Raw genomic sequence first — 72,089 nt, 5'->3', positions numbered from 1 at the left:
AATGTCCAGTTGCCTTTTCTACAGACAGAGTGTTTCAAAACTGCTCAATCAAAAGTATGGTTTAATTCTGTTAGCTGAATGCTCAGATCAGAAAGAAGTTTCAAAGAATGCTTCTGTGTAGTTTATATTTGAATATATTCCTTTTTCCACTACTACGCTCTTAGCGCTCCAAATGTCCAGTTGCATTTTCTACAGAAAGAGTGTTGAGATCTGCTCAATCAAAAGTATGGTTTAACTCTGTTAGCTGAATGCACAGATCAGAAGGAAGTTTCACCGAATGATTCTGTGTAGTTTATATTTGAAGACATTCCTTTTTCCACTATTACCCTCTTAGCGCTCCGAATCTCCACTTGCATTTTCTACAAAAAGAGTGTTTCATAACTGCTCAATCAAAAATATGTTTTATCTCTGTTAACTGAATTTACAGATCAGAAATAAGTTTCACAGAATGCATCTGTGTAGTTTTTATTTGAAGATATTCTTTTTCCCAATGTAGGCCTCTTAGCGCTTAGCATGTCGAATTGCAGTTTCTACAGAAAGAGTGTTTCAGAACGGCTCAATCAAAAGTAAGGTTCAACTCTGTTAGTTGAATGCACAGAACAGAAAGAATTTTCACAGAATGCTACTGTGTAGTTTATATTTGAATATATTCCTTTTTCCACTATTAACCTCTTAGCGCTGCGAATGTCCACTTGCATTTTCTACAGAAAGAGTGTTCAGAACTGCGCAATCAAAAGTATGGTTTAACTCTGTTAGCTTAATGAACATATCAGAAATAAGTTTCACACAATGCTTCTGTGTAGTTTTTATTTGAAGATATTATTTTTCCCAATATAGGCCTCTTAGCGCTCAGAATGTCCAATTGCAGTTTCTACAGAAAGAGTGTTTCAGAAAGGCTCAATCAAAAGTAAGGTTCAACTGTGTTAGTTGAATGCACAGAACAAAAGAAATTTCATACAATGCTTCTGTGTAGTTTATATTTGAATATATTCTTTTTTCCACTATTACCCACTTGGCGCTACGAATGTCCGGTTGCATTTTCTACAGACAGAGTGTTTCAAAACTGCTCAATCAAAAGTATGGTTTAACTCTGTTAGCTGAATGCTCAGATCAGAAAGAAGTTTCACAGAATGCTTCTGTGTAGTTTATATTTGAATATATTCCTTTTTCCACTACTAATCTCTTAGCGCTCCAAATGTCCAGTTGCATTTTCTACAGAAAGAGTGTTCAGATCTGCTCAATCAAAAGTATGGTTTAACTCTATTAGCTGAATGCACAGATCAGAAAGAATTTTCACAGAATTATTCTGTGTAGTTTATATTTGGAGACATTCCTTTTTCCACTATTACCCTCTTAGCGCTCCGAATCTCCACTTGCATTTTCTACAGAAAGAGTGTTTCAGAACGGCTCAATCAAAACTAAGGTTCAACGCTTTTAGTTGAACAAACAGAACAGAAAGAAGTTTCACACAATTCTTCTGTGTAGTTTTTATTTGTAGACATTATTTTCCCAATATAGGCCTCTTAGCGCTCAGAATGTCCAATTGCAGTTTCTACAGAAAGAGTGTTTCAGAACGGCTCAATCAAATGTAAGGTTCAACTCTGTTAGTTGAATGCACAGAACAGAAAGAAGTTTCATACAATGCTTCTGTGTAGTTTATATTTGAACATATTCTTTTTTCCACTATTACCCACTTAGCGCTACGAATGTCCAGTTGCATTTTCTACAGACAGAGTGTTTCCAAACTGCTCAATCAAAAGTATGGTTTAACTCTGTTAGCTGAATGCTCAGATCAGAAAGAAGTTTCACAGAATGCTTCTGTGTAGTTTATATTTGAATATATTCCTTTTTCCACTACTACGCTCTTAGCGCTCCAAATGTCCAGTTGCATTTTCTACAGAAAGAGTGTTGAGATCTGCTCAATCAAAAGTATGGTTTAACTCTGTTAGCTGAATTCACAGATCAGAAGGAAGTTTCACCGAATGATTCTGTGTAGTTTATATTTGAAGACATTCCTTTTTCCACTATTACCCTCTTAGCGCTCCGAATCTCCACTTGCATTTTCTACAAAAAGAGTGTTTCATAACTGCTCAATCAAAAATATGTTTTATCTCTGTTAACTGAATTTACAGATCAGAAATAAGTTTCACAGAATGCATCTGTGTAGTTTTTATTTGAAGATATTCTTTTTCCCAATGTAGGCCTCTTAGCGCTTAGCATGTCGAATTGCAGTTTCTACAGAAAGAGTGTTTCAGAACGGCTCAATCAAAAGTAAGGTTCAACTCTGTTAGTTGAATGCACAGAACAGAAAGAAATTTCATACAATGCTTCTGTGTAGTTTATATTTGAAGATATTCTTTTTTCCACTATTACCCACTTGGCGCTACGAATGTCCAGTTGCATTTTCTACAGACAGAATGTTTCAAAACTGCTCAATCAAAAGTATGGTTTAACTCTGTTAGCTGAATGCTCAGATCAGAAAGAAGTTTCACAGAATGCTTCTGTGTAGTTTATATTTGAATATATTCCTTTTTCCACTACTACTCTCTTAGCACTCCAAATGTCCAGTTGCATTTTCTACAGAAAGAGTGTTCAGATCTGCTCAATCAAAAGTATGGTTTAACTCTGTTAGCTGAATGCACAGATCAGAAAGAAGTTTCACAGAATGATTCTCTGTAGTTTATATTTGGAGACATTCCTTTTTCCACTATTAACCTCTTAGCGCTTCGAATCTCCACTTGCATTTTCTACAGAAAGAGTGTTTCAGAACGGCTCAATCAAAACTAAGGTTCAACTCTTTTAGTTGAACAAACAGAACAGAAAGAAGTTTCACACAATTCTTCTGTGTAGTTTTTCTTTGTAGACATTCTTTTTCCCAATATAGGCCTCTTAGCGCTCAGAATGTCCAATTGCAGTTTCTACAGAAAGAGTGTTTCAGAACGGCTCAATCAAAAGTAAGGTTCAACTCTGTTAGTTGAATGCACAGAACAGAAAGAAGTTTCATACAATGCTTCTGTGTAGTTTATATTTGAACATATTCTTTTTTCCACTATTACCCACTTAGCGCTACGAATGTCCAGTTGCATTTTCTACAGACAGAGTGTTTCAAAACTGCTCAATCAAAAGTATGGTTTAATTCTGTTAGCTGAATGCTCAGATCAGAAAGAAGTTTCAAAGAATGCTTCTGTGTAGTTTATATTTGAATATATTCCTTTTTCCACTACTACGCTCTTAGCGCTCCAAATGTCCAGTTGCATTTTCTACAGAAAGAGTGTTGAGATCTGCTCAATCAAAAGTATGGTTTAACTCTGTTAGCTGAATGCACAGATCAGAAGGAAGTTTCACCGAATGATTCTGTGTAGTTTATATTTGAAGACATTCCTTTTTCCACTATTACCCTCTTAGCGCTCCGAATCTCCACTTGCATTTTCTACAAAAAGAGTGTTTCATAACTGCTCAATCAAAAATATGTTTTATCTCTGTTAACTGAATTTACAGATCAGAAATAAGTTTCACAGAATGCATCTGTGTAGTTTTTATTTGAAGATATTCTTTTTCCCAATGTAGGCCTCTTAGCGCTTAGCATGTCGAATTGCAGTTTCTACAGAAAGAGTGTTTCAGAACGGCTCAATCAAAAGTAAGGTTCAACTCTGTTAGTTGAATGCACAGAACAGAAAGAATTTTCACAGAATGCTACTGTGTAGTTTATATTTGAATATATTCCTTTCTCCACTATTACGCTCTTAGCGCTCCGAATGTCCACTTGCATTTTCTACAGAAAGAGTGTTCAGAACTGCGCCATCAAAAGTATGGTTTAACTCTGTTAGCTTAATGAACATATCAGAAATAACTTTCACACAATGCTTCTGTGTAGTTTTAATTTGAAGATATTATTTTTCCCAATAGAGGCCTCTTAGCGCTCAGAATGTCCAATTGCAGTTTCTACAGAAAGAGTGTTTCAGAAAGGCTCAATCAAAAGTAAGGTTCAACTCTGTTAGTTGAATGCACAGAACAGAAAGAAATTTCATACAATGCTTCTGTGTAGTTTATATTTGAAGATATTCTTTTTTCCACTATTACCCACTTGGCGCTACGAATGTCCAGTTGCATTTTCTACAGACAGAATGTTTCAAAACTGCTCAATCAAAAGTATGGTTTAACTCTGTTAGCTGAATGCTCAGATCAGAAAGAAGTTTCACAGAATGCTTCTGTGTAGTTTATATTTGAATATATTCCTTTTTCCACTACTACTCTCTTAGCACTCCAAATGTCCAGTTGCATTTTGTACAGAAAGAGTGTTCAGATCTGCTCAATCAAAAGTATGGTTTAACTCTGTTAGCTGAATGCACAGATCAGAAAGAAGTTTCACAGTATGATTCTCTGTAGTTTATATTTGGAGACATTCCTTTTTCCACTATTAACCTCTTAGCGCTTCGAATCTCCACTTGCATTTTCTACAGAAAGAGTGTTTCAGAACGGCTCAATCAAAACTAAGGTTCAACTCTTTTAGTTGAACAAACAGAACAGAAAGAAGTTTCACACAATTCTTCTGTGTAGTTTTTCTTTGTAGACATTCTTTTTCCCAATATAGGCCTCTTAGCGCTCAGAATGTCCAATTGCAGTTTCTACAGAAAGAGTGTTTCAGAACGGCTCAATCAAAAGTAAGGTTCAACTCTGTTAGTTGAATGCACAGAACAGAAAGAAGTTTCATACAATGCTTCTGTGTAGTTTATATTTGAACATATTCTTTTTTCCACTATTACCCAATTAGCGCTACGAATGTCCAGTTGCATTTTCTACAGACAGAGTGTTTCAAAACTGCTCAATCAAAAGTATGGTTTAACTCTGTTAGCTGAATGCTCAGATCAGAAAGAAGTTTCACAGAATGCTTCTGTGTAGTTTATATTTGAATATATTCCTTTTTCCACTACTACTCTCTTAGCGCTCCAAATGTCCAGATGCATTTTCTACAGAAAGAGTGTTCAGATCTGCTCAATCAAAAGTATGGTTTAACTCTGTTAGCTGAATGCAGAGATCAGAAAGAAGTTTCACAGAATGATTCTGTGTAGTTTATATTTGGAGACATTCCTTTTTCCACTATTACCCTCTTAGCGCTCCGAATATCCACTTGCATTTTCTACAGAAAGAGTGTTTCAGAACGGCTCAATCAAAAGTAAGGTTCAACTCTGTTAGTTGAATGCACAGAACAGAAAGAAGTTTCATACAATGCTTCTGTGTAGTTTATATTTGAACATATTCTTTTTTCCACTATTACCCACTTAGCGCTACGAATGTCCAGTTGCATTTTCTACAGACAGAGTGTTTCAAAACTGCTCAATCAAAAGTATGGTTTAACTCTGTTAGCTGAATGCTCAGATCAGAAAGAAGTTTCACAGAATGCTTCTGTGTAGTTTATATTTGAATATATTCCTTTTTCCACTACTACGCTCTTAGCGCTCCAAATGTCCAGTTGCATTTTCTACAGAAAGAGTGTTCAGATCTGCTCAATCAAAAGTATGGTTTAACTCTGTTAGCTGAATGCACAGATCAGAAAGAAGTTTCACCGAATGATTCTGTGTAGTTTATATTTGAAGACATTCCTTTTTCCACTATTACCCTCTTAGCGCTCTGAATCTCCACTTGCATTTTCTACAAAAAGAGTGTTTCATAACTGCTCAATCAAAAATATGTTTTATCTCTGTTAACTGAATTTACAGATCAGAAATAAGTTTCACAGAATGCATCTGTGTAGTTTTTATTTGAAGATATTCTTTTTCCCAATGTAGGCCTCTTAGCGCTTAGCATGTCCAATTGCAGTTTCTACAGAAAGAGTGTTTCAGAACGGCTCAATCAAAAGTAAGGTTCAACTCTGTTAGTTGAATGCACAGAACAGAAAGAATTTTCACAGAATGCTACTGTGTAGTTTATATTTGAATATATTCCTTTTTCCACTATTAACCTCTTAGCGCTGCGAATGTCCACTTGCATTTTCTACAGAAAGAGTGTTCAGAACTGCGCAATCAAAAGTATGGTTTAACTCTGTTAGCTTAATGAACATATCAGAAATAAGTTTCACACAATGCTTCTGTGTAGTTTTTATTTGAAGATATTATTTTTCCCAATATAGGCCTCTTAGCGCTCAGAATGTCCAATTGCAGTTTCTACAGAAAGAGTGTTTCAGAAAGGCTCAATCAAAAGTAAGGTTCAACTCTGTTAGTTGAATGCACAGAACAAAAGAAATTTCATACAATGCTTCTGTGTAGTTTATATTTGAATATATTCTTTTTTCCACTATTACCCACTTGGCGCTACGAATGTCCGGTTGCATTTTCTACAGACAGAGTGTTTCAAAACTGCTCAATCAAAAGTATGGTTTAACTCTGTTAGCTGAATGCTCAGATCAGAAATAAGTTTCACAGAATGCTTCTGTGTAGTTTATATTTGAATATATTCCTTTTTCCACTATTAATCTCTTAGCGCTCCAAATGTCCAGTTGCATTTTCTACAGAAAGAGTGTTCAGATCTGCTCAATCAAAAGTATGGTTTAACTCTATTAGCTGAATGCACAGATCAGAAAGAATTTTCACGGAATTATTCTGTGTAGTTTATATTTGGAGACATTCCTTTTTCCACTATTACCCTCTTAGCGCTCCGAATCTCCACTTGCATTTTCTACAGAAAGAGTGTTTCAGAACGGCTCAATCAAAACTAAGGTTCAACGCTTTTAGTTGAACAAACAGAACAGAAAGAAGTTTCACACAATTCTTCTGTGTAGTTTTTATTTGTAGACATTCTTTTCCCAATATAGGCCTCTTAGCGCTCAGAATGTCCAATTGCAGTTTCTACAGAAAGAGTGTTTCAGAACGGCTCAATCAAATGTAAGGTTCAACTCTGTTAGTTGAATGCACAGAACAGAAAGAAGTTTCATACAATGCTTCTGTGTAGTTTATATTTGAACATATTCTTTTTTCCACTATTACCCACTTAGCGCTACGAATGTCCAGTTGCATTTTCTACAGACAGAGTGTTTCAAAACTGCTCAATCAAAAGTATGGTTTAATTCTGTTAGCTGAATGCTCAGATCAGAAAGAAGTTTCAAAGAATGCTTCTGTGTAGTTTATATTTGAATATATTTCTTTTTCCACTACTACGCTCTTAGCGCTCCAAATGTCCAGTTGCATTTTCTACAGAAAGAGTGTTGAGATCTGCTCAATCAAAAGTATGGTTTAACTCTGTTAGCTGAATGCACAGATCAGAAGGAAGTTTCACCGAATGATTCTGTGTAGTTTATATTTGAAGACATTCCTTTTTCCACTATTACCCTCTTAGCGCTCCGAATCTCCACTTGCATTTTCTACAAAAAGAGTGTTTCATAACTGCTCAATCAAAAATATGTTTTATCTCTGTTAACTGAATTTACAGATCAGAAATAAGTTTCACAGAATGCATCTGTGTAGTTTTTATTTGAAGATATTCTTTTTCCCAATGTAGGCCTCTTAGCGCTTAGCATGTCGAATTGCAGTTTCTACAGAAAGAGTGTTTCAGAACGGCTCAATCAAAAGTAAGGTTCAACTCTGTTAGTTGAATGCACAGAACAGAAAGAATTTTCACAGAATGCTACTGTGTAGTTTATATTTGAATATATTCCTTTCTCCACTATTACGCTCTTAGCGCTCCGAATGTCCACTTGCATTTTCTACAGAAAGAGTGTTCAGAACTGCGCCATCAAAAGTATGGTTTAACTCTGTTAGCTTAATGAACATATCAGAAATAACTTTCACACAATGCTTCTGTGTAGTTTTAATTTGAAGATATTATTTTTCCCAATAGAGGCCTCTTAGCGCTCAGAATGTCCAATTGCAGTTTCTACAGAAAGAGTGTTTCAGAAAGGCTCAATCAAAAGTAAGGTTCAACTCTGTTAGTTGAATGCACAGAACAGAAAGAAATTTCATACAATGCTTCTGTGTAGTTTATATTTGAAGATATTCTTTTTTCCACTATTACCCACCCTGCGCTACGAATGTCCAGTTGCATTTTCTACAGACAGAATGTTTCAAAACTGCTCAATCAAAAGTATGGTTTAACTCTGTTAGCTGAATGCTCAGATCAGAAAGAAGTTTCACAGAATGCTTCTGTGTAGTTTATATTTGAATATATTCCTTTTTCCACTACTACTCTCTTAGCACTCCAAATGTCCAGTTGCATTTTCTACAGAAAGAGTGTTCAGATCTGCTCAATCAAAAGTATGGTTTAACTCTGTTAGCTGAATGCACAGATCAGAAAGAAGTTTCACAGAATGATTCTCTGTAGTTTATATTTGGAGACATTCCTTTTTCCACTATTAACCTCTTAGCGCTTCGAATCTCCACTTGCATTTTCTACAGAAAGAGTGTTTCAGAACGGCTCAATCAAAACTAAGGTTCAACTCTTTTAGTTGAACAAACAGAACAGAAAGAAGTTTCACACAATTCTTCTGTGTAGTTTTTCTTTGTAGACATTCTTTTTCCCAATATAGGCCTCTTAGCGCTCAGAATGTCCAATTGCAGTTTCTACAGAAAGAGTGTTTCAGAACGGCTCAATCAAAAGTAAGGTTCAACTCTGTTAGTTGAATGCACAGAACAGAAAGAAGTTTCATACAATGCTTCTGTGTAGTTTATATTTGAACATATTCTTTTTTCCACTATTACCCACTTAGCGCTACGAATGTCCAGTTGCCTTTTCTACAGACAGAGTGTTTCAAAACTGCTCAATCAAAAGTATGGTTTAATTCTGTTAGCTGAATGCTCAGATCAGAAAGAAGTTTCAAAGAATGCTTCTGTGTAGTTTATATTTGAATATATTCCTTTTTCCACTACTACGCTCTTAGCGTTCCAAATGTCCAGTTGCATTTTCTACAGAAAGAGTGTTGAGATCTGCTCAATCAAAAGTATGGTTTAACTCTGTTAGCTGAATGCACAGATCAGAAGGAAGTTTCACCGAATGATTCTGTGTAGTTTATATTTGAAGACATTCCTTTTTCCACTATTACCCTCTTAGCGCTCCGAATCTCCACTTGCATTTTCTACAAAAAGAGTGTTTCATAACTGCTCAATCAAAAATATGTTTTATCTCTGTTAACTGAATTTACAGATCAGAAATAAGTTTCACAGAATGCATCTGTGTAGTTTTTATTTGAAGATATTCTTTTTCCCAATGTAGGCCTCTTAGCGCTTAGCATGTCCAATTGAAGTTTCTACAGAAAGAGTGTTTCAGAACGGCTCAATCAAAAGTAAGGTTCAACTCTGTTAGTTGAATGCACAGAACAGAAAGAATTTTCACAGAATGCTACTGTGTAGTTTATATTTGAATATATTCCTTTTTCCACTATTAACCTCTTAGCGCTGCGAATGTCCACTTGCATTTTCTACAGAAAGAGTGTTCAGAACTGCGCAATCAAAAGTATGGTTTAACTCTGTTAGCTTAATGAACATATCAGAAATAAGTTTCACACAATGCTTCTGTGTAGTTTTTATTTGAAGATATTATTTTTCCCAATATAGGCCTCTTAGCGCTCAGAATGTCCAATTGCAGTTTCTACAGAAAGAGTGTTTCAGAAAGGCTCAATCAAAAGTAAGGTTCAACTGTGTTAGTTGAATGCACAGAACAAAAGAAATTTCATACAATGCTTCTGTGTAGTTTATATTTGAATATATTCTTTTTTCCACTATTACCCACTTGGCTCTACGAATGTCCGGTTGCATTTTCTACAGACAGAGTGTTTCAAAACTGCTCAATCAAAAGTATGGTTTAACTCTGTTAGCTGAATGCTCAGATCAGAAAGAAGTTTCACAGAATGCTTCTGTGTAGTTTATATTTGAATATATTCCTTTTTCCACTACTAATCTCTTAGCGCTCCAAATGTCCAGTTGCATTTTCTACAGAAAGAGTGTTCAGATCTGCTCAATCAAAAGTATGGTTTAACTCTATTAGCTGAATGCACAGATCAGAAAGAATTTTCACAGAATTATTCTGTGTAGTTTATATTTGGAGACATTCCTTTTTCCACTATTACCCTCTTAGCGCTCCGAATCTCCACTTGCATTTTCTACAGAAAGAGTGTTTCAGAACGGCTCAATCAAAACTAAGGTTCAACGCTTTTAGTTGAACAAACAGAACAGAAAGAAGTTTCACACAATTCTTCTGTGTAGTTTTTATTTGTAGACATTATTTTCCCAATATAGGCCTCTTAGCGCTCAGAATGTCCAATTGCAGTTTCTACAGAAAGAGTGTTTCAGAACGGCTCAATCAAATGTAAGGTTCAACTCTGTTAGTTGAATGCACAGAACAGAAAGAAGTTTCATACAATGCTTCTGTGTAGTTTATATTTGAACATATTCTTTTTTCCACTATTACCCACTTAGCGCTACGAATGTCCAGTTGCATTTTCTACAGACAGAGTGTTTCCAAACTGCTCAATCAAAAGTATGGTTTAACTCTGTTAGCTGAATGCTCAGATCAGAAAGAAGTTTCACAGAATGCTTCTGTGTAGTTTATATTTGAATATATTCCTTTTTCCACTACTACGCTCTTAGCGCTCCAAATGTCCAGTTGCATTTTCTACAGAAAGAGTGTTGAGATCTGCTCAATCAAAAGTATGGTTTAACTCTGTTAGCTGAATTCACAGATCAGAAGGAAGTTTCACCGAATGATTCTGTGTAGTTTATATTTGAAGACATTCCTTTTTCCACTATTACCCTCTTAGCGCTCCGAATCTCCACTTGCATTTTCTACAAAAAGAGTGTTTCATAACTGCTCAATCAAAAATATGTTTTATCTCTGTTAACTGAATTTACAGATCAGAAATAAGTTTCACAGAATGCATCTGTGTAGTTTTTATTTGAAGATATTCTTTTTCCCAATGTAGGCCTCTTAGCGCTTAGCATGTCGAATTGCAGTTTCTACAGAAAGAGTGTTTCAGAACGGCTCAATCAAAAGTAAGGTTCAACTCTGTTAGTTGAATGCACAGAACAGAAAGAAATTTCATACAATGCTTCTGTGTAGTTTATATTTGAAGATATTCTTTTTTCCACTATTACCCACTTGGCGCTACGAATGTCCAGTTGCATTTTCTACAGACAGAATGTTTCAAAACTGCTCAATCAAAAGTATGGTTTAACTCTGTTAGCTGAATGCTCAGATCAGAAAGAAGTTTCACAGAATGCTTCTGTGTAGTTTATATTTGAATATATTCCTTTTTCCACTACTACTCTCTTAGCACTCCAAATGTCCAGTTGCATTTTCTACAGAAAGAGTGTTCAGATCTGCTCAATCAAAAGTATGGTTTAACTCTGTTAGCTGAATGCACAGATCAGAAAGAAGTTTCACAGAATGATTCTCTGTAGTTTATATTTGGAGACATTCCTTTTTCCACTATTAACCTCTTAGCGCTTCGAATCTCCACTTGCATTTTCTACAGAAAGAGTGTTTCAGAACGGCTCAATCAAAACTAAGGTTCAACTCTTTTAGTTGAACAAACAGAACAGAAAGAAGTTTCACACAATTCTTCTGTGTAGTTTTTCTTTGTAGACATTCTTTTTCCCAATATAGGCCTCTTAGCGCTCAGAATGTCCAATTGCAGTTTCTACAGAAAGAGTGTTTCAGAACGGCTCAATCAAAAGTAAGGTTCAACTCTGTTAGTTTAATGCACAGAACAGAAAGAAGTTTCATACAATGCTTCTGTGTAGTTTATATTTGAACATATTCTTTTTTCCACTATTACCCACTTAGCGCTACGAATGTCCAGTTGCATTTTCTACAGACAGAGTGTTTCAAAACTGCTCAATCAAAAGTATGGTTTAATTCTGTTAGCTGAATGCTCAGATCAGAAAGAAGTTTCAAAGAATGCTTCTGTGTAGTTTATATTTGAATATATTCCTTTTTCCACTACTACGCTCTTAGCGCTCCAAATGTCCAGTTGCATTTTCTACAGAAAGAGTGTTGAGATCTGCTCAATCAAAAGTATGGTTTAACTCTGTTAGCTGAATGCACAGATCAGAAGGAAGTTTCACCGAATGATTCTGTGTAGTTTATATTTGAAGACATTCCTTTTTCCACTATTACCCTCTTAGCGCTCCGAATCTCCACTTGCATTTTCTACAAAAAGAGTGTTTCATAACTGCTCAATCAAAAATATGTTTTATCTCTGTTAACTGAATTTACAGATCAGAAATAAGTTTCACAGAATGCATCTGTGTAGTTTTTATTTGAAGATATTCTTTTTCCCAATGTAGGCCTCTTAGCGCTTAGCATGTCGAATTGCAGTTTCTACAGAAAGAGTGTTTCAGAACGGCTCAATCAAAAGTAAGGTTCAACTCTGTTAGTTGAATGCACAGAACAGAAAGAATTTTCACAGAATGCTACTGTGTAGTTTATATTTGAATATATTCCTTTCTCCACTATTACGCTCTTAGCGCTCCGAATGTCCACTTGCATTTTCTACAGAAAGAGTGTTCAGAACTGCGCCATCAAAAGTATGGTTTAACTCTGTTAGCTTAATGAACATATCAGAAATAACTTTCACACAATGCTTCTGTGTAGTTTTAATTTGAAGATATTATTTTTCCCAATAGAGGCCTCTTAGCGCTCAGAATGTCCAATTGCAGTTTCTACAGAAAGAGTGTTTCAGAAAGGCTCAATCAAAAGTAAGGTTCAACTCTGTTAGTTGAATGCACAGAACAGAAAGAAATTTCATACAATGCTTCTGTGTAGTTTATATTTGAAGATATTCTTTTTTCCACTATTACCCACTTGGCGCTACGAATGTCCAGTTGCATTTTCTACAGACAGAATGTTTCAAAACTGCTCAATCAAAAGTATGGTTTAACTCTGTTAGCTGAATGCTCAGATCAGAAAGAAGTTTCACAGAATGCTTCTGTGTAGTTTATATTTGAATATATTCCTTTTTCCACTACTACTCTCTTAGCACTCCAAATGTCCAGTTGCATTTTGTACAGAAAGAGTGTTCAGATCTGCTCAATCAAAAGTATGGTTTAACTCTGTTAGCTGAATGCACAGATCAGAAAGAAGTTTCACAGTATGATTCTCTGTAGTTTATATTTGGAGACATTCCTTTTTCCACTATTAACCTCTTAGCGCTTCGAATCTCCACTTGCATTTTCTACAGAAAGAGTGTTTCAGAACGGCTCAATCAAAACTAAGGTTCAACTCTTTTAGTTGAACAAACAGAACAGAAAGAAGTTTCACACAATTCTTCTGTGTAGTTTTTCTTTGTAGACATTCTTTTTCCCAATATAGGCCTCTTAGCGCTCAGAATGTCCAATTGCAGTTTCTACAGAAAGAGTGTTTCAGAACGGCTCAATCAAAAGTAAGGTTCAACTCTGTTAGTTGAATGCACAGAACAGAAAGAAGTTTCATACAATGCTTCTGTGTAGTTTATATTTGAACATATTCTTTTTTCCACTATTACCCAATTAGCGCTACGAATGTCCAGTTGCATTTTCTACAGACAGAGTGTTTCAAAACTGCTCAATCAAAAGTATGGTTTAACTCTGTTAGCTGAATGCTCAGATCAGAAAGAAGTTTCACAGAATGCTTCTGTGTAGTTTATATTTGAATATATTCCTTTTTCCACTACTACTCTCTTAGCGCTCCAAATGTCCAGATGCATTTTCTACAGAAAGAGTGTTCAGATCTGCTCAATCAAAAGTATGGTTTAACTCTGTTAGCTGAATGCAGAGATCAGAAAGAAGTTTCACAGAATGATTCTGTGTAGTTTATATTTGGAGACATTCCTTTTTCCACTATTACCCTCTTAGCGCTCCGAATATCCACTTGCATTTTCTACAGAAAGAGTGTTTCAGAACGGCTCAATCAAAAGTAAGGTTCAACTCTGTTAGTTGAATGCACAGAACAGAAAGAAGTTTCATACAATGCTTCTGTGTAGTTTATATTTGAACATATTCTTTTTTCCACTATTACCCACTTAGCGCTACGAATGTCCAGTTGCATTTTCTACAGACAGAGTGTTTCAAAACTGCTCAATCAAAAGTATGGTTTAACTCTGTTAGCTGAATGCTCAGATCAGAAAGAAGTTTCACAGAATGCTTCTGTGTAGTTTATATTTGAATATATTCCTTTTTCCACTACTACGCTCTTAGCGCTCCAAATGTCCAGTTGCATTTTCTACAGAAAGAGTGTTCAGATCTGCTCAATCAAAAGTATGGTTTAACTCTGTTAGCTGAATGCACAGATCAGAAAGAAGTTTCACCGAATGATTCTGTGTAGTTTATATTTGAAGACATTCCTTTTTCCACTATTACCCTCTTAGCGCTCTGAATCTCCACTTGCATTTTCTACAAAAAGAGTGTTTCATAACTGCTCAATCAAAAATATGTTTTATCTCTGTTAACTGAATTTACAGATCAGAAATAAGTTTCACAGAATGCATCTGTGTAGTTTTTATTTGAAGATATTCTTTTTCCCAATGTAGGCCTCTTAGCGCTTAGCATGTCCAATTGCAGTTTCTACAGAAAGAGTGTTTCAGAACGGCTCAATCAAAAGTAAGGTTCAACTCTGTTAGTTGAATGCACAGAACAGAAAGAATTTTCACAGAATGCTACTGTGTAGTTTATATTTGAATATATTCCTTTTTCCACTATTAACCTCTTAGCGCTGCGAATGTCCACTTGCATTTTCTACAGAAAGAGTGTTCAGAACTGCGCAATCAAAAGTATGGTTTAACTCTGTTAGCTTAATGAACATATCAGAAATAAGTTTCACACAATGCTTCTGTGTAGTTTTTATTTGAAGATATTATTTTTCCCAATATAGGCCTCTTAGCGCTCAGAATGTCCAATTGCAGTTTCTACAGAAAGAGTGTTTCAGAAAGGCTCAATCAAAAGTAAGGTTCAACTCTGTTAGTTGAATGCACAGAACAAAAGAAATTTCATACAATGCTTCTGTGTAGTTTATATTTGAATATATTCTTTTTTCCACTATTACCCACTTGGCGCTACGAATGTCCGGTTGCATTTTCTACAGACAGAGTGTTTCAAAACTGCTCAATCAAAAGTATGGTTTAACTCTGTTAGCTGAATGCTCAGATCAGAAAGAAGTTTCACAGAATGCTTCTGTGTAGTTTATATTTGAATATATTCCTTTTTCCACTATTAATCTCTTAGCGCTCCAAATGTCCAGTTGCATTTTCTACAGAAAGAGTGTTCAGATCTGCTCAATCAAAAGTATGGTTTAACTCTATTAGCTGAATGCACAGATCAGAAAGAATTTTCACGGAATTATTCTGTGTAGTTTATATTTGGAGACATTCCTTTTTCCACTATTACCCTCTTAGCGCTCCGAATCTCCACTTGCATTTTCTACAGAAAGAGTGTTTCAGAACGGCTCAATCAAAACTAAGGTTCAACGCTTTTAGTTGAACAAACAGAACAGAAAGAAGTTTCACACAATTCTTCTGTGTAGTTTTTATTTGTAGACATTATTTTCCCAATATAGGCCTCTTAGCGCTCAGAATGTCCAATTGCAGTTTCTACAGAAAGAGTGTTTCAGAACGGCTCAATCAAATGTAAGGTTCAACTCTGTTAGTTGAATGCACAGAACAGAAAGAAGTTTCATACAATGCTTCTGTGTAGTTTATATTTGAACATATTCTTTTTTCCACTATTACCCACTTAGCGCTACGAATGTCCAGTTGCATTTTCTACAGACAGAGTGTTTCCAAACTGCTCAATCAAAAGTATGGTTTAACTCTGTTAGCTGAATGCTCGGACAGAAAGAAGTTTCACAGAATGCTTCTGTGTAGTATATATTTGAATATATTCCTTTTTCCACTACTACGCTCTTAGCGCTCCAAATGTCCAGTTGCATTTTCTACAGAAAGAGTGTTGAGATCTGCTCAATCAAAAGTATGGTTTAACTCTGTTAGCTGAATGCACAGATCAGAAGGAAGTTTCACCGAATGATTCTGTGTAGTTTATATTTGAAGACATTCCTTTTTCCACTATTACCCTCTTAGCGCTCCGAATCTCCACTTGCATTTTCTACAAAAAGAGTGTTTCATAACTGCTCAATCAAAAATATGTTTTATCTCTGTTAACTGAATTTACAGATCAGAAATAAGTTTCACAGAATGCATCTGTGTAGTTTTTATTTGAAGATATTCTTTTTCCCAATGTAGGCCTCTTAGCGCTTAGCATGTCGAATTGCAGTTTCTACAGAAAGAGTGTTTCAGAACGGCTCAATCAAAAGTAAGGTTCAACTCTGTTAGTTGAATGCACAGAACAGAAAGAATTTTCACAGAATGCTACTGTGTAGTTTATATTTGAATATATTCCTTTCTCCACTATTACGCTCTTAGCGCTCCGAATGTCCACTTGCATTTTCTACAGAAAGAGTGTTCAGAACTGCGCCATCAAAAGTATGGTTTAACTCTGTTAGCTTAATGAACATATCAGAAATAACTTTCACACAATGCTTCTGTGTAGTTTTAATTTGAAGATATTATTTTTCCCAATAGAGGCCTCTTAGCGCTCAGAATGTCCAATTGCAGTTTCTACAGAAAGAGTGTTTCAGAAAGGCTCAATCAAAAGTAAGGTTCAACTCTGTTAGTTGAATGCACAGAACAGAAAGAAATTTCATACAATGCTTCTGTGTAGTTTATATTTGAAGATATTCTTTTTTCCACTATTACCCACTTGGCGCTACGAATGTCCAGTTGCATTTTCTACAGACAGAATGTTTCAAAACTGCTCAATCAAAAGTATGGTTTAACTCTGTTAGCTGAATGCTCAGATCAGAAAGAAGTTTCACAGAATGCTTCTGTGTAGTTTATATTTGAATATATTCCTTTTTCCACTACTACTCTCTTAGCACTCCAAATGTCCAGTTGCATTTTGTACAGAAAGAGTGTTCAGATCTGCTCAATCAAAAGTATGGTTTAACTCTGTTAGCTGAATGCACAGATCAGAAAGAAGTTTCACAGTATGATTCTCTGTAGTTTATATTTGGAGACATTCCTTTTTCCACTATTAACCTCTTAGCGCTTCGAATCTCCACTTGCATTTTCTACAGAAAGAGTGTTTCAGAACGGCTCAATCAAAACTAAGGTTCAACTCTTTTAGTTGAACAAACAGAACAGAAAGAAGTTTCACACAATTCTTCTGTGTAGTTTTTCTTTGTAGACATTCTTTTTCCCAATATAGGCCTCTTAGCGCTCAGAATGTCCAATTGCAGTTTCTACAGAAAGAGTGTTTCAGAACGGCTCAATCAAAAGTAAGGTTCAACTCTGTTAGTTGAATGCACAGAACAGAAAGAAGTTTCATACAATGCTTCTGTGTAGTTTATATTTGAACATATTCTTTTTTCCACTATTACCCAATTAGCGCTACGAATGTCCAGTTGCATTTTCTACAGACAGAGTGTTTCAAAACTGCTCAATCAAAAGTATGGTTTAACTCTGTTAGCTGAATGCTCAGATCAGAAAGAAGTTTCACAGAATGCTTCTGTGTAGTTTATATTTGAATATATTCCTTTTTCCACTACTACTCTCTTAGCGCTCCAAATGTCCAGATGCATTTTCTACAGAAAGAGTGTTCAGATCTGCTCAATCAAAAGTATGGTTTAACTCTGTTAGCTGAATGCAGAGATCAGAAAGAAGTTTCACAGAATGATTCTGTGTAGTTTATATTTGGAGACATTCCTTTTTCCACTATTACCCTCTTAGCGCTCCGAATATCCACTTGCATTTTCTACAGAAAGAGTGTTTCAGAACGGCTCAATCAAAAGTAAGGTTCAACTCTGTTAGTTGAATGCACAGAACAGAAAGAAGTTTCATACAATGCTTCTGTGTAGTTTATATTTGAACATATTCTTTTTTCCACTATTACCCACTTAGCGCTACGAATGTCCAGTTGCATTTTCTACAGACAGAGTGTTTCAAAACTGCTCAATCAAAAGTATGGTTTAACTCTGTTAGCTGAATGCTCAGATCAGAAAGAAGTTTCACAGAATGCTTCTGTGTAGTTTATATTTGAATATATTCCTTTTTCCACTACTACGCTCTTAGCGCTCCAAATGTCCAGTTGCATTTTCTACAGAAAGAGTGTTCAGATCTGCTCAATCAAAAGTATGGTTTAACTCTGTTAGCTGAATGCACAGATCAGAAAGAAGTTTCACCGAATGATTCTGTGTAGTTTATATTTGAAGACATTCCTTTTTCCACTATTACCCTCTTAGCGCTCTGAATCTCCACTTGCATTTTCTACAAAAAGAGTGTTTCATAACTGCTCAATCAAAAATATGTTTTATCTCTGTTAACTGAATTTACAGATCAGAAATAAGTTTCACAGAATGCATCTGTGTAGTTTTTATTTGAAGATATTCTTTTTCCCAATGTAGGCCTCTTAGCGCTTAGCATGTCCAATTGCAGTTTCTACAGAAAGAGTGTTTCAGAACGGCTCAATCAAAAGTAAGGTTCAACTCTGTTAGTTGAATGCACAGAACAGAAAGAATTTTCACAGAATGCTACTGTGTAGTTTATATTTGAATATATTCCTTTTTCCACTATTAACCTCTTAGCGCTGCGAATGTCCACTTGCATTTTCTACAGAAAGAGTGTTCAGAACTGCGCAATCAAAAGTATGGTTTAACTCTGTTAGCTTAATGAACATATCAGAAATAAGTTTCACACAATGCTTCTGTGTAGTTTTTATTTGAAGATATTATTTTTCCCAATATAGGCCTCTTAGCGCTCAGAATGTCCAATTGCAGTTTCTACAGAAAGAGTGTTTCAGAAAGGCTCAATCAAAAGTAAGGTTCAACTCTGTTAGTTGAATGCACAGAACAAAAGAAATTTCATACAATGCTTCTGTGTAGTTTATATTTGAATATATTCTTTTTTCCACTATTACCCACTTGGCGCTACGAATGTCCGGTTGCATTTTCTACAGACAGAGTGTTTCAAAACTGCTCAATCAAAAGTATGGTTTAACTCTGTTAGCTGAATGCTCAGATCAGAAAGAAGTTTCACAGAATGCTTCTGTGTAGTTTATATTTGAATATATTCCTTTTTCCACTATTAATCTCTTAGCGCTCCAAATGTCCAGTTGCATTTTCTACAGAAAGAGTGTTCAGATCTGCTCAATCAAAAGTATGGTTTAACTCTATTAGCTGAATGCACAGATCAGAAAGAATTTTCACGGAATTATTCTGTGTAGTTTATATTTGGAGACATTCCTTTTTCCACTATTACCCTCTTAGCGCTCCGAATCTCCACTTGCATTTTCTACAGAAAGAGTGTTTCAGAACGGCTCAATCAAAACTAAGGTTCAACGCTTTTAGTTGAACAAACAGAACAGAAAGAAGTTTCACACAATTCTTCTGTGTAGTTTTTATTTGTAGACATTATTTTCCCAATATAGGCCTCTTAGCGCTCAGAATGTCCAATTGCAGTTTCTACAGAAAGAGTGTTTCAGAACGGCTCAATCAAATGTAAGGTTCAACTCTGTTAGTTGAATGCACAGAACAGAAAGAAGTTTCATACAATGCTTCTGTGTAGTTTATATTTGAACATATTCTTTTTTCCACTATTACCCACTTAGCGCTACGAATGTCCAGTTGCATTTTCTACAGACAGAGTGTTTCCAAACTGCTCAATCAAAAGTATGGTTTAACTCTGTTAGCTGAATGCTCGGACAGAAAGAAGTTTCACAGAATGCTTCTGTGTAGTATATATTTGAATATATTCCTTTTTCCACTACTACGCTCTTAGCGCTCCAAATGTCCAGTTGCATTTTCTACAGAAAGAATGTTCAGATCTGCTCAATCAAAAGTATGGTTTAACTCTGTTAGCTGAATGCACAGATCATAAAGAAGTTTCACCGAATGATTCTGTGTAGTTTATATTTGAAGACATTCCTTTTTCCACTATTACCTTCTTAGCGCTCCGAATCTCCACTTGCATTTTCTACAAAAAGAGTGTTTCATAACTGCTCAATCAAAAATATGTCTTATCTCTGTTAACTGAATTTACAGATCAGAAATAAGTTTCACAGAATGTATCTGTGTAGTTTTTATTTGAAGATATTCTTTTTCCCAATGTAGGCCTCTTAGCGCTTAGCATGTCCAATTGCAGTTTCTACAGAAAGAGTGTTTCAGAACGGCTCAATCAAAAGTAAGGTTCAACTCTGTTAGTTGAATGCACAGAACAGAAAGTATTTTCACAGAATGCTACTGTGTAGTTTATATTTGAATATATTCCTTTCTCCACTATTACCCTCTTAGCGCTCCGAATGTCCACTTGCATTTTCTACAGAAAGAGTGTTCAGAACTGCGCAATCAAAAGTATGGTTTAACTCTGTTAGCTTAATGAACATATCAGAAATAAGTTTCACAAAATGCTTCTGTGTAGTTTTTATTTGAAGATATTATTTTTCCCAATAGAGGCCTCTTAGCGCTCAGAATGTCCAATTGCACTTTCTACAGAAAGAGTGTTTCAGAAAGGCTCAATCAAAAGTAAGGTTCAACTCTGTTAGTTGAATGCACAGAACAGAAAGTAGTTTCATACAATGCTTCTGTGTAGTTTATATTTGAACATATTCTTTTTTCCACTATTACCCACTTAGCGCTAGGAATGTCCAGTTGCATTTTCTACAGACAGGGTGTTTCAAAACTGCTCAATCAAAAGTATGGTTTAACTCTGTTAGCTGAATGCTCAGATCAGAAAGAAGTTTCACAGAATGCTTCTGTGTAGTTTATATTTGAATATATTCCTTTTTCCACTACTACTCTCTTAGCACTCCAAATGTCCAGTTGCATTTTCTACAGAAAGAGTGTTCAGATCTGCTCAATCAAAAGTATGGTTTAACTCTGTTAGCTGAATGCACAGATCAGAAAGAAGTTTCACAGAATGATTCTCTGTAGTTTATATTTGGAGACATTACTTTTTCCACTATTAACCTCTTAGCGCTTCGAATCTCCACTTGCATTTTCTACAGAAAGAGTGTTTCAGAACGGCTCAATCAAAACTAAGGTTCAACTCTTTTAGTTGAACAAACAGAACAGAAAGAAATTTCACACAATTCTTCTGTGTAGTTTTTCTTTGTAGACATTCTTTTTCCCAATATAGGCCTCTTAGCGCTCAGAATGTCCAATTGCAGTTTCTACAGAAAGAGTGTTTCAGAACGGCTCAATCAAAAGTAAGGTTCAACTCTGTTAGTTGAATGCACAGAACAGAAAGAAGTTTCATACAATGCTTCTGTGTAGTTTATATTTGAACATATTCTTATTTCCACTATTACCCACTTGGCGCTACGAGTGTCCAGTTGCATTTTCTACAGACAGAGTGTTTCAAAACTGCTCAATCAAAAGTATGGTTTAACTCTGTTAGCTGAATGCTCAGATCAGAAAGAAGTTTCACAGAATGCTTCTGTGTAGTTTATATTTGAATATATTCCTTTTCCCACTACTACTCTCTTAGCGCTCCCAATGTCCAGATGCATTTTCTACAGAAAGAGTGTTCAGATCTGCTCAATCAAAAGTATGGTTTAAGTCTGTTAGCTGAATGCACAGATCAGAAAGAAGTTTCACAGAATGATTCTGTGTAGTTTATATTTGGAGACATTCCTTTTTCCACTATTACCCTCTTAGCGCTCCGAATATCCACTTGCATTTTCTACAGAAAGAGTGTTTCAGAACGGCTCAATCAAAACTAAGGTTCAACTCTTTTAGTTGAACAAACAGAACAGAAAGAAGTTTCACACAATTCTTCTGTGTAGTTTTTATTTGTAGACATTCTTTTTCCCAATATAGGCCTCTTAGCGCTCAGAATGTCCAATTGCAGTTTCTACAGAGAGAGTGTTTCAGAACGGTTCAATCAAAAGTAAGGTTCAACTCTGTTAGTTGAATGCACAGAACAGAAAGAATTTTCATACAATGCTTCTGTGTAGTTTATATTTGAACATATTCTTTTTTCCACTATTACCCACTTAGCGCTACGAATGTCCAGTTGCATTTTCTACAGACAGAGTGTTTCAAAACTGCTCAATCAAAAGTATGGTTTAACTCTGTTAGCTGAATGCTCAGATCAGAAAGAAGTTTCACAGAATGTTTCTGTGTAGTTTATATTTGAATATATTCCTTTTTCCACTACTACGCTCTTAGCGCTCCAAATGTCCAGTTGCATTTTCTACAGAAAGGGTGTTCAGATCTGCTCAATCAAAAGTATGGTTTAACTCTGTTAGCTGAATGCACAGATCAGAAAGAAGTTTCACCGAATGATTCTGAGTAGTTTATATTTGAAGACATTCCTTTTTCCACTATTACCCTCTTAGCGCTCCGAATCTCCACTTGCATTTTCTACAAAAAGTGTGTTTCATAACTGCTCAATCAAAAATATGTTTTATCTCTGTTAACTGAATTTACAGATCAGAAATAAGTTTCACAGAATGCATCTGTGTAGTTTTTATTTGAAGATATTATTTTCCCAATGTAGGCCTCTTGGCGCTTAGCATGTCCAATTGCAGTTTCTACAGAAAGAGTGTTTCAGAAGGGCTCAATCAAAAGTAAGGTTCAACTCTGTTAGTTGAATGCACAGAACAGAAAGAATTTTCACAGAATGCTACTGTGTAGTTTATATTTGAATATATTCCTTTTTCCACTATTAACCTCTTAGCGCTGCGAATGTCCACTTGCATTTTCTACAGAAAGAGTGTTCAGAACTGCCCAATCAAAAGTATGGTTTAACTCTGTTAGCTTAATGAACATATCAGAAATAAGTTTCACACAATGCTTCTGTGTAGTTTTTATTTGAAGATATTATTTTTCCCAATATAGGCCTCTTAGCGCTCAGAATGTCCAATTGCAGTTTCTACAGAAAGAGTGTTTCAGAAAGGCTCAATCAAAAGTAAGGTTCAACTCTGTTAGTTGAATGCACAGAACAAAAGAAATTTCATACAATGCTTCTGTGTAGTTTATATTTGAATATATTCTTTTTTCCACTATTACCCACTTGGCGCTACGAATGTCCGGTTGCATTTTCTACAGACAGAGTGTTTCAAAACTGCTCAATCAAATGTATGGTTTAACTCTGTTAGCTGAATGCTCAGATCAGAAAGAAGTTTCACAGAATGCTTCTGTGTAGTTTATATTTGAATATATTCCTTTTTCCACTACTACTCTCTTAGCGCTCCAAATGTCCAGTTGCATTTTCTACAGAAAAAGTGTTCAGATCTGCTCAATCAAAGTATGGTTTAACTCTATAACTGAATGCACAGATCAGAAAGAAGTTTCACAGAATTATTCTGTGTAGTTTATATTTGGAGACATTCCTTTTTCCACTATTACCCTCTTAGCGCTCCGAATCTCCACTTGCATTTTCTACAGAAAGAGTGTTTCAGAACGGCTCAATCAAAACTAAGGTTCAACGCTTTTAGTTGAACAAACAGAACAGAAAGAAGTTTCACACAATTCTTCTGTGTAGTTTTTATTTGTAGACATTCTTTTTCCCAATATAGGCCTCTTAGCGCTCAGAATGTCCAATTGCAGTTTCTACAGAAAGAGTGTTTCAGAACGGCTCAATGAAAAGTAAGGTTCAACTCTGTTAGTTGAATGCACAGAACAGAAAGAAGTTTCATACAATGCTTCTGTGTAGTTTATATTTGAACATATTCTTTTTTCCACTATTACCCACTTAGCGCTACGAATGTCCAGTTGCATTTTCTACAGACAGAGTGTTTCCAAACTGCTCAATCAAAAGTATGGTTTAACTCTGTTAGCTGAATGCTCAGATCAGAAAGAAGTTTCACAGAATGCTTCTGTGTAGTTTATATTTGAATATATTACTTTTTCCACTACTACGCTCTTAGCGCTCCAAATGTCCAGTTGCATTTTCTACAGAAAGAATGTTCAGATCTGCTCAATCAAAAGTATGGTTTAACTCTGTTAGCTGAATGCACAGATCATAAAGAAGTTTCACCGAATGATTCTGTGTAGTTTATATTTGAAGACATTCCTTTTTCCACTATTACCTTCTTAGCGCTCCGAATCTCCAATTGCATTTTCTACAAAAAGAGTTTTTCATAACTGCTCAATCAAAAATATGTCTTATCTCTGTTAACTGAATTTACAGATCAGAAATAAGTTTCACAGAATGTATCTGTGTAGTTTTTATTTGAAGATATTCTTTTTCCCAATGTAGGCCTCTTAGCGCTTAGCATGTCCAATTGCTGTTTCTACAGAAAGAGTGTTTCAGAACGGCTCAATCAAAAGTAAGGTTGAACTCTGTTAGTTGAATGCACAGAACAGAAAGTATTTTCACAGAATGCTACTGTGTAGTTTATATTTGAATATATTCCTTTCTCCACTATTACCCTCTTAGCGCTCCGAATGTCCACTTGCATTTTCTACAGAAAGAGTGTTCAGAACTGCGCAATCAAAAGTATGGTTTAACTCTGTTTGCTTAATGAACATATCAGAAATAAGTTTCACACAATGCTTCTGTGTAGTTTTTATTTGAAGATATTATTTTTCCCAATAGAGGCCTCTTAGCGCTCAGAATGTCCAATTGCAGTTTCTACAGAAAGAGTGTTTCAGAAAGGCTCAATCAAAAGTAAGGTTCAACTCTGTTAGTTGAATGCACAGAACAGAAAGAATTTTCATACAATGCTTCTGTGTAGTTTATATTTGAACATATTCTTTTTTCCACTATTACCCACTTAGCGCTAGGAATGTCCAGTTGCATTTTCTACAGACAGAGTGTTTCAAAACTGCTCAATCAAAAGTATGGTTTAACTCTGTTAGCTGAATGCTCAGATCAGAAAGAAGTTTCACAGAATGCTTCTGTGTAGTTTATATTTGAATATATTCCTTTTTCCACTACTACTCTCTTAGCGCTCCAAATGTCCAGTTGCATTTTCTACAGAAAGAGTGTTCAGATCTGCTCAATCAAAAGTATGGTTTAACTCTGTCAGCTGAATGTACAGATCAGAAAGAAGTTTCACAGAATGATTCTGTGTAGTTTATATTTGGAGACATTCCTTTTTCCACTATTACCCTCTTAGCGCTCCGAATCTCCACTTGCATTTTCTACAGAAAGAGTGTTTCAGAACGGCTCAATGAAAAGTAAGGTTCAACTCTGTTAGTTGAATGCACAGAACAGAAAGAAGTTTCATACAATGCTTCTGTGTAGTTTATATTTGAACATATTCTTTTTTCCACTATTACCCACTTAGCGCTACGAATGTCCAGTTGCATTTTCTACAGACAGAGTGTTTCCAAACTGCACAATCAAAAGTATGGTTTAACTCTGTTAGCTGAATGCTCAGATCAGAAAGAAGTTTCACAGAATGCTTCTGTGTAGTTTATATTTGAATATATTACTTTTTCCACTACTACGCTCTTAGCGCTCCAAATGTCCAGTTGCATTTTCTACAGAAAGAATGTTCAGATCTGCTCAATCAAAAGTATGGTTTAACTCTGTTAGCTGAATGCACAGATCATAAAGAAGTTTCACCGAATGATTCTGTGTAGTTTATATTTGAAGACATTCCTTTTTCCACTATTACCTTCTTAGCGCTCCGAATCTCCAATTGCATTTTCTACAAAAAGAGTTTTTCATAACTGCTCAATCAAAAATATGTCTTATCTCTGTTAACTGAATTTACAGATCAGAAATAAGTTTCACAGAATGTATCTGTGTAGTTTTTATTTGAAGATATTCTTTTTCCCAATGTAGGCCTCTTAGCGCTTAGCATGTCCAATTGCTGTTTCTACAGAAAGAGTGTTTCAGAACGGCTCAATCAAAAGTAAGGTTGAACTCTGTTAGTTGAATGCACAGAACAGAAAGTATTTTCACAGAATGCTACTGTGTAGTTTATATTTGAATATATTCCTTTCTCCACTATTACCCTCTTAGCGCTCCGAATGTCCACTTGCATTTTCTACAGAAAGAGTGTTCAGAACTGCGCAATCAAAAGTATGGTTTAACTCTGTTTGCTTAATGAACATATCAGAAATAAGTTTCACACAATGCTTCTGTGTAGTTTTTATTTGAAGATATTATTTTTCCCAATAGAGGCCTCTTAGCGCTCAGAATGTCCAATTGCAGTTTCTACAGAAAGAGTGTTTCAGAAAGGCTCAATCAAAAGTAAGGTTCAACTCTGTTAGTTGAATGCACAGAACAGAAAGAATTTTCATACAATGCTTCTGTGTAGTTTATATTTGAACATATTCTTTTTTCCACTATTACCCACTTAGCGCTAGGAATGTCCAGTTGCATTTTCTACAGACAGAGTGTTTCAAAACTGCTCAATCAAAAGTATGGTTTAACTCTGTTAGCTGAATGCTCAGATCAGAAAGAAGTTTCACAGAATGCTTCTGTGTAGTTTATATTTGAATATATTCCTTTTTCCACTACTACTCTCTTAGCGCTCCAAATGTCCAGTTGCATTTTCTACAGAAAGAGTGTTCAGATCTGCTCAATCAAAAGTATGGTTTAACTCTGTCAGCTGAATGTACAGATCAGAAAGAAGTTTCACAGAATGATTCTGTGTAGTTTATATTTGGAGACATTCCTTTTTCCACTATTACCCTCTTAGCGCTCCGAATCTCCACTTGCATTTTCTACAGAAAGAGTGTTTCAGAACGGCTCAATCAAAACTAAGGTTCAACTCTTTTAGTTGAACAAACAGAACAGAAAGAAGTTTCACACAATTCTTCTGTGTAGTATTTATTTGTAGACATTCTTTTTCCCAATATAGGCTTCTTAGCGCTCAGAATGTCCAACTGCAGTTTCTACAGAAACAGTGTTTCAGAACGGCTCAATCAAAAGTAAGGTTCAACTCTGTTAGTTGAATGCACAGAACAGATAGAAGTTTCATACAATGCTTCTGTGTAGTTTATATTTGAACATATTCTTTTTTCCACTATTACCCACTTAGCGCTACGAATGTCCAGTTGCATTTTCTACAGACAGAGTGTTTCCAAACTGCTCAATCAAAAGTATGATTTAACTCTGTTAGCTGAATGCTCAGATCAGAAAGAAGTTTCACAGAATGCTTCTGTGTAGTTTATATTTGAATATATTCCTTTTTCCACTACTACGCTCTTAGCGCTCCAAATGTCCAGTTGCATTTTCTACAGAAAGAGTGTTCAGATCTGCTCAATCAAAAGTACGGTTTAACTCTGTTAGCTGAATGCACAGATCAGAAAGAAGTTTCACCGAATGATTCTGTGTAGTTTATATTTGAAGACATTCCTTTTTCCACTATTACCCTCTTAGCGCTCCGAATCTCCACTTGCATTTTCTACAAAAAGAGTGTTTCATAACTGCTCAATCAAAAATATGTTTTATCTCTCTTAACTGAATTTACAGATCAGAAATAAGTTTCACAGAATGTATCTGTGTAGTTTTTATTTGAATATATTCTTTTTCCCAATGTAGGCCTCTTAGCGCTTAGCATGTCCAATTGCAGTTTCTACAGAAAGAGTGTTTCAGAACGGCTCAATCAAAAGTAAGGTTCAACTCTGTTAGTTGAATGCACAGAACAGAAAGAATTTTCACAGAATGCTACTGTGTAGTTTATATTTGAATATATTCCTTTTTCCACTATTACCCTCTTAGCGCTCCGAATGTCCACTTGCATTTTCTACAGAAAGAGTGTTCAGAACTGCGCAATCAAAAGTATGGTTTAACTCTGTTAGCTTAATGAACATATCAGAAATAAGTTTCACAGAATGCTTCTGTGTAGTTTATATTTGAATATATTCCTTTTTCCACTACTAGTCTCTTAGCCCTCCAAATGTCCAGTTGCATTTTCTACAGAAATAGTGTTCAGATCTGCTCAATCAAATGTATGGTTTAACTCTGTTAGCTGAATGCACAGATCAGAAAGAAGTTTCACAGAATGATTCTGTGTAGTTTATATTTGGAGACCTTCCTTTTTCCACTATTACCCTTTTAGCGCTCCGAATCTCCACTTGCATTTTCTACAGAAAGAGTGTTTCAGAACGGCTCAATCAAAAGTAAGGTTCAACTCTGTTAGTTGAATGCACAGAACAGAAAGTATTTTCACACAATGCTACTGTGTAGTTTATATTTGAATATATTCCTTTCTCCACTATTACCCTCTTAGCGCTCCGAATGTCCACTTGCATTTTCTACAGAAAGAGTGTTTCAGAACGGCTCAATCAAAACTAAGGTTCAACTCTTTTAGTTGAACAAACAGAACAGAAAGAAGTTTCACACAATTCTTCTGTGTAGTTTTTATTTGTAGACATTCTTTTTCCCAATATAGGCTTCTTAGCGCTCAGAATGTCCAACTGCAGTTTCTACAGAAACAGTGTTTCAGAACGGCTCAATCAAAAGTAAGGTTCAACTCTGTTAGTTGAATGCACAGAACAGAAAGAAGTTTCATACAATGCTTCTGTGTAGTTTATATTTGAACATATTCTTTTTTCCACTATTACCCACTTAGCGCTACGAATGTCCAGTTGCATTTTCTACAGACAGAGTGTTTCCAAACTGCTCAATCAAAAGTATGGTTTAACTCTGTTAGCTGAATGCTCAGATCAGAAAGAAGTTTCACAGAATGCTTCTGTGTAGTTTATATTTGAATATATTCCTTTTTCCACTACTACGCTCTTAGCGCTCCAAATGTCCAGTTGCATTTTCTACAGAAAGAGTGTTCAGATCTGCTCAATCAAAAGTACGGTTTAACTCTGTTAGCTGAATGCACAGATCAGAAAGAAGTTTCACCGAATGATTCTGTGTAGTTTATATTTGAAGACATTCCTTTTTCCACTATTACCCTCTTAGCGCTCCGAATCTCCACTTGCATTTTCTACAAAAAGAGTGTTTCATAACTGCTCAATCAAAAATATGTTTTATCTCTCTTAACTGAATTTACAGATCAGAAATAAGTTTCACAGAATGCATCTGTGTAGTTTTTATTTGAAGATATTCTTTTTCCCAATGTAGGCCTCTTAGCGCTTAGCATGTCCAATTGCAGTTTCTACAGAAAGAGTGTTTCAGAACGGCTCAATCAAAAGTAAGGTTCAACTCTGTTAGTTGAATGCACAGAACAGAAAGAATTTTCACAGAATGCTACTGTTTAGTTTATATTTGAATATATTCCTTTTTACACTATTACCCTCTTAGCGCTCCGAATGTCCACTTGCATTTTCTACAGAAAGAGTGTTCAGAACTGCGCAATCAAAAGTATGGTTTAACTCTGTTAGCTTAATGAACATATCAGAAATAAGTTTCACACAATGCTTCTGTGTAGTTTTTATTTGAAGATATTATTTTTCCCAATAGAGGCCTCTTAGCGCTCAGAATGTCCAATTGCAGTTTCTACAGATTGAGTGTTTCAGAAAGGCTCAATCAAAAGTAAGGTTCAACTCTGTTAGTTGAATGCACAGAACAGAAAGAAGTTTCATACAATGCTTCTGTGTAGTTTATATTTGAACATATTCTTTTTTCCACTATTACCCACTTGGCGCTACGAAAGTCCAGTTGCATTTTCTACAGACAGAGTGTTTCAAAACTGCTCAATCAAAAGTATGGTTTAAATCTGTTAGCTGAATGCTCAGATCAGAAAGAAGTTTCACAGAATGCTTCTGTGTAGTTTATATTTGAATATATTCCTTTTTCCACTACTACTCTCTTAGCCCTCCAAATGTCCAGTTGCATTTTCTACAGAAATAGTGTTCAGATCTGCTCAATCAAATGTATGGTTTAACTCTGTTAGCTGAATGCACAGATCAGAAAGAAGTTTCACAGAATGATTCTGTGTAGTTTATATTTGGAGACCTTCCTTTTTCCACTATTACCCTCTTAGCGCTCCGAATCTCCACTTGCATTTTCTACAGAAAGAGTGTTTCAGAACGACTCAATCAAAACTAAGGTTCAACTCTTTTAGTTGAACAAACAGAACAGAAAGAAGTTTCACACAATTCTTCTGTGTAGTATTTATTTGTAGACATTCTTTTTCCCAATATAGGCCTCTTAGCGCTCAGAATGTCCAATTGCAGTTTCTACAGAAACAGTGTTTCAGAACGGCTCAATCAAAAGTAAGGTTCAACTCTGTTAGTTGAATGCACAGAACAGAAAGAAGTTTCATACAATGCTTCTGTGTAGTTTATATTTGAACCTATTCTTGTTTCCACTATTACCCACTTAGCGCTATGAATGTCCAGTTGCATTTTCTACAGACAGAGTGTTTCCAAACTGCTCAATCAAAAGTATGGTTTAACTCTGTTAGCTGAATGCTCAGATCAGAAAGAAGTTTCACAGAATGCTTCTGTGTAGTTTATATTTGAATATATTCCTTTTTCCACTACTACGCTCTTAGCGCTCCAAATGTCCAGTTGCATTTTCTACAGAAAGAGTGTTCAGATCTGCTCAATCAAAAGTATTGTTTAACTCTGTTAGCTGAATGCACAGATCTGAAAGAAGTTTCACCGAATGATTCTGTGTAGTTTATATTTGAAGACATTCCTTTTTCCACTATTACCCTCTTAGCGCTCCGAATCTCCACTTGCATTTTCTACAAAAAGAGTGTTTCATAACTGCTCAATCAAAAATATGTTTTATCTCTGTTAACTGAATTTACAGATCAGAAATAAGTTCCACAGAATGCATCTGTGTAGTTTTTATTTGAAGATATTCTTTTTCCCAATGTAGGCCTCTTAGCGCTTAGCATGTCCAATTGCAGTTTCTACAGAAAGAGTGTTTCAGAACGGCTCAATCAAAAGTAAGGTTCAACTCTGTTAGTTGAATGCACAGAACAGAAAGTATTTTCACAGAATGCTACTGTGTAGTTTATATTTGAATATATTCCTTTCTCCACTATTACCCTCTTAGCGCTCCGAATGTCCACTTGCATTTTCTACAGAAAGAGTGTTCAGAACTGCGCAATCAAAAGTATGGTTTAACTCTGTTAGCTTAATGAACATATCAGAAATAAGTTTCACAGAATGCTTCTGTGTAGTTTTTATTTGAAGATATTATTTTTCCCAATAGAGGCCTCTTAGCGCTCAGAATGTCCAATTGCAGTTTCTACAGAAAGAGTGTTTCAGAAAGGCTCAATCAAAAGTAAGGTTCAACTCTGTTAGTTGAATGCACAGAACAGAAAGAATTTTCATACAATGCTTCTGTGTAGTTTATATTTGAACATATTCTTTTTTCCACTATTACCCACTTAGCGCTAGGACTGTGCAGTTGCATTTTCTACAGACAGAGTGTTTCAAAACTGCTCAATCAAAAGTATGGTTTAACTCTGTTAGCTGAATGCTCAGATCAGAAAGAAGTTTCACAGAATGCTTCTGTGTAGTTTATATTTGAATATATTCCTTTTTCCACTACTATTCTCTTAGCGCTCCAAATGTCCAGTTGCATTTTCTACAGAAAGAGTGTTCAGATCTGCTCAATCAAAAGTATGGTTTAACTCTGTCAGCTGAATGCACAGATCAGAAAGAAGTTTCACAGAATGATTCTGTGTAGTTTATATTTGGAGACATTCCTTTTTCCACTATTAACCTCTTAGCGCTCCGAATCTCCACTTGCATTTTCTACAGAAAGAGTGTTTCAGAACGGCTCAATCAAGACTAAGGTTCAACTCTTTTAGTTGAACAAACAGAACAGAAAGAAGTTTCACACAATTCTTCTGTGTACTTTTTATTTGTAGACATTCTTTTTCCCAATATAGGCCTCTTAGCGCTCAGAATGTCCAATTGCAGTTTCTACAGAAAGAGTGTTTCAGAACGGCTCAATCAAAAGTAAGGTTCAACTCTGTTAGTTGAATGCACAGAACAGAAAGAATTTTCACAGAATGCTACTGTGTAGTTTATATTTGAATATATTCCTTTTTCCACTATTACCCTCTTAGCGCTCCGAATGTCCACTTGCATTTTCTACAGAAAGAGTGTTCAGAACTGCGCAATCCAAAGTATGGTTTAACTCTGTTAGCTTAATGAACATATCAGAAATAAGTTTCACACAATGCTTCTGTGTAGTTTTTATTTGAAGATATTATTTTTCCCAATAGAGGCCTCTTAGCGCTCAGAATGTCCAATTGCAGTTTCTACAGAAAGAGTGTTTCAGAAAGGCTCAATCAAAAGTAAGGTTCAACTCTGTTAGTTGAATGCACAGCACAGAAAGAAGTTTCATACAATGCTTCTGTGTAGTTTATATTTGAACATATTCTTTTTTCCACTATTACCCACTTAGCGCTACGAATGTCCAGTTGCATTTTCTACAGACAGAGTGTTTCAAAACTGCTCAATCAAAAGTATGGTTTAACTCTGTTAGCTGAATGCTCAGATCAGAAAGAAGTTTCACAGAATGCTTCTGTGTAGTTTATATTTGAATATATTCCTTTTTCCACTACTACTCTCTTAGCTCTCCAAATGTCCAGTTGCATTTTCTACAGAAGGAGTGTTCAGATCTGCTCAATCAAAAGTATGGTTTAACTCTGTTAGCTGAATGCACAGATCAGAAGGAAGTTTCACAGAATGATTCTGTGTAGTTTATATTTGGAGACATTCCTTTTTCCACTATTACCCTCTTAGCGCTCCGAATCTCCACTTGCATTTTCTACAGAAAGAGTGTTTCAGAACGGCTCAATCAAAACTAAGGTTCAACTCTTTTAGTTGAACAAACAGAACAGAAAGAAGTTTCACACAATTCTTCTGTGTAGTTTTTATTTGTAGACATTCTTTTTCCCAATATAGGCCTCTTAGCGCTCAGAATGTCCAATTGCAGTTTCTACAGAAAGAGTGTTTCAGAAAGGCTCAATCAAAAGTAAGGTTCAACTCTGTTAGTTGAATGCACAGAACAGAAAGAAGTTTCATACAATGCTTCTGTGTAGTTTATATTTGAACATATTATTTTTTCCACTATTACCCACTTAGCGCTACGAATGTCCAGTTGCATTTTCTACAGACAGAGTGTTTCCAAACTGCTCAATCAAAAGTATGGTTTAACTCTGTTAGCTGAATGCTCAGATCAGAAAGAAGTTTCACAGAATGCTTCTGTGTAGTTTATATATGAACATATTCCTTTTTCCACTACTACGCTCTTAGCGCTCCAAATGTCCAGTTGCATTTTCTACAGAAAGAGTGTTCAGATCTGCTCAATCAAAAGTATAGTTTAACTCTGTTAGCTGAATGCACAGATCAGAAAGAAGTTTCACCGAATGATTCTGTGTAGTTTATATTTGAAGACTTTCCTTTTTCCACTATTACCCACTTAGCGCTCCGAATCTCCACTTGCATTTTCTACAAAAAGAGTGTTTCATAACTGCTCAATCAAAAATATGTTTTATTTCTGTTAACTGAATTTACAGATCAGAAATAAGTTTCACAGAATGCATCTGTGTAGTTTTTATTTGAAGATATTCTTTTTCCCAATGTAGGCCTCTTAGCGCTTAGCATGTCCAATTGCAGTTTCTACAGAAAGAGTGTTTCAGAACGGCTCAATCAAAAGTAAGGTTCAACTCTGTTAGTTGAATGCACAGAACAGAAAGAATTTTCACAGAATGCTACTGTGTAGTTTATATTTGAATATATTCCTTTTTCCACTATTACCCTCTTAGCGCTGCGAATGTCCACTTGCATTTTCTACAGAAAGGGTGTTCAGAACTGCGCAATCAAAAGTATGGTTTAACTCTGTTAGCTTAATGAACATATCAGAAAAAAGTTTCACACAATGCTTCTGTGTACTTTTTATTTGAAGATATTATTTTTCCCAATAGAAGCCTCTTAGCGCTCAGAATGTCCAATTGCAGTTTCTACAGAAAGAGTGTTTCAGAAAGGCTCAATCAAAAGTAAGGTTCAACTCTGTTAGTTGAATGCACAGAACAGAAAGAAGTTTCATACAATGTTTCTGTGTAGTTTATATTTGAACATATTCTTTTTTCCACTATTACCCACTTAGCGCTACGAATGTCCAGTTGCATTTTCTACAGACAGAGTGTTTCAAAACTGCTCAATCAAAAGTATGGTTTAACTCTGTTAGCTGAATGCTCAGATCAGAAAGAAGTTTCACAGAATGCTTCTGTGTAGTTTATATTTGAATATATTCCTTTTTCCACTACTACTCTCTTAGCGCTCCAAATGTCCAGTTGCATTTTCTACAGAAAGAGTGTTCAGATCTGCTCAATCAAAAGTATGGTTTAACACTGTTAGCTGAATGCACAGATCAGAAAGAAGTTTCACAGAATGATTCTGTGTACTTTATATTTGGGGACATTCCTTTTTCCACTATTACCCTCTTAGCGCTCCGAATGTCCACTTGCATTTTCTACAGAAAGAGTGTTTCAGAACGGCTCAATCAAAACTAAGGTTCAACTCATTTAGTTGAACAAACAGAACAGAAAGAAGTTTCACACAATTCTTCTGTGTAGTTTTTATTTGTAGACATTCTTTTTCCCAATATAGGCCTCTTAGCGCTCAGAATGTCCAATTGCAGTTTCTACAGAAAGAGTGTTTCAGAACGGCTCAATCAAAAGTAAGGTTCAACTCTGTTAGTTGAATGCACATAACAGAAAGAAGTTTCATACAATGCTTCTGTGTAGTTTATATTTGAACATATTCTTTTTTCCACTATTACCCACCTAGCGCTACGAATGTCCAGTTGCATTTTCTACAGACAGAGTGTTTCAAAACTGCTCAATCAAAAGTATGGTTTAATTCTGTTAGCTGAATGCTCAGATCAGAAAGAAGTTTCACAGAATGCTTCTGGGTAGTTTATATTTGAATATATTCCTTTTTCCACTACTACGCTCTTAGCGCTCCAAATGTCCAGTTGCATTTTCTACAGAAAGAGTGTTCAGATCTGCTCAATCAAAAGTATGGTTTAACTCTGTTAGCTGAATGCACAGATCAGAAAGAATTTTCACCGAATGATTCTGTGTAGTTTATATTTGAAGACATTCCTTTTTCCACTATTACCCTCTTAGCGCTCCGAATCTCCACTTGCATTTTCTACAAAAAGAGTGTTTCATAACTGCTCAATCAAAAATATGTTTTATCTCTGTTAACTGAATTTACAGATCAGAAATAAGTTTCACAGAATGCATCTGTGTAGTTTTTATTTGAAGATATTCTTTTTCCCAATGTAGGCCTCTTAGCGCTTAGCATGTCGAATTGCAGTTTCTGCAGAAAGAGTGTTTCAGAACGGCTCAATCAAAAGTAAGGTTCAACTCTGTTAGTTTAATGCACAGAACAGAAAGAATTTTCACAGAATGCTACTGTGTAGTTTATATTTGAATATATTCCTTTCTCCACTATTACCCTCTTAGCGCTCCGAATGTCCACTTGCATTTTCTACAGAAAGAGTGTTCAGAACTGCGCCATCAAAAGTATGGTTTAACTCTGTTAGCTTAATGAACATATCAGAAATAAGTTTCACACAATGCTTCTGTTTAGTTTTAATTTGAAGATACTATTTTTCCCAATAGAGGCCTCTTAGCGCTCAGAATGTCCAATTGCAGTTTCTACAGAAAGAGTGTTTCAGAAAGGCTCAATCAAAAGTAAGGTTCAACTCTGTTAGTTGAATGCACAGAACAGAAAGAAATTTCATACAATGCTTCTGTGTAGTTTATATTTGAAGATATTCTTTTTTCCACTATTACCCACTTGGCGCTACGAATGTCCAGTTGCATTTTCTACAGACAGAATGTTTCAAAACTGCTCAATCAAAAGTATGGTTTAACTCTGTTAGCTGAATGCTCAGATCAGAAAGAAGTTTCACAGAATGCTTCTGTGTAGTTTATATTTGAATATATTCCTTTTTCCACTACTACTCTCTTAGCGCTCCAAATGTCCAGTTGCATTTTCTACAGAAAGAGTGTTCAGATCTGCTCAATCAAAAGTATGGTTTAACTCTGTTAGCTGAATGCACAGATCAGAAGGTTGTTTCACAGAATGATTCTCTGTAGTTTATATTTGGAGACATTCCTTTTTCCACTATTACCCTCTTAGCGCTCCGAATCTCCACTTGCATTTTCTACAAAAAGAGTGTTTCATAACTGCTCAATCAAAAATATGTTTTATCTCTGTTAACTGAATTTACTGATCAGAAATAAGTTTCACAGAATGCATCTGTGTAGTTTTTATTTGAAGATATTCTTTTTCCCAATGTAGGCCTCTTAGCGCTTAGCATGTCCAATTGCAGTTTCTACAGAAAGAGAGTTTCAGAACGGCTCAATCAAAAGTAAGGTTCAACTCTGTTAGTTGAATGCACAGAACAGAAAGAATTTTCACAGAATGCTACTGTGTAGTTTATATTTGAATATATTCCTTTTTCCACTATTACCCTCTTAGCGCTCCGAATGTCCACTTGCATTTTCTACAGAAAGAGTGTTCAGAACTGCGCAATCCAAAGTATGGTTTAACTCTGTTAGCTTAATGAACATATCAGAAATAAGTTTCACACAATGCTTCTGTGTAGTTTTTATTTGAAGATATTATTTTTCCCAATAGAGGCCTCTTAGCGCTCAGAATGTCCAATTGCAGTTTCTACAGAAAGAGTGTTTCAGAAAGGCTCAATCAAAAGTAAGGTTCAACTCTGTTAGTTGAATGCACAGCACAGAAAGAAGTTTCATACAATGCTTCTGTGTAGTTTATATTTGAACATATTCTTTTTTCCACTATTACCCACTTAGCGCTACGAATGTCCAGTTGCATTTTCTACAGACAGAGTGTTTCAAAACTGCTCAATCAAAAGTATGGTTTAACTCTGTTAGCTGAATGCTCAGATCAGAAAGAAGTTTCACAGAATGCTTCTGTGTAGTTTATATTTGAATATATTCCTTTTTCCACTACTACTCTCTTAGCTCTCCAAATGTCCAGTTGCATTTTCTACAGAAGGAGTGTTCAGATCTGCTCAATCAAAAGTATGGTTTAACTCTGTTAGCTGAATGCACAGATCAGAAGGAAGTTTCACAGAATGATTCTGTGTAGTTTATATTTGGAGACATTCCTTTTTCCACTATTACCCTCTTAGCGCTCCGAATCTCCACTTGCATTTTCTACAGAAAGAGTGTTTCAGAACGGCTCAATCAAAACTAAGGTTCAACTCTTTTAGTTGAACAAACAGAACAGAAAGAAGTTTCACACAATTCTTCTGTGTAGTTTTTATTTGTAGACATTCTTTTTCCCAATATAGGCCTCTTAGCGCTCAGAATGTCCAATTGCAGTTTCTACAGAAAGAGTGTTTCAGAAAGGCTCAATCAAAAGTAAGGTTCAACTCTGTTAGTTGAATGCACAGAACAGAAAGAAGTTTCATACAATGCTTCTGTGTAGTTTATATTTGAACATATTATTTTTTCCACTATTACCCACTTAGCGCTACGAATGTCCAGTTGCATTTTCTACAGACAGAGTGTTTCCAAACTGCTCAATCAAAAGTATGGTTTAACTCTGTTAGCTGAATGCTCAGATCAGAAAGAAGTTTCACAGAATGCTTCTGTGTAGTTTATATATGAACATATTCCTTTTTCCACTACTACGCTCTTAGCGCTCCAAATGTCCAGTTGCATTTTCTACAGAAAGAGTGTTCAGATCTGCTCAATCAAAAGTATAGTTTAACTCTGTTAGCTGAATGCACAGATCAGAAAGAAGTTTCACCGAATGATTCTGTGTAGTTTATATTTGAAGACTTTCCTTTTTCCACTATTACCCACTTAGCGCTCCGAATCTCCACTTGCATTTTCTACAAAAAGAGTGTTTCATAACTGCTCAATCAAAAATATGTTTTATTTCTGTTAACTGAATTTACAGATCAGAAATAAGTTTCACAGAATGCATCTGTGTAGTTTTTATTTGAAGATATTCTTTTTCCCAATGTAGGCCTCTTAGCGCTTAGCATGTCCAATTGCAGTTTCTACAGAAAGAGTGTTTCAGAACGGCTCAATCAAAAGTAAGGTTCAACTCTGTTAGTTGAATGCACAGAACAGAAAGAATTTTCACAGAATGCTACTGTGTAGTTTATATTTGAATATATTCCTTTTTCCACTATTACCCTCTTAGCGCTGCGAATGTCCACTTGCATTTTCTACAGAAAGGGTGTTCAGAACTGCGCAATCAAAAGTATGGTTTAACTCTGTTAGCTTAATGAACATATCAGAAAAAAGTTTCACACAATGCTTCTGTGTACTTTTTATTTGAAGATATTATTTTTCCCAATAGAAGCCTCTTAGCGCTCAGAATGTCCAATTGCAGTTTCTACAGAAAGAGTGTTTCAGAAAGGCTCAATCAAAAGTAAGGTTCAACTCTGTTAGTTGAATGCACAGAACAGAAAGAAGTTTCATACAATGTTTCTGTGTAGTTTATATTTGAACATATTCTTTTTTCCACTATTACCCACTTAGCGCTACGAATGTCCAGTTGCATTTTCTACAGACAGAGTGTTTCAAAACTGCTCAATCAAAAGTATGGTTTAACTCTGTTAGCTGAATGCTCAGATCAGAAAGAAGTTTCACAGAATGCTTCTGTGTAGTTTATATTTGAATATATTCCTTTTTCCACTACTACTCTCTTAGCGCTCCAAATGTCCAGTTGCATTTTCTACAGAAAGAGTGTTCAGATCTGCTCAATCAAAAGTATGGTTTAACACTGTTAGCTGAATGCACAGATCAGAAAGAAGTTTCACAGAATGATTCTGTGTACTTTATATTTGGGGACATTCCTTTTTCCACTATTACCCTCTTAGCGCTCCGAATGTCCACTTGCATTTTCTACAGAAAGAGTGTTTCAGAACGGCTCAATCAAAACTAAGGTTCAACTCATTTAGTTGAACAAACAGAACAGAAAGAAGTTTCACACAATTCTTCTGTGTAGTTTTTATTTGTAGACATTCTTTTTCCCAATATAGGCCTCTTAGCGCTCAGAATGTCCAATTGCAGTTTCTACAGAAAGAGTGTTTCAGAACGGCTCAATCAAAAGTAAGGTTCAACTCTGTTAGTTGAATGCACATAACAGAAAGAAGTTTCATACAATGCTTCTGTGTAGTTTATATTTGAACATATTCTTTTTTCCACTATTACCCACCTAGCGCTACGAATGTCCAGTTGCATTTTCTACAGACAGAGTGTTTCAAAACTGCTCAATCAAAAGTATGGTTTAATTCTGTTAGCTGAATGCTCAGATCAGAAAGAAGTTTCACAGAATGCTTCTGGGTAGTTTATATTTGAATATATTCCTTTTTCCACTACTACGCTCTTAGCGCTCCAAATGTCCAGTTGCATTTTCTACAGAAAGAGTGTTCAGATCTGCTCAATCAAAAGTATGGTTTAACTCTGTTAGCTGAATGCACAGATCAGAAAGAATTTTCACCGAATGATTCTGTGTAGTTTATATTTGAAGACATTCCTTTTTCCACTATTACCCTCTTAGCGCTCCGAATCTCCACTTGCATTTTCTACAAAAAGAGTGTTTCATAACTGCTCAATCAAAAATATGTTTTATCTCTGTTAACTGAATTTACAGATCAGAAATAAGTTTCACAGAATGCATCTGTGTAGTTTTTATTTGAAGATATTCTTTTTCCCAATGTAGGCCTCTTAGCGCTTAGCATGTCGAATTGCAGTTTCTGCAGAAAGAGTGTTTCAGAACGGCTCAATCAAAAGTAAGGTTCAACTCTGTTAGTTTAATGCACAGAACAGAAAGAATTTTCACAGAATGCTACTGTGTAGTTTATATTTGAATATATTCCTTTCTCCACTATTACCCTCTTAGCGCTCCGAATGTCCACTTGCATTTTCTACAGAAAGAGTGTTCAGAACTGCGCCATCAAAAGTATGGTTTAACTCTGTTAGCTTAATGAACATATCAGAAATAAGTTTCACACAATGCTTCTGTTTAGTTTTAATTTGAAGATACTATTTTTCCCAATAGAGGCCTCTTAGCGCTCAGAATGTCCAATTGCAGTTTCTACAGAAAGAGTGTTTCAGAAAGGCTCAATCAAAAGTAAGGTTCAACTCTGTTAGTTGAATGCACAGAACAGAAAGAAATTTCATACAATGCTTCTGTGTAGTTTATATTTGAAGATATTCTTTTTTCCACTATTACCCACTTGGCGCTACGAATGTCCAGTTGCATTTTCTACAGACAGAATGTTTCAAAACTGCTCAATCAAAAGTATGGTTTAACTCTGTTAGCTGAATGCTCAGATCAGAAAGAAGTTTCACAGAATGCTTCTGTGTAGTTTATATTTGAATATATTCCTTTTTCCACTACTACTCTCTTAGCGCTCCAAATGTCCAGTTGCATTTTCTACAGAAAGAGTGTTCAGATCTGCTCAATCAAAAGTATGGTTTAACTCTGTTAGCTGAATGCACAGATCAGAAGGTTGTTTCACAGAATGATTCTCTGTAGTTTATATTTGGAGACATTCCTTTTTCCACTATTACCCTCTTAGCGCTCCGAATCTCCACTTGCATTTTCTACAAAAAGAGTGTTTCATAACTGCTCAATCAAAAATATGTTTTATCTCTGTTAACTGAATTTACTGATCAGAAATAAGTTTCACAGAATGCATCTGTGTAGTTTTTATTTGAAGATATTCTTTTTCCCAATGTAGGCCTCTTAGCGCTTAGCATGTCCAATTGCAGTTTCTACAGAAAGAGTGTTTCAGAACGGCTCAATCAAAAGTAAGGTTCAACTCTGTTAGTTGAATGCACAGAACAGAAAGAATTTTCACAGAATGCTACTGTGTAGTTTATATTTGAATATATTCCTTTTTCCACCATTACCTTCTTAGCGCTCCGAATGTCCACTTGCATTTTCTACAGAAAGTGTGTTCAGAACTGCGCAATCAAAACTATGGTTTAACTCTGTTAGCTTAATGAACATATCAGATATAAGTTTCACACAATGCTTCTGTGTAGTTTTTATTTGAAGATATTATTTTTCCCAATAGAGGCCTCTTAGCGCTCAGAATGTCCATTTGCAATTTCTACAGAAAGAGTGTTTCAGAAAGGCTCAATCAAAAGTAAGGTTCAACTCTGTTAGTTGAATGCACAGAACAGAAAGAAGTTTCATACAATGCTTCTGTGTAGTTTATATTTGAACATATTCTTTTTTCCACTATTACCAACTTGGCGCTACGAATGTCCAGTTGCATTTTCTACAGACAGAGTGTTTCAAAACTGCTCAATCAAAAGTATGGTTTAACTCTGTTATCTGAATGCTCAGATCAGAAAGAAGTTTCACAGAATGCTTCTGTGTAGTTTATATTTGAATATATTACTTTTTCCACTAATACTCTCTTAGCGCTCCAAATGTCCAGTTGCATTTTCTACAGAAAGAGTGTTCAGATCTGCTCAATCAAAAGTATGGTTTAACTCTGTTAGCTGAATGCACAGATCAGAAAGAAGTTTCACAGAATGATTCTGTGTAGTTTATATTTGGAGACATTCCTTTTTCCACTATTACCCTCTTAGCGCTCCGAAACTCCACTTGTATTTTCTACAGAAAGAGTGTTTCAGAACGGCTCAATCAAAACTAAGGTTCAACTCTTTTAGTTGAACAAACAGAACAGAAAGTAGTTTCACACAATTCTTCTGTGTAGTTTTTATTTTTAGACATTCTTTTTCCCAATATAGGCCCCTTAGCGCTCAGAATGTCCAATTGCAGTTTCTACAGAAAGAGTGTTTCAGAACGGCTCAATCAAAAGTAAGGTTCAACTCTGTTAGTTGAATGCACAGAACAGAAAGTAGTTTCATACACTGCTTCTGTGTAGTTTATATTTGAACATATTCTTTTTTCCACTATTACCCACTTAGCGCTACGAATGTCCAGTTGCATTTTCTACAGACAGAGTGTTTCAAAACTGCTCAATCAAAAGTATGGTTTAACTCTGTTAGCTGAATGCTCAGATCAGAAAGAAGTTTCACAGAATGCTTCTGTGTAGTTTATACTTGAATATATTCCTTTTTCCACTACTACGCTCTTAGCGCTCCAAATGTCCAGTTGCATTTTCTACAGAAAGAATGTTCAGATCTGCTCAATCAAAAGTATGGTTTAACTCTGTTAGCTGAATGCACAGATCAGAAAGAAGTTTCACCGAATGATTCTGTGTTGTTTATATTTGAAGACATTCCTTTTTCCACTATTACCCTCTTAGCGCTCCGAATCTCCACTTGCATTTTCTACAAAAAGAGTGTTTCATAACTGCTCAATCAAAAATATGTTTTATCTCTGTTAACTGAATTTACAGATCAGAAATAAGTTTCACAGAATGCATCTGTGTAGTTTTTATTTGAAGATATTCTTTTTCCCAATGTAGGCCTCTTAGCGCTTAGCATGTCCAATTGCAGTTTCTACAGAAAGAGTGTTTCAGAACGGCTCAATCAAAAGTAAGGTTCAACTCTGTTAGTTGAATGCACAGAACAGAAAGAATTTTCACAGAATGCTACTGTGTAGTTTATATTTGAATATATTCCTTTTTCCACTATTACCCTCTTAGCGCTCCGAATGTCCACTTGCATTTTCTACAGAAAGAGTGTTCAGAACTGCGCAATCAAAAGTATGGTTTAACTCTGTTAGCTTAATGAACATATCAGAAATAAGTTTCACACAATGCTTCTGTGTAGTTTTTATTTGAAGATATTATTTTTCCCAATAGAGGCCTCTTAGCGCTCAGAATGTCCAATTGCAGTTTCTACAGAAAGAGTGTTTCAGAAAGGCTCAATCAAAAGTAAGGTTCAACTCTGTTAGTTGAATGCACAGAACAGAAAGAAGTTTCATACAATGCTTCTGTGTAGTTTATATTTGAACATATTCTTTTTTCCACTATTACCCACTTAGCGCTACGAATGTCCAGTTGCATTTTCTACAGACAGAGTGTTTCAAAACTGCTCAATCAAAAGTATGGTTTAACTCTGTTAGCTGAATGCTCAGATCAGAAAGAAGTTTCACAGAATGCTTCTGTGTAGTTTATATTTGAATATATTCCTTTTTCCACTACTACGCTCTTAGCGCTCCAAATGTCCAGTTGCATTTTCTACAGAAAGAGTGTTCAGATTTGCTCAATCAAAAGTATGGTTTTACTCTGTTAGCTGAATGCACAGATCAGAAAGAAGTTTCACCGAATGATTCTGTGTAGTTTATATTTGAAGACATTCCTTTTTCCACTATTACTTCTTAGCGCTCCGAATCTCCACTTGCATTTTCTACAAAAGAGTGTTTCATAACTGCTCAATAAAAATATGCTTTATCTCTGTTAACTGAATTTACAGATCAGAAATAAGTTTCACAGAATGCATCTGTGTAGTTTTTATTTGAAGATATTCTTTTTCCCAATGTAGGCCTCTTAGCGCTTAGCATGTCCACTTGCAGTTTATACAGAAAGAGTGTTTCAGAACGGCTCAATCAAAAGTAAGGTTCAACTCTGTTAGTTGAATGCACAGAACAGAAAGAATTTTCACAGAATGCTACTGTGTAGTTTATAATTGAATATATTCCTTTTTCCACTGTTACCCTCTTAGCGCTCCGAATGTCCACTTGCATTTTCTACAGAAAGTGTGTTCAGAACTGCGCAATCAAAAGTATGGTTTAACTCTGTTAGCTTAATGAACATATCAGAAATAAGTTTCACATAATGCTTCTGTGTAGTTTTTATTTGAAGATATTATTTTTCCCAATAGAGGCCTCTTAGCGCTCAGAATGTCCAATTGCAGTTTCTACAGAAAGAGTGTTTCAGAAAGGCTCAATCAAAAGTAAGGTTCAACTCTGTTAGTTGAATGCACAGAACAGAAAGATGTTTCATACAATGCTTCTGTGTAGTTTATATTTGAACATATTTTTTTTCCACTATTACCCACTTAGCGCTACGAATGTCCAGTTGCATTTTCTACAGACAGAGTGTTTCAAAACTGCTCAATTAAAAGTATGGTTTAATTCTGTTAGCTGAATGCTCAGATCAGAAAGAAGTTTCACAGAATGCTTCTGTGTAGTTTATATTTGAATATATTCCTTTTTCCACTAGTACTCTCTTAGCGCTCCAAATGTCCAGTTGCATTTTCTACAGAAAGAGTGTTCAGATCTGCTCAATCAAAAGTATAGTTTAACTCTGTTAGCTGAATGCACAGATCAGAAAGAAGTTTCACAGAATGATTCCCTGTAGTTTATATTTGGAGACATTCCTTTTTCCACTATTACCCTCTTAGCGCTCCGAATCTCCACTTGCATTTTCTACAGAAAGAGTGTTTCAGAACGGCTCAATCAAAACTAAGGTTCAACTCTTTTAGTTGAACAAACAGAACAGAAAGAAGTTTCACACAATTCTTCTGCGTAGTTTTTATTTGTAGACATTCTTTTTCCCAATATAGGCCTCTTAGCGCTCAGAATGTCCAATTGCAGTTTCTACAGAAAGAGTGTTTCAGAAAGGCTCAATCAAAAGTAAGGTTCAACTCTGTTAGTTGAATGCACAGAACAGAAAGAAGTTTCACACAATGCTTCTGTGTAGTTTATATTTGAACATATTCTTTTTTCCACTATTACCCACTTAGCGCTACGAATGTCCAGTTGCATTTTCTACAGACAGAGTGTTTCAAAACTGCTCAATCAAAAGTATGGTTTAACTCTGTTAGCTGAATGCTCAGATCAGAAAGAAGTTTCACAGAATGCTTCTGTGTTGTTTATATTTGAATATATTCCTTTTTCCACTACTACGCTCTTAGCGCTCCAAATGTCCAGTTGCGTTTTCTACAGAAAGAGTGTTCTGATCTGCTCAATCAAAAGTATTGTTTAACTCTGTTAGCTGAATGCACAGATCAGAAAGAAGTTTCACCGAATGATTCTGTGTAGTTTATATTTGAAGACATTCCTTTTTCCACTATTACCCTCTTAGCGCTCCGAATCTCCACTTGCATTTTCTACAAAAAGAATCTTTCATAACTGCTCAATCAAAAATATGCTTTATCTCTGTTAACTAAATTTACAGATCAGAAATAAGTTTCACAGAATGCATCTGTGTAGTTTTTATTTGAAGATATTCTTTTTCCCAATGTAGGCCTCTTAGCGCTTAGCATGTCCAATTGCAGTTTCTACAGAAAGAGTGTTTCAGAACGGCTCAATCAAAAGTAAGGTTCAACTCTGTTAGTTGAATGCACAGAACAGAAAGAATTTACACAGAATGCTACTGTGTAGTTTATATTTGAATATATTCCTTTTTCCACTATTACCCTCTTAGCGCTCCGAATGTCCACTTGCATTTTCTACAGAAAGAGTGTTCAGAACTGCGCAATCAAAAGTATGGTTTAACTGTGTTAGCTTAATGAACATATCAGAAATAAGTTTCACACAATGCTTCTGTGTAGTTTTTATTTGAAGATATTATTTTTCCCAATATAGGCCTCTTAGCGCTCAGAATGTCCAATTGCAGTTTCTACAGAAAGAGTGTTTCAGAACGGCTCAATCAAAAGTAAGGCTCAACTCTGTTAGTTGAATGCACAGAACAGAAAGAAGTTTCATACAATGCTTCTGTGTAGTTTATATTTGAACACATTCTTTTTTCCACTATTACCCACTTAGCGCTACGAATGTCCAGTTGCATTTTCTACAGACAGAGTGTTTCAAAACTGCTCAATCAAAAGTATGGTTTAACTCTGTTAGCTGAATGCTCAGATCAGAAAGAAGTTTCACAGAATGCTTCTGTGTAGTTTATATTTGAATATATTCCTTTTTCCACTACTACGCTCTTAGCGCTCAAAAGGTCCAGTTGCATTTTCTACAGAAAGAGTGTTCAGATCTGCTCAATCAAAAGTATGGTTTAACTCTGTTAGCTGAATGCACAGATCAGAAAGAAGTTTCACCGAATGATTCTGTGTAGTTTATATTTGAAGACATTCCTTTTTCCACTATTACCCTCTTAGCGCTCCGAATCTCCACTTGCATTTTCTACAAAAAGAGTGTTTCATAACTGCTCAATCAAAAATATGCTTTATCTCTGTTAACTGAATTTACAGATCAGAAATAAGTTTCACAGAATGCATCTGTGTAGTTTTTATTTGAAGATATTCTTTTTCCCAATGTAGGCCTCTTAGCGCTTAGCATGTCCACTTGCAGTTTCTACAGAAAGAGTGTTTCAGAACGGCTCAATCAAAAGTAAGGTTCAACTCTGTTAGTTGAATGCACAGAACAGAAAGAATTTTCACAGAATGCTACTGTGTAGTTTATAATTGAATATATTCCTTTTTCCACTCTTACCCTCTTAGCGCTCCGAATGTCCACTTGCATTTTCTACAGAAAGTGTGTTCAGAACTGCGCAATCAAAAGTATGGTTTAACTCTGTTAGCTTAATGAACATATCAGAAATAAGTTTCACACAATGCTTCTGTGTAGTTTTTATTTGAAGATATTATTTTTCCCAATAGAGGCCTCTTAGCGCTCAGAATGTCCAATTGCAGTTTCTACAGAAAGAGTGTTTCAGAAAGGCTCAATCAAAAGTAAGGTTCAACTCTGTTAGTTGAATGCACAGAACAGAAAGAAGTTTCATACAATGCTTCTGTGTAGTTTATATTTGAACATATTCTTTTTTCCACTATTACCCACTTAGCGCTACGAATGTCCAGTTGCATTTTCTACAGACAGAGTGTTTCAAAACTGCTCAATTAAAAGTATGGTTTAACTCTGTTAGCTGAATGCTCAGATCAGAAAGAAGTTTCACAGAATGCTTCTGTGTAGTTTATATTTGAATATATTCCTTTTTCCACTAGTACTCTCTTAGCGCTCCAAATGTCCAGTTGCATTTTCTACAGAAAGAGTGTTCAGATCTGCTCAATCAAAAGTATAGTTTAACTCTGTTAGCTGAATGCACAGATCAGAAAGAAGTTTCACAGAATGATTCCGTGTAGTTTATATTTGGAGACATTACTTTTTCCACTATTACCCTCTTAGCGCTCCGAATCTCCACTTGCATTTTCTACAGAAAGAGTGTTTCAGAACGGCTCAATCAAAACTAAGGTTCAACTCTTTTAGTTGAACAAACAGAACAGAAAGAAGTTTCACACAATTCTTCTGTGTAGTTTTTATTTGTAGACATTCTTTTTCCCAATATAGGCCTCTTAGCGCTCAGAATGTCCAATTGCAGTTTCTACAGAAAGAGTGTTTCAGAAAGGCTCAATCAAAAGTAAGGTTCAACTCTGTTAGTTGAATGCACAGAACAGAAAGAAGTTTCATACAATGCTTCTGTGTAGTTTATATTTGAACATATTCTTTTTTCCACTATTACCCACTTAGCGCTAGGAATGTCCAGTTGCATTTTCTACAGACAGAGTGTTTCAAAACTGCTCAATCAAAAGTATGGTTTAACTCTGTTAGCTGAATGCTCAGATCAGAAAGAAGTTTCACAGAATGCTTCTGTGTTGTTTATATTTGAATATATTCCTTTTTCCACTACTACGCTCTTAGCGCTCCAAATGTCCAGTTGCATTTTCTACAGAGAGAGTGTTCTGATCTGCTCAATCAAAAGTATGGTTTAACTCTGTTAGCTGAATGCACAGATCAGAAAGAAGTTTCACCGAATGATTCTGTGTAGTTTATATTTGAAGACATTCCTTTTTCCACTATTACCCTCTTAGCGCTCCGAATCTCCACTTGCATTTTCTACAAAAAGAATCTTTCATAACTGCTCAATCAAAAATATGCTTTATCTCTGTTAACTGAATTTACAGATCAGAAATAAGTTTCACAGAATGCATCTGTGTAGTTTTTATTTGAAGATATTCTTTTTCCCAATGTAGGCCTCTTAGCGCTTAGCATGTCCAATTGCAGTTTCTACAGAAAGAGTGTTTCAGAACGGCTCAATCAAAAGTAAGGTTCAACTCTGTTAGTTGAATGCACAGAACAGAAAGAATTTACACAGAATGCTACTGTGTAGTTTATATTTGAATATATTCCTTTTTCCACTATTACCCTCTTAGCGCTCCGAATGTCCACTTGCATTTTCTACAGAAAGAGTGTTCAGAACTGCGCAATCAAAAGTATGGTTTAACTCTGTCAGCTTAATGAACATATCAGAAATAAGTTTCACACAATGCTTCTGTGTAGTTTTTATTTGAAGATATTATTTTTCCCAATAGATGCCTCTTAGCGCTCAGAATGTCCAATTGCAGTTTCTACAGAAAGAGTGTTTCAGAAAGGCTCAATCAAAATTAGGTTCAACTCTGTTAGTTGAATGCACAGAACAGAAAGAAGTTTCATACAATGCTTCTGTGTAGTTTATATTTGAACATATTCTTTTTTCCACTATTACCCACTTAGCGCTACGAATGTCCAGTTGCATTTTCTACAGACAGAGTGTTTCAAAACTGCTCAATCAAAAGTATGGTTTAACTCTGTTAGCTGAATGCTCAGATCAGAAAGAAGTTTCACAGAATGCTTCTGTGTAGTTTATATTTGAATATATTCCTTTTTCCACTACTACGCTCTTAGCGCTCCAAATGTCCAGTTGCATTTTCTACAGAAAGAGTGTTCAGATCTGCTCAATCAAAAGTATGGTTTTACTCTGTTAGCTGAATGCACAGATCAGAAAGAAGTTTCACCAAATGCTTCTGTGTAGTTTATATTTGAAGACATTCCTTTTTCCACTATTACCCTCTTAGCGCTCCGAATCTCCACTTGCATTTTCTACAAAAAGAGTGTTTCATAACTGCTCAATCAAAAATATGCTTTATCTCTGTTAACTGAATTTACAGATCAGAAATAAGTTTCACAGAATGCATCTGTGTAGTTTTTATTTGAAGATATTCTTTTTCCCAATGTAGGCCTCTTAGCGCTTAGCATGTCCACTTGCAGTTTCTACAGAAAGAGTGTTTCAGAACGGCTCAATCAAAAGTAAGGTTCAACTCTGTTAGTTGAATGCACAGAACAGAAAGAATTTTCACAGAATGCTACTGTGTAGTTTATAATTGAATATATTCCTTTTTCCACTCTTACCCTCTTAGCGCTCCGAATGTCCACTTGCATTTTCTACAGAAAGTGTGTTCAGAACTGCGCAATCAAAAGTATGGTTTAACTCTGTTAGCTTAATGAACATATCAGAAATAAGTTTCACACAATGCTTCTGTGTAGTTTTTATTTGAAGATATTATTTTTCCCAATAGAGGCCTCTTAGCGCTCAGAATGTCCAATTGCAGTTTCTACAGAAAGAGTGTTTCAGAAAGGCTCAATCAAAAGTAAGGTTCAACTCTGTTAGTTGAATGCACAGAACAGAAAGAAGTTTCATACAATGCTTCTGTGTAGTTTATATTTGAACATATTCTTTTTTCCACTATTACCCACTTAGCGCTACGAATGTCCAGTTGCATTTTCTACAGACAGAGTGTTTCAAAACTGCTCAATCAAAAGTATGGTTTAACTGTGTTAGCTAAATGCTCAGATCAGAAAGAATTTTCACACAATGCTTCTGTGTAGTTTATATTTGAATATATTCCTTTTTCCACGAGTACTCTCTTAGCGCTCCAAATGTCCAGTTGCATTTTCTACAGAAAGAGTGTTCAGATCTGCTCAATCAAAAGTATGGTTTAACTCTGTTAGATGAATGCACAGATCAGAAAGAAGTTTCACAGAATGATTCTGTGTAGTTTATATTTGGAGACATTCCTTTTTCCACTATTACCCTCTTAGCGCTCCGAATCTCCACTTGCATTTTCTACAGAAAGAGTGTTTCAGAACGGCTCAATCAAAACTAAGGTTCAACTCTTTTAGTTGAACAAACAGAACAGAAAGAAGTTTCACACAATTCTTCTGTGTAGTTTTTATTTGTAGACATTCTTTTTCCCAATATAGGCCTCCTAGCGCTCAGAATGTCCAATTGCAGTTTCTACAGAAAGAGTGTTTCAGAACGGCTCAATCAAAAGTAAGGTTCAACTCTGTTAGTTGAATGCACAGAACAGAAAAAAGTTTCATACAATGCTTCTGTGTAGTTTATATTTGAACATATTCTTTTTTCCACTATTACCCACTTAGCGCTACGAATGTCCAGTTGCATTTTCTACAGACAGACTGTTTCAAAACTGCTCAATCAAAAGTATGGTTTAACTCTGTTAGCTGAATGCTCAGATCAGAAAGAAGTTTCACACAATGCTTCTGTGTAGTTTATATTTGAATATATTCCTTTTTCCACTACTACGCTCTTAGCGCTCCAAATGTCCAGTTGCATTTTCTACAGAAAGAGTGTTCAGATCTGCTCAATCAAATGTATGGTTTAACTCTGTTAGCTGAATGCACAGATCAGAAAGAAGTTTCACCGAATGATTCTGTGTAGTTTATATTTGAAGACATTCCTTTTTCCACTATTACCCTCTTAGCGCTCCGAATCTCCACTTGCATTTTCTACAAAAAGAGTGTTTCATAACTGCTCAATCAAAAATATGCTTTATCTCTGTTAACTGAATTTACAGATCAGAAATAAGTTTCACATAATGCATCTGTGTAGTTTTTATTTGAAGATATTCTTTTTCCCAATATAGTCCTCTTAGAGCTCAGAATGTCCAATTGCAGTTTCTACAGAAAGAGTGTTTCAGAACGGATCAATCAAAACTAAGGTTCAACTCTTTTAGTTGAATGAACAGAACAGAAAGTAGTTTCACAGAATGCTTCAGTGTAGTTTTCATTTGTAGATATTCTTTTTCCCAATATAGTCCTCTTAGAGCTCAGAATGTCCAATTGCAGTTTCTACAGAAAGAGTGTTTCAGAACGGCTCAATCAAAAGTAAGGTTCAACCGTGGTAGTTGAATGCACAGAACAGAAAGAAGTTTCACAGAATGCTTCTGTGTAGTTTATATTTGAATATATTCCTTTTTCCACTATTACCCTCTTAGCGCTCCGAATGTCCACTTGCATTTTCTACAGAAAGTGTGTTCTGAACTTCGCAATCAAAAGTATGGTTTAACTCTGTTAGCTGAATGCACATATCAGAAATAAGTTTCAAACAATGCTTCTGTGTAGTTTTTATTTGAAGATATTATTTTTCCCAATATAGTCCTCTTAACGCCCATAATGTCCAATTGCTGTTTCTACAGAAAGAGTGTTTCAGAACGGCTCAATCAAATGTAAGGTTCAACACTCTTAGTTGAATGCACAGAACAGAAAGAAGTTTCATACAATGCTTCTGTGTAGTTTATATTTGAACATATTCTTTTTTCCACTACTACCCTCTTAGCGCTCCAAATGTCCAGTTGCATTTTCTACAGAAAGACTGTTCAGATCTGCTCAATCAAAAGTATGTTTTAACTCTGTTAGCTGAATGCACAGATCAGAAAGAAGTTTCACAGAATGATTCTGTGTAGTTTATATTTGAAGACATTCCTTTTTCCACTATTACCCTCTTAGCGCTCCAAATCTCCACTTGCATTTTCTACAGAAAGAGTGTTTCAGAATGGCTCAATCAAAACTAATGTTCAACTCTTTTAGTTGAATGAACAGAACAGAAAGTAGTTTCACAGAATAGTTCTGTGTAGTTTTTATTTGTAGAAATTCTTTTTCCCAATATAGGCCTCTTAGCGCTCAGAATGTCCAATTGCATTTTCTACAGAAAGAGTGTTTCAGAACGGCTCAATCAAAAGTAAGGTTCAACTCTGTTTGTTGAATGCAGAGAACAGAAAGAAGTTTCATACAATGCTTCTGTGTAGTTTATATTTGAACATATTCTTTTTTCCACTATTACCCACTTAGCGCTACGAATGTCCAGTTGCATTTTCTACAGACAGAGTGTTTCAAAACTGCTCAATCAAAAGTATGGTTTAACTCTGTTAGCTGAATGCTAAGATCAGAAAGAAGTTTCACAGAGTGCTTCTGTGTAGTTTATATTTGAATATATTCCTTTTTCCACTACTACGCTCTTAGCGCTCCAATTGTCCAGTTGCATTTTCTACAGAAAGAGTGTTCAGATCTGATCCATCAAAAGTATGGTTTAACTCTGTTAGCTGAATGCACAGATCAGAAAGAAGTTTCATAGAATGATTCTGTGTAGTTTATATTTGAAGACATTCCTTTTTCCACTATTACCCACTTAGCGCTCCGAATCTCCACTTGCATTTTCTACAGAAAGAGTGTTTCAGAACGGCTCAATCAAAACTAAGGTTCAACTCTTTTAGTTGAATGAACTGAACAGAAAGGAGTTTCACAGAATGCTTCTGTGTAGTTTTTATTTGTAGATATTCTTTTTCCCAATATAGGCCTCTTAGCGCTCAGAATGTCCAATTGCAGTTTCTACAGAAAGAGTGTTTCAGAACGGCTCAATCAAAAGTAAGGTTCAACCCTGGTAGTTGAATGCACAGAACAGAAAGAAGTTTCACAGAATGCTTCTGTGTAGTTTATATTTGAATATATTCCTTTTTCCACTATTACCCTCTTAGCGCTCCGAATGTCCACTTGCATTTTCTACAGAAAGAGTGTTCTGAACTGCGCAATCAAAAGTATGGTTTAACTCTGTTAGCTGAATGCACATATCAGAAATATGTTTCAAAAAATGCTTCTGTGTAGTTTTTATTTGAAGATATTATTTTTCCCAATATAGGCCTCTTAGCGCTCAGAATGTCCAATTGCAGTTTCTACAGAAAGAGTGTTTCAGAACGGCTCAATCAAATGTAAGGTTCCACTCTCTTAGTTGAATGCACAGAACAGAAAGAAGTTTCACAGAATGATTCTGTGTAGCATTTAGTTGAAGATACTCCTTTTTGGACTATTACCCACTTAGCGCTCCGAATATCCACTGGCAGTTTCTACACAAAGAGTGTTTCAGAACTGCTCCTTCAAAAGTAAGGCTCAACTCTGTTAGTTGAATGCGGAGAACAGAAAGGTGTTTCAGAGAATGCTTCTCTGTAGTTTTTAATTGGAGATATTCTTTTTCCTCTATTACAATCTTAGCGCTCCAAATGTCCAGTTGCATTTTCTACAGAAGGAGTGTTCAGAACTGCTCAATCATAAGTGTGGTTTAACCCTGTTAGGTGAATGCACAGATCAGAAAGAAGTTTCACACAATTCTTCAGTGTAGTTTATATTTGAAGATATTCCATTTTCCACTATTACCCACTTAGCGCTCTGAATCTCCAGTTGCATTTTCTACAGAAAGAGTGTTTCAGAACTGCTCAATCAAAACTAAGGTTCAACTCTTTTAGTTGAACAAACAGAACAGAAAGAAGTTTCACACAATTCTTCTGTGTAGTTTTTATTTGTAGACATTCTTTTTCCCAATATAGGCCTCTTAGCGCTCAGAATGTCCAATTGCAGTTTCTACAGAAAGAGTGTTTCAGAACGGCTCAATCAAAAGTAAGGTTCAACTCTGTTAGTTGAATGCACAGAACAGAAAGAAGTTTCATACAATGCTTCTGTGTAGTTCATATTTGACGATATTACTTTTTCCACTATTACCCTCTTAGAGCTCGGAATGTCCACTTGCATTTTCTACAGAAAGAGTGTTCAGAACTGCTCCATCAAAAGTATGGTTTAACTCTGTTAGTTGAATGCACAGATCAGAAAGAAGTTTCACAGAATTCTTCTGTGTAGTTTTTATTTGAAGATATTCCTTTTTCCAATATAGGTCTCTTAGCGGTCAGAATGTCCAATTGCAGTATCTACAGAAAGAGAGTTTCAGAACTGCTCAATCAAAAGTAAGGTTCAATACTGTTAGTTGAATGCACGGAACAGAAAGAAGTTTCAGAGAATGCTTCTGTGTAGTTTATATTTGAAGATATTCCTTTTTCCACTATTACCCTCTTAGCGCTCCGAATCACCACTTGCATTTTCTACAGAAAGAGTGTTTCAGAACGGCTCAATCAAAAGTAAGGTTGAACTCGTTTAGTTGAATACACAGAACAGAAATAAGTTTCACAGAATGCTTCTGTGTAGTATTTAGTTATAGATATTCCTTTTTCGACTATTACCCTCTTAGCGTTCCGAATGTCCACTGGCAGTTTCTACACAAAGAGTGTTTCAGAACAGCTCCTTCAAAGTAAGGCTCAAATCTGTTAGTTGAATGCAGAGAACAGAAAGGAGTTTCAGAGAATGCTTTTGTGTAGTTTTAATTTGGGGATATTCCTTTTTCCACTAATACAATTTTAGCGCTCCGAATGTCCACTTGCGTTTTCTACAGAAAGAGTGTCTCATAACTTCTCAATCAAAAGTATGGTTTAACTCTGTTAGCTGAATGCACAGATCAGAAATAAGTTTCACAGAATGCTTCTGAGTAGTTTTTATTTGGAGATATTCTTTTTCCCAATATAGGCCACTTAGCGCTCAGAATGTCCAATTGCCGTTTCTACAAAATGAGTGTTTCAGAAGGCTCAATCAAAAGTAAGGTTCAACTCTGTTAGTTGAATGCACAGAACAGAAAGAAGTTTCACAGAATGCTTCTGTGTAGTTTATATTTGAATGTATTCCTTTTTCCACTATTACCATCTTAGCGCTCCGAATGTCCACTTGCATTTTCTACAGAAAGAGAGTTTCAGAAAGGCTCAATCAAAAGTAAGGTTCAACTCTGTTACTTGAATGCACAGAACAGCAAGAAGTTTCACAGAATGCTTCTGTGTAGTTTATATTTGAATATATTCCTTTTTCCAGTATTACCCTCTTAGTGCTCCGAATGTCCACTTGCATTTTCTACAGAAAGAGTGTTCTGAACGGCTCAATCAAAAGTATGGTTTTACTCTGTTATTTGAATGCACAGATCAGAAAGAATTTTCACAGAATGCTTCTGTGTACTTTTTATTTGAAGATATTCCTTTCTCCAATATAGGAGTCTTAGCACTCAGAATGTCCAATTGCAGTATCTACAGAAAGAGTGTTTCTGAACTGCTTAATCAAATGTAAGGTTCAACTCTGTTAGTTGATTGAACGGAACAGAAAGAAGTTTCATAGAATGCTTCTGTGTAGTTTATATTTGAAGATGTTCCTTTTTCCACTATTACCTTCTAAGCGCTCCGAATGTCCACTTGCATTTTCTACAGAATGAGTGTTTCCGAACTGCTCAATCAAAAGTATGGTTTAATTCTGTTAGCTGAATGCACAGATCAGTACGAAGTTTCACGGAATGCTTCTGTGTAGTTTTTATTTGAAGATAGTCCTTTTTCCAATATAGGCCTCTTAGCGCTCCGAATATCCAATTGCAGTTTCTACAGAAAGAGTGTTTCAGAATGGCTCAATCAAAAGTAGGGTTCAACTCATTTAGTTGAATGCACAGAACAGAGAGTAGTTTCACAGAATGCTTCTGTGTAGTATTTATTTGAAGATATTCCTTTTTCCACTATTACCCTCTTAGCGCTCCGAATGTCCACTTGCAGTTTCTACAGAAAGAGTGTTTCAGGACTGCTCCTTCAAAAATAAGGCTCAACCCTGTTAGTTGAAAGCAGAGAACAGAAACAAGTTTCAGAGAATGCCTCTTTGTAGTTTTTATTTGAAGATATTCCTTTTTCCACAATTACCATCTTAGCGCACCGAATGACCACTTGCTTTTTCTACAGAAAGAGTGTTTCAGAACTGCTAAATCAAAAGTATCGTTTAACTCTGTTAGCTGAATGCACAGATAAGAAAGAAGTTTCACAGAATGCATCTGTGTAGTTTTTATTTGAAGATATTCCTTTTTCCACAATTACCACCTTAGCACACCGAATGTCCACTTGCATTTTCTACAGAAAGAGTGTTTCAGAACTGCTAAATCAAATGTATCGTTTAATTCAGTTAGCTGAATGCACAGAACAGAAAGAAGTTTCAGAGAATGCATCTCTGTAGTTTTTATTTGAAGATATTATTTTTCTCAATATAGGCCTCTTAGCGTTCAGAAATCCAATTACAGTTTCTACAGAAAGAGTGTTTCAGAACTGCTCAATCAAAATTAAGGTTCAACTCTGTTAGTTGAATGCACAGAACAGAATGTAGTTTCACAGATTGCTTCTGTGTAGTTTATATTTGAAAATATTCCTTTTTCCACTGTTACCCTCTTAGAGCTCAGAATGTCCACTTGCATTTTCTACAGAAAGTGTGTTCAGAACTGCTCTATCAAAAGTATGGTTTAACTCTGTTAGGTGAATGCACAGATCAGAAATAAGTTTCACAGAATTCTTCTGTGTAGTTTATATTTGAAGATATTCCATTTTCCACTATTACCCACTTAGCGCTCTGAATGTCCAGTTGCATTTTCTACAGAAAGAGTGTTTCAGAACTGCTCAATCAAAAGTATGGTTTAACTCTGTTAGCTGAATGCACAGATCAGAAAGAAGTTTCACAGAATGCTGCTGTGTAGTGTTTATATGAAGATATTCTTTTTACCAATATAGGCCTCTTAGCGCTCAGAATGTCCAATTGCAGTTTCTACAGAAAGAGTGTTTCAGAAAGGCTCAATCAAAAGTAAGGTTCAACTATGTTAGTTGAATGCACAGAACAGAAAGAAGTTTCACAGAATGCTTCTGTGTAGTTTATATTGGAATATATTCCTTTTTGCACTACTACCCTCTTAGTGCTCCAAATGTCCAGTTGCATTTTCTACAGAAAGAGTGTTCAGAACTGATCAATCAAATGTATGATTTAACTCTGTTAGCTGAATGCACAGATCAGAAAAAGTTTCACAGAATGCTTCTGTGTAGTTTTTATTTGAAGATATTCTTTTTCCCAATATAGGCCTCTTATCACTCAGATTGTCCAATTGAATTTTCTACAGAAAGAGTGTTTCAGAATGGCTCTATCATAAGTAAGGTTCAACTCTGTTATTTGAATGCACAGAACAGAAAGTAGTTTCACAGAATGCCTGTCTGTAGTTCTTATTTGACGATATTACTTTTTCCACTGTTACCCTCTTAGAGCTCCGAATGTCCACTTGCATTTTCTACAGAAAGAGTGTTCAGAACTGCTCAATCAAAAGTATGGTTTAACTCTGTTAGTTGAATGCACAGATCAGAAAGAAGTTTCACAGAATTCTTCTGTGTAGTTTTTATTTGAACATATTCCTTTTTCCAATATAGGACTCTTAGCGCTCAGAATTTCCAATTGCAGTATCTACAGAAAGAGAGTTTCAGAACTGGTCAATCAAAAGTAAGGTTCAATATTGTTAGTTGAATGCAAGGAACAGAAAGAAGTTTTACAGAATGCTTCTGTGTAGTTTATATTTGAAGATACTCCTTTTTCCACTATTACCCTCTTAGCGCTCCGAATCACCACTTGCATTTTCTACAGAAAGAGTGTTTCAGAACGGCTCAATCAAAAGTAAGGTTCAACTCTTTTAGTTGAATGCACAGAACAGAAAGAAGTTTCACAGAATGCTTCTGTTTAGTATTTAGTTGAAGATATTCCTTTTTCGACTATTACCCTCTTAGCGTTCCGCATATCCACTGGCAGTTTCTACACAAAGAGTGTTTCAGAACAGCACCTTCAAAAGTAAGGCTCAACTCTGTTAGTTTAATGCAGAGAACAGAAAGGAGTTTCAGAGAATGCTTCTGTGTAGTTTTTATTTGGGGATATTCCTTTTTCCACTATTACAATCTTAGCGCTCCTAATGTCCACTTGCATTTCCTACAGAAACAGTGTTTAATAACTGCTCAATCAAAAGTGTGGTTTAACTCTGTTAGCTGAATGCACAGATCAGGAATAAGTTTCACAGAATTCTTCTGAGTAGTTTTTATTTGGAAATATTCTTTTTCCCAATATAGGCCACTTAGCGCTCAGAATGTCCAATTGTAGTTTCTACAGAATGAGTGTTTCAGGACGGCTCAATCAAAAGTAAGGTTCAACTCTGTTAGTTGAATGCACAGAACAGAAAGAAGTTTCACAGAATTCTTCTGTGTAGTTTATATTTGAATATATTCCTTTTTCCAGTATTACCTTCTTAGTGCTCCGAATGTCCACTTGCATTTTCTTCAGAAAGAGTGTTCATAACGGCTCAATCAAAAGTATGGTTTTACTCTGTTAGTTGAATTCACATATCAGAAATAAGTTTCACAGAATGCTTCTGTGTAGTATTTAGCTGAAGATATTCCTTTTTCGACTATTATCCTCTTAGCTCTCCGAATGTCCAATTTCAGTTTCTACACAAAGAGTGTTTCAGAACTGCTCCTTCAAAAGTAAGGCTCAACTCTGTTAGTTGAATGCAGAGAACAGAAAGTAGTTGCAGAGAACAGAAAGAAATTTCACAGAATGCTTCTGTGTACTTTATATTTGAATATATTCCTTTTTCCACTACTACCCTCTTAGCGCTCCAAATGTCCAGTTGCATTTTCTACAGAAAGAGTGTTCAGAACTGCTCAATCAAATGTACGGTTTAACTCTGTTAGCTGAATGCACAGATCAGAAAGAAGTTTCACAGAATGATTCTGTGTAGTTTATATTTGAAGATATTCCTTTCTGTTGTCTGCATTAAAATCAATCAAAAAATTATATTGAAATTGAAATACTGAATTTTATACTAAAGACAAGGCATCCAACTGAAAATGAAATTTTCCAGGTGAAAATTTCCAAATCATAAATATGTAGGGACAAAAAACTTTATTTATAAAGAAAAAGATAATTCTAATTAATTGATGATTCAAAGGTTTACAACTTTAAAAGTAAATATTATCTTTGAAGTAAAGTCCATTTAAATTATTTATGCCGCCAAAATTTTAGTAATTGTATATGTATATCATGTAAACTTTTTCGAGAATGATGGAATTGGAAATGTTAGGGTATTATGCGGAAAAAATCACCTAAAGAAAAAAATTATCTCCTCATGAAGGATTACTTTAGCCACTTTGACAGGTGTAGGTAAAAGAACACTTAATGCACATCAATATGATTAGGAGATGCGCGCTTAGATATACGTTATCATTGAAAAGAGAATTGTATTATCAGGTTTGCAGGGGCCCTTCTTATCCTTCATATTTATGTAACTTTGTCATCTATAGAAAGATTATAGGAATTTTAAAAATAGCTGATAGTTAAGAAACATCACCATAACACTGTGCTGAATGCATAATAAAACATTTCCCTTCTCTCTAAAAGCCTTTTAAAATTATGTACCATAATCAGTATGGCCAGCAGAGGGTCATTTCCATGTTCAAGTTCCTCTGTTTCTCGAGGGTGAGAATCCTTCTATAGTCTTCTGAGGGTGACACTGTAGTGTTTTCTTAGCCTGATTATTTTTATCTATTTTTTCCGATGCTTTCCTTTGTATATTTACATTTTACATATTGAAAGTTATTTTTTCAAATATTTTATATGCAAGTTTACAAAGTACAACGACTGTACATTAAAATAACTTATTTATGCCATATGGAAGATTAAATATAATTTTACAATATCTAATATTGATTGTTTAGTTTCTAATCATTGATACTTGACATGATTTTTCCCAGCATACCTCAAAATATTCTTCAAAATCCTGTGAATTAATTCCTGTAACACTTCTGAGGTGTATTAATAAGCTAGAGATGTAAAGAAGATTTGCAGAGAAAATTAGGTTCCCAAATTAGAAATTTTGTCCCACTATCGACTAGAAACCTCTTGAAATGATCAAAAACAATAATAATGCATGTCATAGAGGAAAACCAATAAGGCTGCTGCAGCATGACTACCTCTGTGACCTCAGACAAGTTACGTGTGGGTCCCTACTTCTGTGACCTCAGACAAGTTACGTGTGGGTCCGCACTTATTTTCTTCATCTCTAATAAATATTCGACAAATCTCATTTTCAAAAGTCTTTTAAGGCCTATCCACCTTTCTTTTTCTGATGGAGTTTTGCTCTCATTGCCCAGGCTGCAGTGCAATGTCATGGTCTCGGCTCACACAACCTCCGACTCCCGGGTTCATGTGATTCTCCTGCCTCCACCTCCTGAGTAGCTGGGATTACAGGTGCGCAACACAACGCCCAGCTAATTTTTTGTATTTTTAGTAGAGATGGGGTTTCACCATGTTGGTCAGGCTGGTCTTGAACTCCCGACCTCAGGTGATCTGCACGCCTCGGCCTCTCAAAGTGCTGGGATTACAGTCATGAGCAACCGCGGCCTGTGAGGGCTTTCTACTTTTAAGATGTCAGGACGTATAGCCTGGGAGGTAAATGGTAGTATATATATACATATATATATGTATATATATATACACACACACACACTGTATATATATACATATATACGGTATATTATACTATATATACATATATACTGAATATTATACTCTATATATACATATCTACTGTATATTATATATATATATATATACACATACACACATACACACATACACACATGAGACAGAGAGAAGAGATAGACAATTTCATGTGAAAATATAAACTGTTAACATAATATTTTGCTTCTCTGAGGAATATTTAGCATTGTTCTCAATCTTCTCTGCAGAATTTAAGCATTTTTCTCAGAACTCACCAGATAGAATGAGGGAGGGGCCATATGATACGAGCCAGAGATGAAGGGAGAACAATAGAGAGGGTGCTTTGGGAAAAATAGTACAGTAAGGCTAGGGAATACTTCTCTCCAACAAAAAGACCAAGGTCACAGCTGTATCTCTTCAGAAGCCAAACTTTCTTTTAAAATGTCAATTTCCATCTATTTCTTGCTTCACAGACATTCCATTCATTGCTGGATTTCAAATAAAGCCTTTCCATGTGCAACCTTTCTATAGAAAAAGAGAAATATGGGGGACAGTACAGTCTAAGAAGTGATTAAGAATATCTAGTGGACTTTCCCAGACTGTAAATCTTTACATATATCTGAGCCTAATGAGGTGATTTATTGTGCTATAATGCACAGTGAACTATACAGATGCTTCTTTTTGATCATGCTGCAGAATGGAACTAAATACTAAATACCAAATAGCACTCCCATGATTCTTATACATGTCATTCATATGGCATATTTATGCTTTTTTATATAGCAATTCTTATTCTTAGCTCTTAGGCAACTACGGAATCTATTTGTCATTTTAATAGTCATGCTCCATTTGAGTTATGCAAGGTAGAAATTCTAAGTAGAAAATCTTGTTTTTATTGAAAGTTTTTAGTAAACATTTTGGAAAAAGTCTGTTTTTTGATGCTACTTCTGCACGCTTTCTCAACATGATATTACTTGGTATTGTCCTTATTAACCATAGTACACCATATTCTGCAAATGTTAGAGAGGGTTAAAAATCAGTCATGTATAAGTAAAGCTAATGAAATAGAAAGGAAACCATATTTAGGAAATGGAAGGCAGAAGCAAATGTATTAACCGTGAGTTAGAAACGGTTTAGTCTTTGGAATGAAGCAGCAAGAGTTTAAAAATCTGGTTTGTGATTCACTAGCTTTGTGACCTTGGAGAATTACCTCAGATTTCTGAGTATCAGTTTAGTAGGTGATATCAATTGCAACTTCGCAGAAATATCACAAGTATTAAATAAAGGACTTAGTATCTGGGAGAGCATAGAAAATTACTAATAGTTACATTTTTGTTAATATTACCGTTATTATTATCATACGTATAGTATTTTCTTTCACTGACAATGCATTTAGGACATAAGGAGAACTATAGAACAGTGCTTCTCCAACTTAAATGCAGAGCATGAATCACCTGGAGTTTTGTCAAAATGCGAATTCTGACTCAGTAGCCCTGCAAACTAAGGAAATCTCGGTAATGCTGGTGCTGCTAGTTCACCAACAGACCACACGTTTTGCAACAGCTATATAGAATGTCCTGTTTCTTTTTTTAATCACAAAACATGGCAAGCTCTAAAATAAAGCAGAATAACAGATTTAAATGTTAATACTCATGTCCTCAATTTATAATTTCTCCCTCCCTAACAATGGTATAATTCTGATTAAAAATTAGCAAAGAAAAAAATGGAAATTAATCTTCCTATGTTTATTCTTTTAACAAATTCTGTGTGATTACTACTGGGTTACTTGCTGTAGGAAATAGAAAAATTGCTTTGACATAGATCCTCAAGAATCTGTCCCACTACAAGCTTATTTTTGTAGGAAGCTAAAAGATTTATATAAATAACCGTAATTAAAGAGACAAATGAAGAAGTGCAATGAAAGACGTAGGGAAAGTGCTAGAGGAGTTCGGGGTGGAGGAAAATTATCCTCAAATAATATCTATGCGTAACATTATGCTATCTTCCCTAACCAGCGCTTGACCAGATTGTCACAGTGAACTTTGGTCCTTTCTTATATCTTAGTTTTGGTTCCCACATCCTTCTGTTTGGGGAAGTTCTTGTTTTCCTCATGTAATGACAACAACACTTAAACAATGTATACCAGATAAAAGGAACTATATTGCTTGCTTTATTTACATAGTTAATTTAATTTGTACAATGAACTATGAAGTAATCAGCATTATTTCCTTCATTTTACATATGAGAAAATGGAGAATCAGCGACATTGAATCATCTCAAGTTTCTAAAATATCCACTCTCACCAGGCTGTTTACCCTGTTTTTGTCTGTATGCTGCTATAACAAAATGCCACAGATTGAGTAATTCATAAAAAACAGAAATGTATTTCTCACAGTTCTGGGGCTGAGAAGTCCGAAATCAAGGCAGCGGAGATTTGGCAGTTGGTCCCGAGGTGGCACCTTCTTGCTTCGTCTTCACGTGACAAAAGTGGGCAAAAACGGACAATGTGACGACATGGCAGAAGAGACTGAGGAGCCCGGCATTCCTCTAAAGCATCTTTTACGAGGACGTTTATCTCATTCATGAGGGTGGATCCTTCTTCACTTAATCACTTAACCAAAAGCCCCATCTCTTGATGTCATTGTCCTGGGATTTTAGTTTCAACATACAAACTTTGGATGGGCACATAGGTTCAAATCATAGCACCCTCCAAATTATAATGCCTCTCTCATGCCTGTTCTCCTTGAAGTACCCTCTGGTTTTGCTCTCTTCATTCTTGCCATCACAGTTAACCCTTCAGTTCCATTTCTTTAAGTAATCTCTAAATTTGTAAGATGGTTCCATCTTTTTTTTTTGTATATGGCAGTCTCTCAAACATATTTGTCATATGAACTAAGCAGGTAAATATGTAAATGCCAGCTAAATTTTAGTGAATGATATAATGGCCTAAAGTTGTATCTACCCTTCAGCCAAATATATTTACTTTTAGTAGCAATCTCCTGTCATATACAAAGTCACGACTCTAGGGGTAAACATTTTAGCCTGTGGGTAAGATGTAAAGCAGTGGTATGTTATAGTGACAACTCACTGTCATAGCACTGGGACATGCTCCTCTATCTGCTACAAATTGAATCAACAAAATATATATGATTTTGTCAGATTTAAATGTATGCTCCTGTTAGTAAAATAAAAGTATGGGAAAACTTTACGGAGTAGATTTAATAGAAATGTTTTCCTGAGTTATCTGCCTTCTTTATTTTTATGTTATGCTTTAAGTCTATGGTCAATGTATAGAGCTATGATTGATGTGCTTTTCCAATTCTGTTCAGATCAGACAGGTTAATTTTCTTCTTTTAAATCTTCTTGAATTTTGTCTAACACTTTTTGTTCCAATTTCTTACTAGATTATACTCCCTTCCCTAACTGCTTCATGATTACTTATACACAAACAATATTATGATATTGACACATTGAATTCATTTTAGGTGATGATTTTGGTCATAAACATGAGCAGGTTGTGAAGTGTTTCAGCCATCCCAGGGCATGGCTGTCAGTCCCTTGTCTAATGTTTCAAAAAAATCTTGAATTTGTGATGATGCTGTGATGGTCCCTCAGATATTCTTACACACATCTTTGCCCCTTGTTCCCTCTAACTTTCCTCTTCTGATAAAAAAGCAAACACTGCCAAGCTCAAATGGAATTACATTTGGATGCAAGTGTCACTATGCAATGGTTGCCAATAAAAGTACACAAGGAATTTTATTATGGTGAATTAAAGGCAAACAGACTTCAGAGAAATGAGCACGAACATGAAAATGGCGCATGGTACGCGGATCTCACTGGAAAGTCATTCTGTACACAATGTTTTCACTAGAAAAATCCATTAGCTTTAGCTAGAAATTGAAATTACTTTGTAGGAAATCAGAATAAAATATGTGAAAACATTATATTCTGTGCAAGATTAATACCACGCCTGGTGTTGAAAGGTTTGTGGTCTTGCTTCGACGATGCTAAAAGGTCAGAAACCACAAAGATGCATATGTGTTGTCGTTTGCACAGTTACTAATTTTTCTCATTATTTCCATAATGCGATGTGCTGTTTCAACAGAGAAACCCTCTGGAGAGTGGCTTGCACTGTTTTCAGGCAGCTCTTTTGCTTTCATGTTTTGGCCTTGGCCAGGGAATTCAGACAGACTTTTCAGTTATTTTCGACAAGAATGTATTCATTTATTGTTTTAAATAATAATAAATAGATTTTAAAATTACTGTACATTACTGCACTTTAAACGCCATGAGGTCAAGGACTCTAAAGTCTGGACATCATTGTATACCCTACATCTTGCACAAGGTTTAGAAAAAATGGCATGGACACCTATTTTTTGAATCAATAAATGAATACATAAAAGAATTCCAAACTCTAGTCCAAGGTTTTAGATTAATAATGTATTAAAATGCGTAAAATTTATAGACAAAACTCTTCTTATTTAGAAGTTTATTCTTTAATTGGAGAGATAAAATATATGCACATAAAAGCTTAAGGAAAAATAATAAGGGTTTTGAAGTACTTACTATGTGAAAAATTTAGCATAAATCTTACATCCATTTATTTAACACATTTTATACGTTGCATTATTTATATATAGTGCTGATTGGTAGAATTCATATGTGAACGGAACTATAAAAATTTTGAGGATAAGCACTAGAAACACAGAATAAATAGAGTGTTAACATGCAAAACACAGAAATACTTCAATTGACTAGGTGAAAGAAAAGATTTCTGGTTCCATGTACACTGATTATTGAGGGATGAGTATGACATTATTATGCCAGAATCAATAAATATTTTAAATAGGGAGAAAACTATAATTATATATCTTTGTGTTCAACAGGAGTAGCAGTACTGATAAAGTAGAAGTTTGTTATACCTTTTTTATAGTCTTTTAAAGTTGTTTATAAATAAAATCTACTCTTAGTTAATTAATGGTTGATGTTCATTGAAGTGTTTTCAAATTTTTGACCTCTGAATTGCCTTGTACATATGGAGAAATAAAGCTTGCCTAGCATAATTTCTTGAGTGGAGAATGAATGATCTGGATAGATTTGTTGACAATATGTCTGTACTTATTTTATTAATTCTTTAATCTTCATGAAGAAAAATATAAAAGTCATATTCTAGTGTTTTATACCATGGAAAAAATGTCTTATCCTTTTCCTAAGGAAAAATACATCATGACACAAAAGTAAAGTTAATTAAATTACTTACTTTATTAATTAACTGTCTATTATTTCTATGGGTTGAAGTAAATTTGATACTCAATGCTATTTAATCTAATTCTAAAAGCTTGAATGAGTAATGATTTTTTCATGTAAGGTTAGTTGAAATAAATTATCACTGATTTTCAGATTTAATATTAATTAGCTATTGCATATTCTTAATGGGATATAAGTGTTTAAAAAGCCCTTTTTGGTTGCGAAAAGACCACGCCCATTGTAGACTTCTTAGAATACATCACATCTGGCCTCCTTTTTAGAGTGGGGAATTCAACTCATAAGTGGCTGGACATTGATTCTGAACATTTTGAACATTATTTGCCTGTCTTCACTCATACTGGTTGCTGTTCTTTTATAAGTAATCACCATGTTTAGCATGCACTTGAACTATTGTTACTTAGGGTGCTTGACTATTTACAAGTCTCACTAGGATTCTAGGTATTCATTAGTCTCGTGGTGTGTATTTGCTGATGGTCCTATTATCTTTGTTGGTTCAGTTACACAGTACCATCCAAGATGCTGCAACACATTATACACAGGGTATGGGTTGTGGGAGCTGCAGATATCAGTTATTATTTAGGCTCAGAAACTTAGAATCTCTGCAAGGTTGGACATGATCCTTAGTCTTGTTTTAAGACCGTCTTGTTTTAAAAGTTAAACCCAAATTCTTAAAATATAGAATAGGGGTGCTAGTAGTGCTCACAGAATTGTAGTAAAGATCAGCTGGGAAAGAAGAGCCTATTAAACAGAGCCTGGTATTTAATAAGTATCAGCTGCCTTCAATTAGGAATCTGTGTTGTCATGATTAGAAGATTGCTGGTTTATTTTACAGATCTGTAAGTATAGCCAAAATATGTCAAAATAACCACCAGAAAGAATCATATACCGTCCCTTGAACATTTCATCCCTAGAATCTAGCCAGATTAGCATCTCTATACTGGCAATACTGTTAACACAGATTGTGCTCAAACCCCTCATTGACTTTTCAGCACCTGTAAATTACTGGAGATTTAGGAAGAAGTCTGGGGTTATGGCTTAGTTAAGCTGAGTGGCCAGAAAGTGTGAGATGCTGGATGCCTCCTCCAGTTCATTTCTCCAGCGGCCGCACCAGGCGTATCCATAGCTCCGCTCCCGGGAGCTCGTCTCCGGCGTGGGGCGTGTGCGCACCCCTGGCCGGGCGGAGCCTGGAGCCTGCTCATTAGCAGCGCGGGCAGCTCGTGCGCCCGCAGGAGGGAGGCGGAAGCACAGCCCTGAGCCGCCAGCAGGAGGAGGGAGCGCGGCGGCTGCAGGCAGGGGAGGGAGAGGAAAGAACGGAGGGACGGTTCCCGGACAGAGCGGGAGGAATCGGGGAGCGGCCAGTCCAGGGGGAGCTGCTCCGCTGCGCTGCGCTCGTTATTCACAGGACGCGGCGGCGCTTCCCGGGGCCGCTTCCCGGTCCCCTGGGTGGAGGCTGCCATCTAAACCTGACTCCAGGTGAGTTCCCCAAAGAGGCGAAGCGAGGGGTCTCGAACCAGAGACTTGGAACTGGCGAGGCTGCTCGGCTCCCCAAGCGCTGCTGCCTTGACATTTCCCGATTCACGGGAGGTTTTGGGGGCGGCTGCACAGGCTGGAGGGGCGGATGGGCGGTTGCGATCCTCAGCCGGCGTGGGGGCGTTCGGGAGGAATTAGCTTCAGTGAACGGGGTTTTAGGAGATGTCCGCAAGGCACGCGCTATGTACGCGTTTCTAGACGAGCTTTTGAGACAGAAATTTGGCTTCCCGGATGCCCGTTTTGGCCTTCTGTCCTTCCTTTTGCTTGCCTCATGCCCAATTTTCCAAGCCGAGGAAAGGACTGGAAGGGCGTGGAAGTAGGAGGTCTGGGCACAGCATTCGGCAGGGCAGCCCTGGTCTCCAAGTTTGGGGGTGGGGGGTGGGACTCTTTTCCTTTCAGCCTAATTTACCAGGGGAAAACCCGCAGAGCACCTTGAGGTGCCTTTGCTCCTCACCCTCCATAAGCTTATTAGAGGGAACTTGAGGCTCGCTAGACAACCTGTGACAGGTGACGGCAATTTAGCTTAAAAGCCATGTTGGTTCACTTCGTCTCCTCTTTATCCTTTGTTGCAAAATTGATACCTTTTTGGATTTCTTTAACAGCACAAAGTTTAAGTGGCCGGCTGACAGGAAATATTTCTTTTGAAAATGCTATGAGAAAAGTGATGAGTTAACGTTGAGAGAAAGGCAACTTTATTTTCTCGGAAGAACTTTGGGGAAAGAGATTGATAGGGAAATTCTGGGCATGAAATTATGGACATTTCCCACAGAACTTCCTTCATTTATTTATTTTTTCACATTTCCTTCATTTTTTTTTTTAATCGTGTGTGTGTGTATCAGAGAGACAAAATTCGTTGGAGGTATTAGGACTTTATTTGGTTTAGAAGTTTCTTTCTTACTAATAGCACTAATTTGTGATCTTCATGATTATAAGAATTTACTAAGTGTTTTGCTTTTAGGTGTTTTGGGTCTGTTTTTTAAAAAAATTCAATACTTACTTTGTGGGCCTTGCTGAATACCTCTCAATAAAATCGGTGGGCATACAGTTAGTGACATGACCCCTGTGGATTTAATAGCAGGTAAGTATACAAATGATAAGTTTAGGAAATAAATGTCGGAATCAACATTTAGGTGTGAAATTGAAATATCTTTCAAATATTTACCAAACTCTCTTATAGGATCCAATGTCATTTTATGGTCAAGAGAGCTTAAAGGTTTCTCAGATTGAGATATATGTATCTACTTTGTTAATCCAAATGTAATGTTTTATTTTGTTCTTTAATGACTGTTTGAATTCAACAAATAAAACTTGCATATTTAATGTAAGGTTCTTTCACATATATTACTTCTCCAATTTTTAATATAAATTTAAGGAGAAAAGCAATATTCCATTTTGTAGATGAAGAGACTGTGTCACAGAAGTATTACTTTACCTAGATTTCTGTAATTATTATGTTATAAACTTAGAAATTACATATTATTCTGGAACATATAAAATATATGAATGTTATAAACCATAAGAATTCAGACCTATGCTATTTAACTTCAAGTTTAGTTCTTTACCCAAACAATTGCATGACTACATTGAGACTACTGAAGTAATTATATATGAACACGCTATACGAAAAAATACTTAAAACATTTCTTATTTTTGTCGTTTCTCTTTGATATAAAATATACTATAATTTAATGGAGTTATATTCCATATTTAGATGCTCCTAACTTCCAAATAACACCTAAACTCCTAAAAACTGACCTGTGTCCTTCTTAATAGAAGTGGCTTGACCGGGAGACCCAATTTTTACTAAGAATATTCTTGGGATAATTTATGTCTTATAATCAAGATAAAGACAGGCCACATTTAGTTGTATTTTTAAACCACTTAGTGTGAAGTTGCAACGCAGACATAACTTGCTTTCAGGCTACACTGCCAGCTTTGCAGTGAATAGTCTTTAAGATTCCGTGGAAACATTGGCAGATATAGCTAATGTCTATCTGATGTAGGATTTATGAGAAAAGGAGAGGTAGAAACTGAATGCTCTTATATTTCATATGTGACCACATTCATAAAACTTTATTGATAAGTACTTTGTTGTCTGACACGGGCTGATACAAATAGGCTTCTTCAAGAGTTGAGGAAGAAAACTAAATCCCTATAATACAGCCTTTTTCCTCCTTTTCTTTCTTAAGCGGTAATAGTTGATCCTAGCTTTTGTGTGTCTATGCATGCTCAATACAGTTAGGGGTATAAGGAGAAGTTAAGCAAGAATATTGAATGCTAGCTAGGAAAGTTTTTGGAGTCTCAAATACTTTGGAACGATTTTTCACATTATATACATAAAATTCCTAGTTACATTTGGGAACTAAGTATATTATACACAACTTTGCATCTGATTACAGGATTCCCTGTACATTTATAGCTCAGGTATTCTGGAAAGAGTCAAGATAATTAGTTTTATGGCTCTTGCCCGTGTGACCTGTTTCTTTCTGGTCCTGATATTAAAAGGATGACTTAAATTTTCTGGAATGTCAAAATTTTCTCTTCCCTTGGATCCTACAAAATACTTCAAGCAGTGTATGTGTGATACTCGCTGTCATTCCAACATTTCCAATCCTCCTGAGAATGCTAAACAATGCCCTAGATTTCTTCCTTTGTAATTCTTTCAGATAGAGGGTTAGCTGAGTTAGGAAGAAAGGAGAGAGGGAGAGAAGAAGAGAGATGACATTTTATCCCTCAGGAAAGAACAAGACCAATTGTATTCCTAATTTAGAAATATTATTCTACAAACATTCCTGAACAAGAGGGCTTTGCATATACATTAAAGCAGAATACCTAGTCAACTTCTAGTTATGCCATGTAGTGAAATGGAAGTAAGATGAGTAGGCCGAGATCATTTTTGTTGGAGAACTGAGACCACATGAAATAGGTAACAGAGTTACCCCAACTGGGGGGCAAGAGGACTTGAAAGTTTCCTCCATAAATTTGCAGTTAGTACAGGGCTGCTCCAGTGATCAGAGTCATGAATGCCCTAGAGTGTCTGTATAACCCTGTACACAGGCTGAGACAGCTCTAACGGCCCAGAAAAGCCTCTGGACAGAATCACTGCACCCTTGGACATTGTCCGACCGCATGTATGAGAATAGTGAGTGCTGAGGAGTTGTGGGTAGCTCGGTACAACTCTTGCTAAAGGAGTGTCATCAACATTCATTGCTGAAAGTGAATTTTTTCATTCACATATGTGATGCCTATTAGGTCATGATTTCTTGGATACCAATTTGTACAAGATATGAATTAATTTTTGAACATCCTTTCTTAAAAGTACCATGTTCATATAGTTGCTCATTTTAATATGAGTAGTTCAGATGGGACATAATAGAGTAAGGAAATGATTGAACATCCTAAGATCTAGTGTATATACCTTTGTTCATGATGAGATTCATCCCCTGTCCCCCTTTGTAGTGACACTGATGGCATAAGGAGTATTAGATGAAATTTAATGCAGAAAACAATGGGATATATGAATGGAAGATATGGTTGACAACCACCATTTTCACTGAAGTTGTTTCAAAGCAAAGAAATTTGGGATAAATTCATTTTATTTGCTCCTGAAGGGTAATTAGGAATAAGTAGGAATTGTGAAGAGGCTGTAGTGTTGACATTAAGAGAAGTTTTTGATTCTTAAAATAGGATATATTACACAAGAGTGAACAAACAGAAGATACTGAACAAATATTCTGTCATAAGTAAGTGATGGATTATTCGGACTTGTTGAACTATGTTTTTAAATGTATTATTTAAATATTTAAATATTATTAAAACCTTAAATAATATTTAAATATTATAAAAGTTGTAGAAAATTATGTTTTCAATACAAATATACACTTATAAGCTATATTGTAGATATGGGAGTAAACAATGCAATTTTTTTTAACTGAGTGAAAAATTTAGTTTTTTAAAATTCCAAATGGAGCTAACAGCTTAGTGTGATACATATTTTGAATTTCAAAATTTGTAACCAAATAGGACAAATGTGTTGAACTGTACTTTTCTTGAAGAACCGTGATAAGAATGAGCGGTGAAAAAATTACAGCATACTTACCAGGGATCAAATACTTGCTTAGGGTTAATAAGAAAAATCTCAGCAAACGCTAGAAATGAGGTACACGATCTATCAGAGACCCATGATTAAAGTGGTATCTTGTTAGGTATATGAGCTTGAAAAGAAACGGCATAGCTTCACTTTACCCCAGTTGCTTCTTTTGTAAAACGGGGAGACTAAGAGTGTGGTAACTCAAAATCCTTTGTTAATGATTTTCTTCTTAGAACAGTGCCAGGTCCAATTAGGATTAGATTGCTATTTTTATTATTGATATTTGCCCTAGTTCTGCCTTTTATTGACTGTGTGAAATTGGTGAAGATCCCTTTCTGAAGCTTTGTTTCTTACCTACAAGCTGGGAATAGAATACCTGCTATGAAGAGTGGTTGTTAGTACATTAGAAAGGCTGGATATTTGTTTATATAAGGGGCTCAGCGCATGGTAGAAATTTGATAGCATTTTTTGCTTGCCCTCCCATGTATTACTGTGAAGACATCCCACATATTATGTCCAAGTTTTTATTTTCCCCTCAAATGCAATGTCAAGCACAAAACATTCCCATCTCCCAATTCTCTTCTGATGTTCTACAACCATTAAAGTATAGAAAACTAGAATGAGTGTTTTTATAACTTTTGCTGTACTTAAGCATGTGGAGAGAAGAGCGCTAGATCACAGGACACACTTTGATAGGAAAAGGGAAATATTTACACTGCAAACAACTTTCTCCTCATGCTTAACAGTTTTATGCTGTCATTCTGTCAGCACCAAGTGAGATTTTTCTATTTAAATAGTTTTCTATTTGTGGTATGATAATTCATGTATGGACTTCATGTAACTAACATAAATATAATGGATGGTTGAGAAGTGGTTTATTTTTACCAAGAGGAAAAAATGTGTACACGATTTTTTAAAATATTGCTTTGAAAATATTTAAAATTAATTTTGATTCAGTTGGTGGAAGATAGCGTCACAAACTCACTGCTAGTGGTATTCTTGAGAAGTAATGTTTGAATTTTCTAGGTATTGTCCCCAGACTGCCTTAAAAGAATTTAATTTTAGATGTAAATTTTCTGCTTAACATGGAAGATTTTCCCTGAAAATATTAGCT

The sequence above is a fragment of the Symphalangus syndactylus genome, chromosome 6, assembly GCF_028878055.3.
Source record: "Symphalangus syndactylus isolate Jambi chromosome 6, NHGRI_mSymSyn1-v2.1_pri, whole genome shotgun sequence".
Classification (NCBI taxonomy): Eukaryota; Metazoa; Chordata; class Mammalia; order Primates; family Hylobatidae; genus Symphalangus; species Symphalangus syndactylus.
The sequence above is the reverse complement of the archived record's forward strand: the minus strand, read 5'-3'. Positions refer to the sequence as shown.